General features: G+C 36.5%; 11 protein-coding genes and 1 non-coding gene across 19 annotated transcripts in view; 4 read left to right on the top strand and 8 right to left on the bottom strand.

Moving 5' to 3' along the window:
* Positions 1-3,356, bottom strand: part of LOC111805316 (Zn-dependent exopeptidases superfamily protein) — a 5,572-nt gene extending 2,216 nt beyond the window's left edge. Inside the window, exons 1-7 of one of the 2 annotated variants that reach the window (XM_023690326.2) lie at positions 2,933-3,356; positions 2,501-2,558; positions 2,313-2,423; positions 1,655-1,792; positions 1,042-1,111; positions 916-971; positions 19-144 (exon numbers count right to left, since the gene is read on the bottom strand). In XM_023690326.2, the coding sequence (XP_023546094.2) occupies positions 19-144; positions 916-971; positions 1,042-1,111; positions 1,655-1,792; positions 2,313-2,423; positions 2,501-2,558; positions 2,933-3,075 (702 nt within the window). In that variant the 5' untranslated portion in view covers positions 3,076-3,356. Of the gene's footprint in view, positions 1-18; positions 145-915; positions 972-1,041; positions 1,112-1,654; positions 1,793-2,312; positions 2,424-2,500; positions 2,559-2,928 lie in introns of both variants that reach the window. The other variant, XM_023690327.2, reaches the window with a different exon arrangement.
* Positions 3,357-5,642: 2,286 nt separating this feature from the next.
* LOC147790398 (BTB/POZ domain-containing protein At4g30940-like) lies at positions 5,643-7,157 on the bottom strand. Its single transcript, XM_087128554.1, has 2 exons — positions 6,950-7,157; positions 5,643-6,877 (listed from the first exon to the last, which is right to left on the bottom strand). The coding sequence occupies exons 1-2, from the start codon at positions 7,155-7,157 to the stop codon at positions 5,712-5,714; spliced, it is 1,374 nt and encodes a 457-aa protein (XP_086984680.1). The 3' UTR covers positions 5,643-5,711.
* Positions 5,643-10,418, bottom strand: LOC111805771 (protein DSS1 HOMOLOG ON CHROMOSOME V). Its single transcript, XM_023690994.2, has 3 exons — positions 10,260-10,418; positions 9,490-9,616; positions 5,643-8,193 (listed from the first exon to the last, which is right to left on the bottom strand). Exons 2-3 carry the CDS (start codon positions 9,578-9,580, stop codon positions 8,066-8,068), a joined length of 219 nt encoding a protein of 72 aa, XP_023546762.1. The 5' UTR covers positions 9,581-9,616; positions 10,260-10,418; the 3' UTR covers positions 5,643-8,065.
* Positions 10,419-12,021: 1,603 nt separating this feature from the next.
* Positions 12,022-13,143, top strand: LOC111805770 (uncharacterized). Its single transcript, XM_023690990.2, has 2 exons — positions 12,022-12,178; positions 12,292-13,143. Exons 1-2 carry the CDS (start codon positions 12,070-12,072, stop codon positions 12,813-12,815), a joined length of 633 nt encoding a protein of 210 aa, XP_023546758.2. The 5' UTR covers positions 12,022-12,069; the 3' UTR covers positions 12,816-13,143.
* Positions 13,144-14,686: 1,543 nt separating this feature from the next.
* LOC111805769 (1,4-alpha-glucan-branching enzyme 1, chloroplastic/amyloplastic) lies at positions 14,687-20,619 on the bottom strand. Its single transcript, XM_023690989.2, has 14 exons — positions 20,246-20,619; positions 20,029-20,145; positions 19,459-19,669; positions 19,155-19,224; positions 18,790-19,059; positions 17,756-18,662; positions 17,502-17,618; positions 17,179-17,241; positions 16,455-16,562; positions 15,996-16,097; positions 15,666-15,733; positions 15,484-15,565; positions 15,248-15,364; positions 14,687-15,147 (listed from the first exon to the last, which is right to left on the bottom strand). Exons 1-14 carry the CDS (start codon positions 20,321-20,323, stop codon positions 14,968-14,970), a joined length of 2,490 nt encoding a protein of 829 aa, XP_023546757.2. The 5' UTR covers positions 20,324-20,619; the 3' UTR covers positions 14,687-14,967.
* Positions 20,620-24,387: 3,768 nt separating this feature from the next.
* Positions 24,388-27,785, top strand: LOC111804962 (uncharacterized). The gene is made up of 4 exons (XM_023689808.2): positions 24,388-24,501; positions 25,900-26,560; positions 26,649-26,732; positions 27,285-27,785. The coding sequence occupies exons 2-4, from the start codon at positions 25,948-25,950 to the stop codon at positions 27,335-27,337; spliced, it is 750 nt and encodes a 249-aa protein (XP_023545576.2). The 5' UTR covers positions 24,388-24,501; positions 25,900-25,947; the 3' UTR covers positions 27,338-27,785.
* A 2,218-nt stretch (positions 27,786-30,003) lies between these two features.
* Positions 30,004-33,630, top strand: LOC111804809 (large ribosomal subunit protein bL21m). Of its 2 annotated transcripts, none has more exons than XM_023689607.2 (6): positions 30,004-30,229; positions 31,171-31,658; positions 31,750-31,830; positions 32,573-32,674; positions 33,020-33,094; positions 33,184-33,630. In XM_023689607.2, exons 2-6 carry the CDS (start codon positions 31,218-31,220, stop codon positions 33,295-33,297), a joined length of 813 nt encoding a protein of 270 aa, XP_023545375.2. In that variant the 5' UTR covers positions 30,004-30,229; positions 31,171-31,217; the 3' UTR covers positions 33,298-33,630. The 2 variants fall into 2 exon arrangements, with proteins under 2 accessions (XP_023545375.2, XP_023545373.2); XM_023689605.2 differs by having other exon boundaries at positions 30,005-30,282.
* Positions 33,631-36,696: 3,066 nt separating this feature from the next.
* On the top strand, positions 36,697-41,086 carry LOC111805312 (catalase isozyme 2). Its single transcript, XM_023690320.2, has 5 exons — positions 36,697-36,854; positions 38,126-39,274; positions 39,357-39,446; positions 40,530-40,600; positions 40,694-41,086. Exons 1-5 carry the CDS (start codon positions 36,840-36,842, stop codon positions 40,845-40,847), a joined length of 1,479 nt encoding a protein of 492 aa, XP_023546088.1. The 5' UTR covers positions 36,697-36,839; the 3' UTR covers positions 40,848-41,086.
* A 1,348-nt stretch (positions 41,087-42,434) lies between these two features.
* Positions 42,435-45,136, bottom strand: LOC111805209 (putative serine/threonine-protein kinase PIX13). Its single transcript, XM_023690150.2, has 5 exons — positions 44,783-45,136; positions 44,573-44,708; positions 44,351-44,487; positions 44,140-44,263; positions 42,435-43,198 (listed from the first exon to the last, which is right to left on the bottom strand). The coding sequence occupies exons 1-5, from the start codon at positions 45,095-45,097 to the stop codon at positions 42,840-42,842; spliced, it is 1,071 nt and encodes a 356-aa protein (XP_023545918.2). The 5' UTR covers positions 45,098-45,136; the 3' UTR covers positions 42,435-42,839.
* Positions 45,137-48,264: 3,128 nt separating this feature from the next.
* On the bottom strand, positions 48,265-52,242 carry LOC111805207 (putative serine/threonine-protein kinase PBL21). Of its 3 annotated transcripts, none has more exons than XM_023690149.2 (8): positions 52,086-52,242; positions 51,547-51,971; positions 51,186-51,361; positions 50,921-51,110; positions 49,561-49,952; positions 49,126-49,470; positions 48,925-49,041; positions 48,265-48,757 (listed from the first exon to the last, which is right to left on the bottom strand). In XM_023690149.2, the coding sequence occupies exons 2-6, from the start codon at positions 51,647-51,649 to the stop codon at positions 49,180-49,182; spliced, it is 1,152 nt and encodes a 383-aa protein (XP_023545917.1). In that variant the 5' UTR covers positions 51,650-51,971; positions 52,086-52,242; the 3' UTR covers positions 48,265-48,757; positions 48,925-49,041; positions 49,126-49,179. The 3 variants fall into 3 exon arrangements, with proteins under 3 accessions (XP_023545917.1, XP_023545915.1, XP_023545916.1); XM_023690147.2 differs by having other exon boundaries at positions 48,925-48,980; XM_023690148.2 differs by lacking the exon at positions 48,925-49,041.
* A 3,130-nt stretch (positions 52,243-55,372) lies between these two features.
* LOC111805206 (uncharacterized) lies at positions 55,373-64,095 on the bottom strand. 4 transcript variants are annotated; one of them, XM_087128553.1, is made up of 5 exons: positions 63,817-64,095; positions 60,875-63,714; positions 56,716-56,773; positions 56,569-56,644; positions 55,373-55,894 (listed from the first exon to the last, which is right to left on the bottom strand). In XM_087128553.1, exons 1-2 carry the CDS (start codon positions 63,920-63,922, stop codon positions 61,103-61,105), a joined length of 2,718 nt encoding a protein of 905 aa, XP_086984679.1. In that variant the 5' UTR covers positions 63,923-64,095; the 3' UTR covers positions 55,373-55,894; positions 56,569-56,644; positions 56,716-56,773; positions 60,875-61,102. The 4 variants fall into 4 exon arrangements, with proteins under 4 accessions (XP_086984679.1, XP_086984676.1, XP_086984677.1 ...); XM_087128550.1 differs by having other exon boundaries at positions 60,875-64,095; XM_087128551.1 differs by having other exon boundaries at positions 56,569-56,640; positions 60,875-64,095.
* A 1,944-nt stretch (positions 64,096-66,039) lies between these two features.
* On the bottom strand, positions 66,040-66,145 carry LOC111806241 (U6 spliceosomal RNA). Its single transcript, XR_002816791.2, has one exon. It is a non-coding gene; the product is annotated as a U6 spliceosomal RNA (small nuclear RNA).
* Positions 66,146-67,934: the final 1,789 nt, after the last annotated feature.

Raw genomic sequence — 67,934 nt, 5'->3', positions numbered from 1 at the left:
GTTAGTATTGTTTCTTACCTCCATGCCTGAATGCACATTGACCCATATATGTGGATCAAATGTTAAGGCAAGTTTTCGCATCATTTGAGTTTCTGGTTCGCTGAAAGGTGCAAATCCAGGATTTTCCTCGTAAGGATTATAATCCTGCAACAGGGAGGAGAGCTAAAATGTTGGAATTGAAGAGAGAAATATAAAACCTTACAAAACGGCTATAACAGCTCAAGTCCACCGCTAGTAGATATTATCCACTTTGTGTCGTTACGTTTTGCCGTCAGCCTCACGGTTTTAAAATGGGCCTACTAAGAAAAGGTTTCTACATCCAACAAATGTGGGATCTCACAATCCACCCCCCTTGAGGGCCAGCGTCCTCGCTGGCACACCGCCTGATGTCTGGCTCTCATACCATTTGTAACAAGCCCAAGCCCACTACTAGCCGATATTGTCCGCTTTGGCTCGTTACGTATCGTCGTCAGCCTCACGGTTTTAAAATGCATCTACTATGTAGAGGGTCTAGCTCTACTCCGACTAGTGTCTCGCACCATCCGGTGATTGGCTCTGATACCATTTATAACCGTCAAAGTCAACCGCTAGTATCTATTGTCCGCTTTGGCCCATTACGTATCGCCGTCAGCCTCACGGTTTTAAAACATGTTTACTATGGAGAGGGTCTAGCTCTATTCCGACTAGTGTCTCGCACCGTCCAATGACTAGCTTTGATACCATTTGTAACAGCCCAAGCCTACCGCTAATATATATTATCCGCTTTGACCCATTACGTATCGCCGTTAGCCTCATGGTTTTAAAACGCATCTACTAGGAAAAAGTTTCTACATCCTTATAAAGAATGTTACGGACTCTTCTTCTTCATTTTTTATGTACATTTTTCATAGTGCTACTTAGAAGATAGATACCAACCTTCTCCTTTTTACCCCAATCGACGCTCCAATTCCTGTTCAAATCAACACCTCTCCCTGCCATAGAACACAAACTCAGGCATGAGACCCTGTATGACCATATAATGGAGTAAACCAGCTGCATTACCATTTCTTCTTTCACATAGATCCCCGTCCTCGACCAGCCTGCGCCCGTTTAAGTTTTCCATTGGCACCACCTGACAACATACATAAGCAAGCACATCATTTATGCATACACAAAAATGTAGCACCAATATCAGTTAGAGCATAGATTTCTTCCATAAAGGTGACGACCCACATCGAAGAACTTGATAAATATAGAGGTGATCAATGTTCAAGCTCAAGCATAAACACAAGTACCGAGTATTAAGAGCAGAAAAATGTGGGTATTAACTACAATGCAGGCTTAACTGCATGGACTTCATTGCTACTTAAAAAGAAAGCCAGAGGTTAGCTGGAAGAGAAGGCATCCTGAGTGATTATCTGTAACTTTCCTAAAATTATAGAACCAAAAACTTTACACGCCGTTAATTTATTCCACTTATCAATGTAAAAAGTTGCAGCCTTCACACATAGCATGAGATCCCACATCGGTTGGGGAGGAGAACGAAACATTTTTTATAAGGGTATGGAAATCTCTCCCATGCAGATGAGTTTTAAAAATCTTGAAGGAAAATTCGAAAGAAAAAACCCAAAGAGGACAATATCTACCAATGGGGAGCTTGGACTGTCATACATACCTTAATGACAAGCTTGTCAAGTGTGTTGCTTAAGGAAGCTCGATCCATGTGGGGCAGCAACTGTTCTTCACTCAAGATTAAAAGAATTCTCAGTGCAAGTTCTGTTGTTATGAGCTCCCTTCCATGCTGTCCAAAACTCTGGAAGACAAGGAGGAATCATCTGTCAAGAACACCAGCAAATTTCCAATCTGAGATGATATGTTCCCTTAATCGTTAAGGAGGAAAAGAAAAGAAAAGAAAGAAAAAACTGATCTATGAAGTAACCCTATTTTAGTTTAGATCACTAAGTCCAGCAATGGTTTTAAAACGTATCTACTAGGGAGAGGTCTTCACACCCTTATAAGGAATGCTTCGTTCCCCTCTCCAACCGATATGGGATCTTACAATCCACCCCCTGGGGGCCAGCGTCCTCGTTGGCACACTGCCCATGTCTAGCTCTGATATCATTTGTAACAGCTCAAGCCTATCGCGAGCAAATATTCTCCGCTTTGGCCCATTACATATCACCGTCAGCCTCACGATTTTAAAACACGTCTGCTAGGGAGAGATTTTCACACCCTTACAAGAAATGTTTTGTTCCCCTCTACAACTGACTAAGATCTTACAGGAATAAAAGCCTAGAAGATCAAACGAATATGCAATTCAACACAAAACTTACAAGAAGTATCCGGAATTTTGACATGTCATTAACTTTATTCCTTCCATGGCAATATGTAACAACTGGAATTTCTGCAAAATAGCCCTTATTTCTAGCCTCCAATGTCTCTATCTGCTTAAACACTCAAAGTAAGTAACCAAACCAAATCATCATGCCTGAATTAAGGAGAACCAACAACAAGAACATACAGTCAGCTTATCAGGGTGTCGATGGACCAAAGCTTTTATCTCCTTCATCAAATCAACACTGCAAGATCCAATCATCCAACAAAATGGGAAAACATTCAGAAAGAATCCAAGTACACCATTGTTAAATGAATAGATCACCATTACAAAAAGACCTTGAAAGTATTCAAACCATATGAATGCTAAGTTAATTTTCAACAAAGATAAATGGCGTAATATGAAACCCTACAAAAACTTGGATCGGCAGAGAACAGTATCAGACTCGTTAAAATAGCCACTAAATCAAAATTCCAGAACGAAAATTACAACAGAGAATCAGCATACAGTTTGTATGATGGAATGCCCAAATTCCAGAGAGAAAAGCGACGATAACGATCATCGATGCAGTAAAATTACGAAAGAAGTGTATGAATCCGAATCAGAAGACTTACAAACCTAGAATGATAAAGATCGCGATTGATTGGAGTTAATCTATTGCCGTCAGGATCCTCAGCAGTAACGAGAAGACAATTGAAACATGTGAAGAAGCAGAAGAAGATCCAGAACAGGGGAAAGAGAGAACAGAGAGAGCGACCCATACGGCAGAAACAGGGGACAGTAGATCGTGGGTTTAGTTCGAGTTCAACAGAGGATCCATTGTTGCAAAGCTTTAATGGAAATGATGAAATGAAAGAAGGGAAAAGAAATGGAAATTTCAGCAGGTTGAACGCTGTGGATCATGCAGGCTTTACAATTATCATCCCCAATAGCTTTGTAAGAAACATTCTTAGAAAGAATTTGAACAGCTAACTGATAGGGCCATCTGCTGCTGCTGCTGCTCCTGCTGCTGCTGCTGCACGATTGTTCAATCCGACATTGTTCATCAATATGCGAGAAAAAGAGTTTTTGTGGATTTCTCGTGCAATGTGCGTTTTGTCTTGAGAAAAATGTTATAATTGCATTTTGGTCCCCCATCTTTCTCCTTATTTCGTTTGGTCCATCTTTTAAAAAAAAAAAAAAAAAAAAAAGTTACATGACGTTCAAATTATATTTTAACGCTAAATTAATAAAAATAATATTTTTCGTTACATTTTATCTAAAACAATACTTTTTTTAATTTTTTAAATTTAGTTTTGTATGGAAACGGTTAATATTTGTTTCAATAGTGTTTTAAAGATACCCTTACGTTTTCAAAAGTTTCATTAATACCTAATTATACCTATTTTTAAAAAAAAAAAATCAAAAATATTTTTATCAGTACGTTTCAAAAATACCCATAAACTTTATAAAGTAGCATTAAACCATTTGTAGATGATCTATAAGATGTCATTACACGATTTTCATCCATATATTGAAGTAATAATTTTTTTTAACTTTTTTATAAAGGTAAATGGTGTTAATGTTACTTTTAAAATTTTATGAATATTTTTTAAACATAGTACTAACCGTAAATATCTTGATTTGATGAATTGATTTGTATCTTGAGTTTAAAAACAAGTTTTCTTTACTTTTGATATTGATTTTGGAGACAAATCCGTTCTATGTTCTTTCTTGAGATGAAATCATCTTAATTTGAGAGTTTTAACATTTGTGATCGGGGAGTCCCAAGAGTTTAAATTCAATTGGCTAGGTTTACTTGACATATCAAAGATGAGTGAAGGAAATCATCAACCAATTAAGACAAGGGAGGCGACAGAGCAAAGACGACCATGAACGATGGTGAGCTTAGTGTCACGGTCCTACATTTTTTACCGTGCAGCGTCGTGATATTGACACGCTCACAACCAGCCTCAAGGGGAATTAAACCCCATATATATTTTTCGTCCTGGCTTTCTGGCTTCGTCGGACCTTAGGCGAGGTTTGTCTTTGCCACTCGAACATCGCTTGTGCGAAATCCAAGCTTGTCCGTCTACACACGCCGCCTGTGCGTGCATGTTCAGTCATCTGCGACACAACCGACTTGCCTCTACACTAGGCCAAGTCATTCGGCTCGATCTTGCCTCTACTCGGGCCAAGGTCTCTCAATGCAATGTCGTGTCTCATCTTGTCATCTCGATCTCCATCGACATGGTCCATATGTCTTGACGTCATCCCGAGTCTCGGGATGTAGTCGACCATCACAACTTGTTCGGTCATGCCATCGAGAATGGGCCCGCGTGTCGTTCATCTCATTGGGACTTCTCGAACATCCATCCATCCTGGTTCTATCGAGGCATTGGCCCTCCCGTGCCAATGCCGTGTCATTTACGGATACCGTGCCAGATAGCGGGTGTATGTAGCAACCTCCAACACACGGGCTGAGGCGCAATACCAGCACACCGGTGCTGTCCGGCACTGTCCTTGAAAAACCAATTTCAAAAAAAGTCGCCTGATACACTCGTCTCGGCACGCTCGCCCACGCTATGCCACAAGGTAGCTCACTTAGGCCACAGGGCCCAGGGGTGGTGGAGAGCTAACACCATGGAACCCCTATAGTACATCTTGAGCCATTTTCAATCTTCTAGGCATAGACATGATTTTGGTGAACAGTCATACGGTGTCGTGCATTGTCCGTCCGGTGTCCGATTGACACCAAACTTGACAAGCATTCATATTTCATATGGACGGACTTAACTCCCGGACCGCATGTCCTAATTCCTTCCGAAACCCCGACTTTTGAGGTTAAGGCCCGGGACCCTACCCGACTCTTCAACAAGCCTATCTTTGCCCTTCTTGTCTATTCGATGTCTCTGTCTTGTTTATGTCTCAACTAGTCTTCAATGTCTACTATGTGTGATGTGTTGATGATGCATCATCCTCCTTGATCGCATCATGCCACTCGTCTAGGCCCTCGCGTGGCCGGATGGCGCCACTTGAAGGTTACCGCTTCTCTTGTCGCAACGTGAGGGTCACAACCTACTCTCTTCATAGTTAGGTTGTGGCACTTAGCACAACGATCAAAGATGTGAGGCACCCGCAGTCAAAAGAGGAAAAGAAAGAAGATGAAAAAGAGGGTACAACCAAAACTTGCAAAATTTCTAGGACATACTTCTTTCCTTCAACATTTGACACGTCATGAGATGATATATTATTTTACTCAACGACTAAAGTATTATTTAAAAAAAAAAAAAAAAAAAATCAAACTACCCCGACTAAAGGGACTAAAATGTAATTTGAGAAACTTGGAGGACTAAATAAAAAATATAATATGCTTAAAAAGTTTCTCAAAACAACAATCAGTTCAATAACTTATTGGCTATATAAATAGCGGCGGCAAGGGCGACGGTGGTGTCTCCCATACATTGATATTATAGTGATTAAATTGCAAAGCTTGAAGTGAAAATAACCTGTCCCCTCCAATGGAGAAGTCCTGAATGAATCCTCCATTTTTGGGTTCAACTTGAGAAGCCAATTCCCATTCAAATCCAGACCCACAATACACTGAAATGGCACTATTTGTAGAGCAAAACAGCTTCCCTCCATGCCATCCCAGCTTCGGCTTTCCACCAGGTACAATGTGCACCATCTCCCCTGGCAAAGGGAACCGTTCCCTTGTCTCTTCTTCTTCAGAGCTCCACCAAGCTCTGTTCATTTGGGACTCATCTCCGAGCCCTCTCAAGTCGAAAAAACCGAAAAAACCGTTCTCGTCTATTACACAGACACAGTTCATTTCCTCAATCCCCATTGCATCTACTAATGCTCCTCGATGTTTCAGTTTGTATGGATTGTGCTCCCAATGACCTGAATGCATTTCTTTCATTCTTGGATCAAATATGCTTATTCTATTGCTTTGTGGGCTACGTATTGCTGCTAGTAAACACTTGTTACTTGGCAGCCATTGAAGCTTGAAGGTGTTGTGAAGCTCACTGTTATATCCACCTTCTAAGAAATCAATCTGCTGCCCTGTTGTTGTATCCCAAGCTCCAATGCCACCCACCTTTGTGTATGAATCATGTTTACAGCAACAAAATATTTTGTCGTTTGAGTTGTTGATCGCTAGATTTCCGGGTGTTGTTCTTGAAAATTGATTGTCTCCTCCATGAGATCTATAAGAAGAAGATGAAGTTTGAGTGAGCTTAAATTTATGTTGAAGTTTAGCAGTTTGTGGATTGAAGAGACCAATTCCACCGCCACCATCGCCACCAGTGTTTGGATTTGAGTGCTTTCGGCCACTGATTAAGATGCTTGTTGAATCATACCACTCCATGTCCACAATCTTCATATAATCAAGATTTGCAATTGAGAGTTCTTGGAGCATCCAATCGTAGACATGGAAAACTCTGCCATTGGCAATTGAGCAACTACCATTGGCACTTGCTCTTATTAATGAATGATCTTGCAACAAAGTTCGACCAGTTATGGAGGATGCAAGTTTGAGATTTTCACCGTCTAACTCGACGCTTCTGGCAGAGCGAACCTGGTCTAGAAGTCCATAGTAATGAGCTTCTCTAAAGAGAAGCGTGTCGGGAATGGTTGGAGCAACAAGAAGCTGACCAGTTCGAAGAAGATGAAGAAGGACATGGAAGCAAGCAGGGTCTCTATCAATGAAATATTCTCCAAATTCCTCGTATTGTGCTGTCCAGGCACCATCCAACATAGCTTTGAATAACGAATTTTCACCAGCATTCGAAAGGGTTGTCGCTGTTGTTTCGAATATCTTGCCTCCGACATTGAATCTCACCTTTCGTTTCTGAGTTACCATGGTAGTTCAATCCTAGCAGACAAAAAATATGGTGATGGCAAGGTTCTATCGTCAGTATTTAACATTCAGTTTTCTTAGTTTGAAAGAAAGCAAATGACAACAATATGAATCTGATAGAGTTTGGAGCATTTTTCTTTTGCTTTTTGAGTGTCCTCTTAGTTAATGTTAAGCTTCTCCAAGTATTTAGCACCTAATTTTCTTAGTATGAAAGAAAACAAATGAGAAGGATACATACCTTTTTCTTTTGCTTTTAGAGTGTCCCTCCCTTTATTTGAGGACAATACTTTCTTTACCCAGTGGAGATAATAAAGTGAACAATTAAATGAACTTTACCTTTACCTTTCTTCCCCCCATCATCACTGTATGAGCTTTGTTGCAAAGGATTTCCAATGCTCTGACCAGAAATAAGCGAAAAAAAAGGCTTTCCTTTCTTCTGCCTTAAGATGTTGGCACTCAGCAAGATGGGCTCATGGTGTGGTGGGATGAAGCCTGCCAGACAAAGACAATGGCTTGTCAGCTATGTTCCTGAATAAGATTAGTATAAAATGTTATGGTTATTAAATTGACATAATGAGTTGTGATTTTAGAATTTTTGCGTAGAACTTCACAATTTGAATCGGTTAAACACAACGAGCAGACTGGTACCTTGATTAGTATAATGGAACAATTACTCGACTCTATAAAATTTCATCGAATAAAATTTGAATCTTCTCCCTTCACCTCTAGTATTGCGTCAATAGGTGCTCAATATGCTGATCTTAAATGCTTACAATGTTTCCGATTCGGGCTAAGCATATTCATGACACTAATTGCAAAGATAGAAGGCATAATAAAACCATATTGAGGGTCAAACAGCACAAATAAAACATAGATGTTGGCAGATAAAAAAGCAAGTGTCAAGTGTCTCTTCATTTTTTCTCCGCATTGCTCTCCAGTTCTCTCTTAAGCTGCAACGAGAAGTCATCATTGACATCATCATCATCCCAGTCGTCTTCCCACTGCTGAGTAATTTCTTTACCTTCCTTGACTTCCCATTCTGTAATTGATTTTTGCCCATGAGAACAGAAGGAAAGGTTATAAAAGTATTAGACGGCTTAAAAATGTTATGTCAAGAACAAGAAGCAGATTAATAAGTTTTACACCAGAATCTGAAGAAGATTAAGTTGCAAAAGAACTTTGAAATGGAAGAAGGGATCTCTGAATTCTCTGCTTGGTAGCAATATCTTGCTAGGACTAGGACTACGATATATATGATATATATTACGAAGTTCCAACTTCTATATGAGCAAACAAGAACCACCATGAATTGCCTTATTAGTGCATGTGAAAAAGTAAAAAGACCAGGGTGAATGGGTTCAAAACCTCATGGTGGTTACCTGCTTAGAACAATATCTCATGAATTTTTTGGCAGACACATGTTATAACCTCAGAATCAAGTAGTCGTCCTATGAGAATAGTTAAGGTTCACTCCAATCTCATCAGATCCTTCATTTGACTTCCAAACTTACAGGCAATTTTTGCTATCACATTGTGACAGAATGAGATGTCTAGGACATGCAACATTCAGTTGACAATATTATGCAAGTGCAGCAAATACAAGACCACATCCTTCAGGATCGAAATTTACAGTCTACCAAGAGTTTATTATTGGCACACCAACGATCTATACTTCTCCATTTAAACAACTCCAAAACATTCTTATCACTTCAACAGTTTTCATTTTAAAGTATATACAAGACTTCAAAGGATATGCATGGCTTTCAAAACATAGTCTCAGTCGACAACATCGTTAAGCAACCATATGATTTGAATGTTAGACTTAAGATTCTTTATCCTCTTCCAAACAATCAAGTAAGTGTAACCACTTTTGAAAAATAAAGAAAAGCCTCACTTTTTTTTATAAGTGATTATATTGACTTAAAACAAACATCTAGAGAATTTGAATATCTTTATTCTTAAAAAGGCCCATCCAATATAGTACTTAAGGGGCATATCTTTTAAAAACCATGGATTATTCCAACTCTTCTTTATCCTAATCAACACTTGTTTTGATTGATTGTTACTATTGCAATTGAGTTTACAAATATTCTAGCTGATTTTTTTCAAACACTGGATTCCAAGAATTTACTAGGAAATAATGAGTGAACAGAACAACAACAATAGGGCATCCAAATGAAGAATGCTAGCAGTAAGGATTGAGCCAGTAACAGGCTTATCCAAACCGTTGCATAACATTCACATTATTTTGGCTTAAACAAAGGAGAAATTGCACAACAAGCACTGATAAATACAAAATGAGTGCAAATTGAAACCAAATAATTACAAGTCATACCTTCATCAATCTCAAACTCTTCAAACTCATCATCATCCTCAAAGAGGTCAACTTTCACTTCCTCAGTAGCTGCTTTCAGTTCAGTTGCCATCACAAAGCTCACACAGGTCTACAAATCCTTAGTTTTCTGATAGATCAGCAACAAATTTGAAATACATTAACAAGTGAAAAATACACAATTGAAGGCATGTTTTTCTGTTGAAGCTTTTTGTAGACGCAAATCACTGCACCCAATTTCTTGGGTTCATTGTTTAACCAACTTGAACTATCAACTAATCCAATCCCAGAGGGATTGAGTTGGATTGAGCAGATAACATCGTTTTACACTGTTCTTTCAATTTCGCCCTATATATTAGAGATTTTTTAGCACACATAGTCATGAATTCGAATTTCGGATATGAAGCTCACTGAAAATTTAATATAATCTATAGTTACACCAAAAGCCTCTATAATCTGCAGGTATACTCATAAAACCTAATGGAATATAAAAATGGAATAACATATTGAGTGCTGATCGCAAATACGAAACTAAAACAGAGAAGAAAGCAAACGCGGAAGAGAGAACTAGAGGCAAAAGGAATGATAAACAAAGACATAAGTTCGTTCTCTTTTGTATTCCCCTAATTTTGCAGAGAATCACAGAAGAAATCATAAAGCAACCCATCAAATACATCGCAATTCACAAAACAAATTGTAAGCCATAGTCGAGATTGAGAAATGTTGCATAAATTGTAGGCAGATCAAATTGGAGAGAAAAAAGAGCTTAGAACCTGGAGAGAGAGTTGTGAGAAAGATCAGAAGCTTCAAATGGCCGTCGAGCAGGGACGATCGAGGGAGTCGCTTGTTGCTTGATTTCTAGTGACGAAAAAAAATGAATCGAGATACCTTAAGGGACAAGTCGTCAAGCCTTTGTCCTTTTACTTTAGGTATTCATTTTCACTTTGTTCTTTATCTTTAATATTATCCAACCAAATTTCTTAATTTTTGTGAGCATCGAGGCCGAGAAGGAGTGAGACGTAATGATCTTTGAGAAGATTACAAGGTACAAGGTACTGATACGAGTGTCGATCCGGACACTAAAATGGAAGTGTGTTGAATCAAGAGTTAGATAGTAAGCGTCTCTCAACACAGTCTGAGAATAGAACAAGTAAGGCAGAGGTATCTTCCCGACAAGTCTTGCTTTCATTTGTTTCGTCTTTCGAGCATAATCAAATTATGGGGAACAAGGACGGCGGAAAAGAAGGGACTGAAGCATTTGATTAGGACATTGCACAATGATCCGAAAACTTTGTTGCATCTCTTCGGATCAACAGGATTGGATGGTTGGCTGGAAACTAATGGATCCGCTCAATGTCACGGTCGTACTTTTTCAACTATGCGGCGTCGTGATCTGTCGTGATCTTAACACGCTAACAACCAGCTTTGAGGGCTTTGTCGCATCTCTTCGGATCAACAGGATTGGCTGGAAGCTAACAAATTCGTTCAGTGTCACAATCGTACTTTTTCAATCGTGTGGTGTCGTGATATTGACATGCTAACGACCAGCCTTGAGAGGAATTCAAGTCCATATATATTTTTCGTCCAGCTTTGCTGCTTCGTCGGACCTTAGGCGAGGTTTATCTTCACCAACCGAACATCGTGAAGAATCCAAGCTTATTCGGTTACACACGGCGGCACTGCGCATGCATGTTTAATTGTTTGCGCGACATAACTAACTTGCCCCTACACTAGGACAAGTCATTCGACTTGATATTACCTCTACTTGAAGTCAATGTATCTCAATGCAACGTCGCATCTCATCGTTTCATCTTAGTTCTCAATTAACATGACATATATGTCTTAACATCATCCCAAGTCACGGAGTGTCGTTGGCCATCGCAACTCACTCAGTCATGCCATCAAGAATGAGCCCACGTGTCGTTTATAACGTCGGAACATCTCAAACATCCATTCATTTGAATTCTATCGAGGCATTGGCCCTCCCGTACTCATGACATGACATGCATGTAGTGACAACTTTATTTTAATTGAAAAAATAGGATCGTCGCAAGATATCAACTCAATAGGATTTATAAAATCAATATGAAATGCAAAAGTTTGTGGATATACGAACCAATCGAGTCAAACAGGTACCAATCAACTTTTAAGATATTCATTAGTGTAATTTCTGGTTGAGTCATGCTCAAATTGGTAATTGCAATATTGTCTTGGAAGTTTCCTAATTTATAAACATTTTTTAATGTATAATTATTTAATTATTATTTTTATATAAGGCCACATTAAACGTATAATTATCGTTTAATAATTAAATAATTATTAAATGATAATTATACGTTTAATTAGTAAAATAACTTTTAATTTGCATTATTATAAAATATAAACGGCAATTTATTGAAAAATAAATAGACACGCGGCTGACAGGTCAGCCTCCCATATAGGGTTCAAAAAATATGACCGTTGAGGACGCTCCTCTCATTTAAATCTCAATTCAAACCCATCGCCAAGAACCTACAACAAGACAAAATTCATTCACAGATTTCAACAAGAAAATAGCGTTTCTCCGTCGGTTTCCAACTATCAATGTCTAAGATGAGATCTGATCGCAGGCCGCCGCTCGCCAGATCACCCTTGCGGCTCAGATCTCGTCGGGTTCCTCAATCGAACTCAACCTCGATGCAAACGCCGCCCGGTAAATTGGAAGCAACCGAGTGAATATTCCGTTGATTACGATGAAAATCGTTCTTGTTTTTGTTTAATTTTGCGATTCTTGAACTGGTCTACTATGTTTTTGTCTGTGTACAGGTTCTTTGACAAAATCGCTGAAAATGATCCGTCCTTCGGATCTGCAGGAAACGGAGCTCCGACCTGAGTATCGGACAATTTCTTGCGAGTTACGAGCTCTGGCAAGCATGGTTAAGATGGAATTAGGATGTGAAGAATCTGAGAAAGGCGGAGTTGGCGATAAATTGAGCGTGAATTCGAGTTCTCTGTTCGAGCGGGGGAGATTTTACGACGAGTACTCTGCGAGGAGGAACGAGAGGCTTAAGAGAAAGAAAGCCGAATCCGCATCCGAAATCAAGACTCCATACACTCTCGGCGTGACGGTCGAATCTTCGAAGCGGCACAGTTCGAAGAAGCTTGCAAATAGCTTGAGGAAATCGGTTGGTGCGGCGTTTTCTGTGGAGCAGAGCGCGGCGGCTCCTAGGTATTTGCTGCGAAGCATGACGAAGGAGAACAAGAAGCCTCCATTGCCAGTGAATCTTGAGAAATCCGTGATTGCTGCAGGAGAAAGGAAAATCACGACTCGAAAACTCCGAAGAATCTGAAGAATTAGGGATCAGATCTTGACGTCAGGTGGAATTCTTGATTTCCTCCTCTCGTTATCTTTGATTTCTTTTCTTTACTTTGATTCAGATGGTTAAAGAACTGGATTAGTTTTTCATAATGTGTTCTGGATTTGGATTTGGATTTGGATTTGGATTTGGATTCGCATGTAGGATTGTGTAGTGTAGCTAGAATTTTCCAATTCGGAAATATCTGACTAAGCTTCTCTCTTCAGCATACCTGGCTGCCATGATAGGAAAAGAGGGGCATAGAGAGCACATTAGCTGTTAGGGCTCTTTGTGAGTTTATGCAAATAAAAGTTCTTGTTTATCTTGTCTTCTTCTTCTTTCTTCATTTTTTACATGTTAGAGAGCATTACAAAGCAATTATACACTTTCTAAACTAGGCAGATGTTGTTGGCTAATTCCCAATTATACACATTTCTAATCTAAACTATATTGTCCTCTATCATCCCTCTACCCGATAGTTATATGTTGTAAGTCGTTGTTGTTACCTTTTTGCTTGCATCACATATAACACCTCTTTCAAATCTTGCTTTCAAAACTTTCTTTCGAAATCTCTCTGCCCTCATTTCGTTTTCTAAAACTCTTTTAAATCGGAACCAGAGGCTCGAGCATACGTCGCTTGACCGTAGGTGACGCAAGAATGGATTGGCTTAGCTCACTTGTTGCTGGGAAGTGAGTGATGCACAATCGCACGTCTTCTACCATCAAAAGTGCGATTGTGACAAGTGCGTATGTCCTCCTTAGACGATTGTGACAAGTGCGTATGTCCTCCTTATGTCCTGCTTAGACTTTCGATTTCGAGCTTATCTTCTTTGAACTTCCTATTTTGAGCTTCAGACTTATCTTCTTTGGACTTTCTATTTCTATTTTTCAGGCTTATCCTCTTTGGGCTTTCTATTTTTATTTTGGGCAGGCTTATCCTTGTCGAACTTTCCATTTCTATTTAGGGCAGGCTTATCTTTGAACTTTCCATTTTGAGCTTCTTGAACTTTGAACGGGCTTTCTATTTCTATTTTAGGCAGGCTTATCCTCTTTATCCTCTTTGAACTTTCCATTTTGAGCTCTTATCCTCTTTATCCTCTTTGAACTTTCCATTTTGAGCTTTGAGCTTCTTGAACTTTAAGTTTCACTCAAGATTTTTAAAACGCATCTTTACTAAGTAGAGGTTTTCACACCCCTCATCGTTTTGGCACAATTTCCCTTCAAGATTTTTAAATCACATCTTTGCTAAGTAGAGGTTTTCACACCCCCTCATTGTCTTGGTACACTATTCGGTGTTCACCCATTTTGGGGTTCAACATTCTCTGACTAGTACACCGTTTAGTGTTTAGCTCTTATATCATTTGTAACAGCCTAAGTCCACATCTCACATCCCTGATAGCTCTTATATCATTTGTAACAGCCTAAGTCCACATCTCACATCCCTGAATTAATTCAAATTCTAATTTACATCAAAGAATTTAGGAAATGAGATATGGGATAAAAACAAAAAAAAAAAAAAAAAAAACATAGCTCGCAGCCACTCTCCAAAGATGGAGTTGAACTCATAAAAAAAATAATAATTAAAAGAAAAAGCTCAATCCTTGATAAGAGCATATAGCTCAAATCCTTGGTTTTTATGAGAGTTGGTAGGTTTGAATCATAAAAAACCTTCATGGTAAAGAGAAGCTCTTAAAGAACGGAAATTATTAGTATCTAACAGGAAATGTGTATACTCATTGATATTGATATCCTTTAAATAAGATACAAAGGAGCCATTGATACTTACCAATGAAAAAAATATAAAATAATTAAATACTGAAAATAAAATAAAATATACTCTAGATTAAATTATAAAAGAAAGAAAATAAAAGAAAGAATATTAAGATATAACATCAACTTATACAAATATTTACAATTTTATTTTCAAAGTAAACCTGTTGTGCCCATATCTGAAACTGCAATGATGTGACCAATGCTTTGGCACATCAAAAGAGAATCTAGCTACAAAATACACTTCAAGAGTGAAATTTTGGACATTATTCAAGTTTTGTTGCATACATTGAGTTTTTTTATATATTTACATTAGAAACTCAATGTATAATTCAAACAACTTTTCTACTCATCATCTGATGTCCTTGCTGCTCTACTAGTCCTCTCTCACTGGAAAATCTTCTATCTTGCTCGAGTGAACATCATCATCGCCTTCAATCTTTGAAATCTCACCTTCCTCGTCCCGAGCTAAGACGACATCAGTGGCATGTGCCTCGCTCGCACCAACTGAAACACCATTCTCTTTTTCTTTGCTTTCATAAACCCTGTAGTAAACCTTAAGAGGGAAACATGAAAATGTCATGTGAATGCCACTAGGGGAAATGGAAGGATATCATGAAACTAAAAAGCAATTCAAACAGCCATGTTTGTCATACCACACAAGTTCGAGCAGGTGAAAGAACTTTGAAGGAATTGGGTCGGTTGTTAAAATTTGTTTCGGGTACCCCGGGGATTCCTTCTGGGGATGTAAAATGGTCGATGTCGTGGCCTACCTGTTACCGATGCATGAAGCTAAAGATCATCAGAGAAGCAACATGTAGTTTTCTTATGCATCCCAAAGAAGGAAATGAATAAAAACTTAAGAAATGATGAACCACCAAGGATTTCTTACTCTTCCACGTCCGCCGAACTCCGAAGCATCGCTATCAAGTGCGACTCTGTACTTTCCAGGTATGTCACACCCGACTTTGTATCTGAATGCATTTGAAGGATTATATATCATAATTGTACGGGAATGGATTGGCTATACCATGATTATGAAATCCATGTGCTCTACGTCACAAAACCACATACCCGTCGTAAGTGTTTATGGGATGAAAGTTGAACACGAACACTAGGTCTCCACGTTCAAAGACGATCACCTACATCACGACGGTCAGTTAAGCTAGATGGTTTTAAAGTTTGCAAAGCAGTGTTTATGATCAACTCCAGACTTCATCAATGAAGATATTAATATCCAAATGGAATTTCCAGCTAATATAGCTTTCATTCCTTTCAAATACTAATATCGCATATTATTCATTTTATCATGAATTGAAACCATCATGGATCCTAACTAGATAATCCAAGAATACAAATTACTGTGAAAAAGATTCAGTTCTTCAGGTTTGAGGGAGTAAGCACCTTTTCTTCTTCACTTGTACAGCTCACAATCTGCTTGCTTGATGCAAGGAATGAAAACTTATCATCAAGCGAGTTCATTGCTCTGTCAAAAGCATTCAAAAACTGTACCAGGGATATGGGATGGAAATGTTAGAGCTTATCCACCTTAAGTTAACAAAATCAGAAATCATTTACAAAATCGAAAAAATCCATAGTTTGCTACAAAGTCGATGCCCTTGAATTCGAAAAAGGAAAAGCTGCAACTATTTTTCATTGAGATAGGTCTAAAGATCTTGAAAAAACTTTATGGTTCAGAACAATTAGTCATGCTGTTATCATTTATAAGAATGAAAGAAAGGAAGCATCATATACTCGAGAAAGATAGCACAAACGAACGGTCAACTGAAAATGTCGTCGATTGATAAAACTTTAACGTGAACCTAATAATTAACATAGCAATATACGAATGAAACGTCCGACCTTGTATCTCAGGTGATCTGTGTCAGGCAGATTCCATTGTCTCCTACACTTGTCATAACTCCACCCGTTGCCTTCTCGTGGGAAGTCGATCCACTCGGGATGCCCGAACTATAAGAATCAATAATAAAAATTCGCATAAAATGATGTCAGTTAAGAATGTGAAATTAAACCATTCGAAACCACAGGGCACATATCCAAAACTAGAATCATAACTAAAAAAACATAAAGGGTTAAATTCCTTATCTAGTTTCTAGAATTTAAAAGGTTTCAATTATTTCTTAAACTTTCTATATAGTTCTAAACAATCTGTCATTAACACTATTGGTTCAATAATGATGTGGCATGCTAACATTATGAATTTATGATAATCATGCACAACATGTGCCAAGTCAGCTCCACAAATAGATCATCCCCTAAACTCGAACCCCTGTTCGTTAAGTTGCCTACCTATATATAATCCACCATGTACACTCTTTGATGTTAAACTAATAGAGTTAACAACAATGACCTATTCAAAACAAAATTGAAGTACTCGAAATGTATTTAGAATTTTTAAAAGATCATAGACTACATATCGCAATTGATAACATACAGGATCCAAATTTAAAAAACGAACTTCCAACAAAAACTAAAATGTAAGCTAATATCAGTTTATTAGAGATAAAACTTCATATATTAACAACAGGCCAAGAGATTGAGCAGAAGATTTAGAAACTAAACTCACCTCGTTTCCCATGAAATTAAGATAACCTTCCCCTCCTAAAGCCATGGTTATAAAATGTATCATCTGCCACACAAAAAATGGCAGCTTAGTGTCTGAATAGGATGACCAATATGCTAATAATCATTGATGGGAAAATAACAAGGTCGAAGAAGGTAGGAAATCATCAATTATGCTCGAACATAGACTGCCAATAATCCTGGCATGTTGCTTATATTTGGACAGACTGATAGTCCGGAAATGAGACCTTCTATTTCATAACGGGCCGCCTCTTTTATGTTAAAGCTGCCTAGTACATGAATCTATGAACTAGGAAGAAACTAAACCTTGTGCAGCGCAATCCCTCTTTCAACAACAGGAGAAGCCTCTGTCAAACAAGACATGCCAGAATACATTTCTTTATCCATTAGCAGAAATGCAATGGTCTTGTCTCCAACAATCGACTGTCCAGTATATGCAAAGAAAAATTTGCCACAACTATATTAGTTTTGACAAAAATCACGAGAAATAACAGCACGAACATTAATTTTGTAATTACTCTTGCTGTTATCAAACTATAGAAATAGAATAAGAATCTCACCTGATCATGACTCTCAGCATAAGATATGCACTTCTCTGAATATCTTCTATTTGTCAAGTTCCAACTTATCTCGCCCATGGACCATTCCTCATCATTTTTGTTCTTCACGTAATCAATCCATTTGTCAGGAATCGCCATTTGAAGGCGGTAGTCAAAACCAATACCCCCTTCAGAAACAGGTATTCCAAGACCAGGCATGCCCGAAACATCTTCAGCAATTACAGTGGCATTTGGCAAAATGCTATGAATCAGATTATTTGCTAGCATCAAATACACAACAGCATCAACATCTGTTGCTTCACTAAAATACTCATTATAATTTCCAGTGAAAGCGGTGTTGATTCCATGGTGATGATACAGCATCGAAGTTACTCCATCAAATCGAAAGCCATCAAATTGGTACTCCTCCAACCACCATCTTATGTTTGATAAAAGGAAACGCAGAACTTCCCAATTGGCATAATTGAAGAGTCTACTATCCCACAGCTTATGGTAACCACGATCTCCAGTGTGGAAATAAGAATCTTGGGTACTTTGACCAACATCAAAGCCATTAAGGCCATCAGTGACATTGTTACTTGCATGGCTATGAACAATATCCATCAACACCCGTAAACCCAATCCGTGAGCCTTGTCAATAAGATATTTCAGATCCTCTGGAGTTCCAGATCTACTGCTTATAGCAAAAAAGTTCGTAACGTGATACCCAAATGATGCATAATATGAATGTTCCATAATAGCCATCAACTGAACGGTATTGTAGTTATTTTCTTTAATACGAGGTAAAACAAAATCTGCAAATTCTCTGTATGAATTAACTCGTGGTTCTGAGCTACTCATTCCAACATGAGCTTCATATATCCGTGGGGCCTCGGGCTTTGCTGGACGTGGATGCTTAAATTCATATCTGCATTAAGGTCAGAACAGTGACACATTAACTTACCAATTATCTTTGCATTCAAAGACTAGAAGATAGTATTCGGAATCTCATATAAGACGGTGAACCTCGGTAAGAAACATTGGACGGCCAATACCTTTCCAAAGGAGGGGGTTCCCAATAAACGCCATCATATGGTGCCCCGAATCTTGTAGGATCTGCAGTGGCGTATTTAATCCAAGCAGGTATGCGATCAATCCAAGCTCCATTTCCATGCTTAAAACGAAACTTAACTCTTGAATTGTGAGCAATGGCAGGTTTGCCATCAATATCAGGAATATTTATACTCCAAATGCCAAATTCGTTCTTTTCCATTCGGTGGTTGGAACCATCCCATCCGTTAAAGTCCCCAATAATTTGTGCTTCCCTGAAAATAATAGAACATGGCATTTCCATTTGGAACAACAAAAATAAAGACATTTGTATGATCAGAGAAATAAAATACTAAGAACAAAATCTTACTGAGCAACTGGAGCCCATTCACGATACACAATGCCATCTCCTTCTCTATTAAAGCCAAATTTTAGGTATCCTAAAGCATAATGGAAGAAGTAAGCTAATTGAAGAAAAACATGAGTAAATTATAATTCATTCAAGTCAAGAGAATGATTGACACTAAGACTGATGCTTCCTGAATGAACACAAGCATGTTCTACAGCAAAATATGGATTATAACACAAAAGACTTGCAAAGGAAGTAGTTTCCATGATAATCAATCAATGACTTAAAAGCAGCAAGCAATCTTCAATGTGATTTAAGAAAGCACCTCGTGCAAATTCATCAAGGCCTCCTTCATGCTTATCAAAAAGGTTTAGAACATCCGAATATCTCCCTATTCTGTATTTGAAATGATCTTTGAAGGGTTCCAAGCTTGGATCATGGCGCAAGATGCCAATATCCTTCATGTTCTCGTCAGCAGATGACACTGTTGATGTATCATCTGTCATGACAGAAGAGATAATAGCAGGACTGTGAACCTAGCAAAGGAAAGCCGCCAATGTCATAACATATTACCAAAATAAGCTTTAATTGTGCCTCATAATGCTTTCCATATATTCAGAATCAACAAAAAAAATCAAAACCTAAACACAAATCCATCCAAATAATGTCTCCAAATCAGATCATAGCAGATACCAAGAAAAATTCTTGGACAATCATAGCCACAAAGATTAGAAACCTCATACTTGGATTGGAAATCTTTGCATTCAGTTAAACAAACGAAAAGTAAATGCATTAATTGCCTTTTGGATTCGAAATTTGAACAAAAGAGAATGTCCTTCCCTTGTATGCACTGCAAGTAACACTAATCACCATACAATGATAGTAGAAAAATTACCCTTTTGTAAGTCGAGAATGGAGCCATAAATGGGTGCATCTGCCGGTGATGCGACATTCTAGACCTAAAATTCAGCTCAATTTGTTGTCTCAATGGAGGACATTGATTCCTCGAGTCCTATCAATATCAAAAGAAAACTCCTCAAACAAGTAGAAAACCAGGGCACAACAAAGAGGGGAAAAGGATTCTCGGAAACCTATAAAGCAATGAGAAGTACCGAAGTGAAATTCTTCTTTGCCGAAAGTGACAAAGAAGCAAGAGCAGTCGAAGGAAGAACACAAGGAGAAGCCAGCATGTTCTGCAACTTAGAATCGCTTCAACATTCCGATTCTGAGAAATCTTCGATACTCTGTATTTATTTCACTTCGATTGAAATGTCTCACTCGATCAAAACGTTCTCCATCGTTAATTCCTTACGCTGAAACAACTGTCTTCTTCGATCGTCACTTATTGTTTCCATTTGAGTGATTTGTCCGAAAAATATGAAGAACAAAACATCATCTTCCACGTGACAACGTAACAAACCGTGAAATTTTGATAAATCTGGTAGCGAATCGATAGCTCACAGTGATATAATTCTCGATCACGAACAGGAAATTGTTGGACGGTGGAGAAGGGATCTCGCAATATTGATTGATTTGATCGTGCATCGTTACTGAATACTCTGAATTTGTCTCGTTAAATTAAACAAAATGGTTAAATCTTTTTAAACTTTAATTTTATTTTAAATTAAATTAAATTAATAAAAGCGTCATTTGTTTTTATAATACCTTAAACCTTTGAAAATAATTAAAAATTAAAAAAAAATATATTCTTTATATAGAAATTATCGTTTCAACTTTCAACTATTTAAAATATGCCTTTAACTTTCTTTTTAAAGTAATTCAGAAATATTTATTTTTTTTAAAAAAAAAAAAATTTAAAGATATTCCTTAAAACTTTTAAAATATTATTTCTTTTTAATTAAAAAAAATTAAAAAATACATCTATCTGGCATTAGTATACAAACCACAGTTACTACCACATTTCAAAAATACTCATATATTTTCAAAAGTATCATTAATATTCTTAATTTTTTTTAAATCACATTTAATATTCGAACAAAAATTGTTTACGTACACAAATAGATCATCTTTCATTTTTTTTCGCTGGCACTTTTTCCTTCCTTCAATCGGAGGAACAACGAGAAAGCTGGTGGCACTCTTTCCTTCCTCCAATCGTGGGACCGCCCCCAAAGCCACCCCCCCCCCCCCTTCAGAGCCCAACGTCTTTACTGACACACCATCTCGTGTCTACTCCCTTCGGGGAAGAGCACTCTTTCCTTCCTCCAATCGATGTGGGACCGCCCCCAAATCCACCCCCTTCCGGAGCCCAGTGTCCTTACTGGCACACCGCCTCGTGTCTACCCCCTTCAGGGAAGAGAACTCTTTCCTTCCTCCAATCGATGTGGGACCGCCCCCAAATCCACCCCCCTTCGAGGCCCAGCGTCTTTACTGGCACACCGTCTCGTGTCTACCCCCTTCGGGGAAAAGCACTCTTTCCTTCCTCCAATTGATGTGGGACCGCCCCCAAATCCACCCCCTTTCGGAGCCCAGTGTCCTTACTGGCACACCGCCTCGTGTCTACCCCTTCAGGGAAGAGAACTCTTTCCTTCCTCCAATCGATGTGGGACCGCCCCCAAATCCACCCCCCTTCGTGGCCCAGCGTCCTTACTAGCACACCATCTCGTGTCTACCCCTTCGGGGAACAGCGAGAAAGCTGGCACATTGTCCGATGTCTAGCTCGGATACCATTTGCAACGACCCAGACCCACCACTAGCAGATATTGTCCTCTTTGGGCTTTCCCTTTCAAACTTTCCCTCGAGGTTTTAAAACGCGTCTGCTAGGGGAAGGTTTCCACGCTCTTATAAATGGTGCTTTGTTCTCCCCAGCCAATATGGGACATCACATAATGCTACTTTTAAAAGTTCAAATGTATGTCTGAGATGTGGTGCTAACGGGTTTCTGTCGCTAAAAGTATTTTTTTTTTAATTTAAAATTTTTTAAGGATATTAATGAATTTTTTAAACTTTTCAAAAATAGTTTAAGAATATTAACGACACTCTTGTAAGTTCAAGAATAAGGTAATAACGAAGTTCAAGTATTTTTTACACTTCTAAAATTTTGAAACAAAATACTATTATCGAAATTTAAATTCAAAAGTATTATCGAAAATATTTAAAGTTGAAAGGTATTTTTTAAACAAATTATATTAATTTGGCGTTAATTTTCCATTTAAACTTTAAACTCGTTTATTAAAATGAAACAACTAAGATGGAGATTTGTAATAAATTGGTACGTGTGGAAGAGATAACATGCTCGGTAACACAATATGACATAATAAACGGTTAAATTAATAAAAATATTCAAAAACTTTCAAAAGTTTCAATAATATTTTTAAATTTTTTATAAAAGTCTCAAAAATATATTTACCATTATTTTTTTTTACAGAAGCCTTCAACATTTTGTTTAAAAAATACTCTTCAACTTTCAAAATGGTTTAAAAAATATCGAGTTTTCAAAAGTTTCATAAATACTTAAAAAAAATTAAAAATATTAAAAATATATTTACGGTTAGCACCACGTTTCAAAAATACACATGAACCTTTTTTCAGTTCCTCGGTGGATTTTCTTCGACGTTTCTATACGTCTTGGCCTTGTTCGAGACATAACAAGGAGTCGTACACGAAGAAAATCTTGTAAAATGTGGAAAGATCTTGTGGTTTGGCCTTGTTCGGGTCATAGCAAGGAAGATGTTTAAGAATGTAGAAGAACTTCTACATTTTTTTAATACATCAAATAGACTTATAAGCTGTGGTTTATACAAAGATAGAGTTATTACGCTCATATGAATGCTTCTTTTAATTCTTAATAAAATCAAATCAATTCCCGATGGGCAAGAGAGTTCATCTGATGCTCCTTTTAACTTTAAGATATGTTTTAGTTATGTTTTTGAACTTTTGGGAATAGACAATTATACCCTTATATCGATTAATCAACTTTAGAGTATACGACAAACATTACTATCATTTCAACCATTTTTATCTTTTAACTTTTCAACTTTAGAGTATGTGATAATTATATCTTTATTATCCTTTAACTTTTAACCTTTGAAATTTAAGGTACGAGAAAATTTTACCCTTATTATTATCATCATTTCAACCGTTTTACATTTTAACCTTTGAATTTTAGGGTATTTGATTATTCCTTTGTTATCGTTTCAACTATTTTAACCTTTAACCTTTGTACGTTAAGGTATTTGACAATTATACCCTTATTATCGTTTCAACCATTTTAACCTTTAACCTTTGAACCTTTAAGGTATTTGACAATTATACCCTTGTTATCGTTTCATCCATTTTAACCTTTAACCTTTGAACCTTTAAGGTATTTGACAATTACACCCTTGTTATCGTTTCATCCATTTTAACCTTTAACCTTTGAACCTTTAAGGTATTGACAATTATACCCTTGTTATCGTTTCATCCATTTTAACCTTTAACCTTTGAACCTTTAAGGTATTTGACAATTATACCCTTGTTATCGTTTCAACCATTTTTACCTTTAACCTTTGAACCTTTAAGGTATTTGACAATTATACCCTTATTATCGTTTCATCCATTTTAACTTTTAACCTTTGAACTTTAAGGTATTTGACTCTTAGCCTTTCAACCATCTTAACCTTTAACCTTTGAACCTTAAGGTATTTGACAATTATACCCTTATTATCATTTCAACCATGTTAACCTTTAACCTTTAACCTTTGAACCTTAAGGTATTTGACAATTATACCCTTGTTATCGTTTCATCCATTTTAACCTTCAACCTTTTACCCTTAAGGTATTTGACAATTATACCCTTATTATCATTTCAACCATTTTAACCTTTAAACCTTAAAATATTTGACAATTATATCCTTATTATAGTTTCAACCATTTTAACATTTAACCTTTGGGTCTATGATAATTATATCATTACTATCGTTTCAACCATTTTAACCGTATATGACAATTATACCCCTAATATCATTTCAACCATTTTAACCTTAGAACTTTTAAATTTTAGAATATTTTACTATTATACCCTTAGCATCGTTTCAACCCTAACACATGGGGGATTTAGTACAGTTTTAAAGTGAACTAAAAAAAAAAAAGTAAAAATTAATAATAATTTCAATTTCAATTTCTGAAAACCCCGTCGATACGACGTCGTCTCGAAGAATCATAAGCCGCTTTCTAGTCTTTCCTCGTTCTAGGGTGGGCCCACGACCGCTACTTTTAAATTAATTTAAAAAAAAAATAATAATAAACAAATAATAATTGAAAATAGAAAACCCATCTTCTTTCGAGCCAAAGTTTTCCCTTTTGAACTCGCCTCTCCCTCTCCCTTTCCCTCTCTCGTCGGTTGCAGAAGCCGAACAAGCTTCCTTCTCAGGTACCATTTCTCTACTCGATTCCTTCTTTCCTTCCTTACAACGCATAATCTTCGATCCTTTGATGCTCCGACCTACCCCCTCCTCCGTTGCGTAGCAGAAGCTTTGCCGACTGATTTTCATTTCTGCTTGTAGATGCATCCATGTAACTAGAATGAGTACAGGATTCACTATTATAATCGTTGTAACTTTTTGGCTGTGGATGTGGATGAGTTTGATTTCGTTTGATGTTGCTGCGGAATATTGTATGGGATTGATTGACCTGTTGCATTTCTCTTGACTCATTTGGACCTGAACTGTTAACTTTCTTCATTATGTCTTACGTGTTACGGAAATGGTTCTGCCTAGATCTGAGTTCTTACATTTTCTTTGGTGTTCTGTGTTTTAGTAAGACATGGTCAATTTAGCCAGATGAAACGTTTGTGGTTTAAATCCTATTTTCGTCCGTAATCTTTCATGGTTATTTAGTTTTGGCACCTAATTTTTCAGACGTTCTCTCTTAGTTTGTCAGTGTTCAATTGTTCTTAAATTTTGCATCGAAAATTGTTTTTGTCCTTTACCATTTAACAAAATTCTGGATCCGTTTTGAAATCTGGTGCTTGACCTACTATGTGGTGCAACCAATTTTTTATGTAGGCATTTACTCATGTAGTTAATGATCAAATCTTTATTTCTTTTTATGTCTAGTTTTTATATTAAACATTTTATTGAAAGAAATTAGTAGCAAGCACCAGTAAGATTTTTTGCACAAGGCTGTAGAACTAAAGTAAAATGTTTGAATGTTTAAGAATCAAAATGGAATAAGCATGAAAATCTAAAGAAACAAAATTTAAACCAACATTCTTTTGTTTCATAATGTGCCATCGTGCAAGTTTGATATGAAGTGTTATGCTAATATAGGTAAACGGATACTTGATGAACATTGTGTTGCATATTATTATGGAGTTAAACTTTGTAATTTAGCGAAGTAGAGAGGTTGGTACTTTAAGGTAGTTGAAACTTGAAAGTAAGAGCTTGGAAAGGGGTTGTAAACATCATGGAAGATATATTATTCAGGCATTTGATGTATACAATTTGATCAATTTTTTTGCTGTATAAGATAGTTTTAACTTCAAGTTAGTATTTATCTGAAAAATAATTCTGTACTCGATACCAGTTTAAGGAAATTGCTGATTGTCATGGAAAATATATAAACGCACTTCACTTATCGACTTCTTGATTTATGTACTTTGATTGTCTTGTGGTATCTGTGGTCTGATTTTCAAGCTTTGCAGTATAAGCTAGCTAGCATTCAACGTTAATGTGTGATTATCCTTTTACTTGATTGTTGGTGTGGTTGTGTGAAATAACGATATGGCTCTCTTGGGTGGAGATTTTGATTGGCTCTCTTGGCTTTCTAGGAGATAATTTGAAATCGTTATTTGGTTGAAGCTCTTCAAGTGTTCTAAATGATTGATAGCAAGTTGAACAGCGGTGGGATGGGTAGCTGCGAAACTCATTTGTCTATGTATAAGAGCAAGCAGTCTCCAATTGCAATGAAAAAGGTTGCTTTAAGAGATGTGCAGAATGATAATAGGAGTGTCGTGTATAACTATCCTGAAACTTCCTGTTCTTTGGGCGGCAAACTTGTGAATGGGAGTAAGGTTTCAGGAAGTAAGAGATCCAACCCGACATGCTCACCGAGCTCTGCAATCCATCAATCCTTCAAGGGGATTGGGGTAAATGAGCATATCATTTATGCCAACGGAGAAGTTGATGTGAAGCCTGGCAAAAAAAGAGCATTGGGAGGTAGCACATCTTGTGCACCCGCATTTTCTTCTCTTGCAGCCTCTCCGATGGCGTTTTCACCTGTTAGGTCTTCACTTCCCATCTTCACAGAAAAGGCTGGTAATTTTCTAGCAGTTACTGGATCCAATCTTCTGGGAATCCCTCCTGGTTTGGAGATTCTTCACTCTGTTGATTCAAATGGGATTACTGATGAGCAGAGAACAGAGCGTTTATTCAATCTTCAGAATCTCCTAAAACATTGTGACGAGTCGGATCAAAAAGGCTTTATCGAGTGTAAGTTGTGTTGAATAATCACTGTAGCTCACTTTCAGTATTTAAGTTCGACACTGCTAAGAATGCTCTTCTTTGTCTCGCTTTATAGTGCTCCATGGTTTACCTCCCTCTGAGCTCAGCAGACTTGCCATTAATCTGGAAAAGAAATCCATGCATCTGTCAGTAGAAGAAGGTAAAATTGCTTCAAACTTCTTTCAAATATCATGTTATGATGATAAAGAACATTCTTATATCACCCCAACATTCCATCAAATCTATATTTTGTTCCTTTAACGTCACTTTTAATCTTCCAAAACCCAAGAGACCAGATTATTATGTTGGTTTTCTTCTTAGAATGTCTCTTAGAATTATTGGAAATAAGCAAGTTGGGTGTTATTGACTACACTCTCCAACTTGAGGGGGAGTATTAGAATATATTTTATAGCCATAATCAGTTAGGATTTTTATTGTTGAGAGGAAAAATATTGATGATTTGCGGTGAATCAGGGACAATCATCTTTTGTTCTGATCTCTGTCACTTTTTATCCCACTTCTGTTTCTTGGACTTTCAATCCCATTATGTCTCTCATTCTTAACATGCTATCAGAGCATCATTCTTAACATGGTATCAGAGCTTCTCATTCTTAACAAGAATAATGTTTGATTGTTCTCGCTTGTGCTTGCAACATGCAACCAATGTTGTGACTTGGATTGAACAGGTAGCTAACAGGTTTATGTTCTTCAGGGAAAGAGATCCAACGGATGAAGGCTTTGAATATTCTGGGCAACCTTCAGTGACATCCGAAAGAAGCTTTGTTAGAACTAAATGAGAGGGCCATTTTCCATTTCTGCCATGATTGCACGACAGGACAAACTTGTTGATTGCTTGGTACAACAGCCGGCTGTAACTTTGAGCAAACCAGCATTCCATGAGAGCTGGCAGGGTATCATTTCCATAGAGCTTTCCGTTCTGGAGTTTGATTTGGGCAACAAAGTGTTGCTACTGCCAACAACATGAAACTCCACCTGCAGGTTAGTTTGGATAAGAAGCAAAAACAATAAATTACGTAAGAATCCATTGTACTCTTTAAGTTTGAACAATTTGGAAAGGCTTTTGGAAGATTTCTTTTCATATAACAAAATGTTTTAGTGAGAGAAGTATGTGCTGAGTTTATTACACTTTGTAATCCAACATCCTAATCAGTCCAATTACCATAAAGTTGTTGTCTTGGTCATTAATTTTCTATTGGAAGTTCTTATCTGACGTTGTTAGCTTTATTAACTCAGCTTAATCTACGTGTGTGTGTATATATATATATAGATAGATAATTTGACTCTTGTGAGATCTTTTTGGTTACCATATGTGGGGTGGGGTTCAAATTTTTTACTCTTTGGTTAAGGTTGAAATGTCCGTGCATGCCTTAACCAAGCTATGCTAGAGTCAAGTTGGTCTATAAAGGCATTATAGTGAGTAGGAGTGTTCGTGGGTTGAGACAAGTTGGTCTATAGAGGCATTATAGTGAGTAGGAGTGTTCGTGGGTTGAGACATTAATCTCACTTAACCAAGCTATGCTTGAGTCAGGCATTATAATGAGTAGGAGTGTTCGTGGGTTGAGACATTTATCTCACTTAACCAAGCTATGCTTGAGTCAAGTTGGTCTATAGAGGCATTATAGTGAGTAGGAGTGTTCGTGGGTTGAGACATTTATCTCACTTAACCAAGCTATGCTCGAGTCAAGTTGGTCTATAGAGGCATCATAGTGAGTAGGAGTGTTCGTAGGTTGAGACATGTGGAAGCCTATCTCGTTTGTGTCTCCACCTCTTATTTCAATCTTCATTTCTACAAAATCTGCATTTATTTTTACAGAAATTTCTGAAGGTTTGAGTTAATTGCAATAAAAAAAAATTTAATTTTTTTTAGTCAATAATTTCCGCTTTTCAATATAATTTCTATTAAAAACGTAAAAATTGTCATAAATTCAATATTGTTTCATAATTAAAAAATATAATACAATACTAAACATAATTTCTAAAATTTCCAACCTCAAAAGTTATTTATTACTAAATAATTAAAAAGAAAATAAAGAAATAAATTTGTACGTATAAAATATAAATATAATAAGTTGTTTTGGGTCTTAGTTTTAATATATAAATATATATATCTATATTTATATATAAAAAGTGAGGTAGAGTCATATCACTTAACGTAGTCGTATCGCTACAGCAACGTAGTAGGGTCTTGCAAACCTCCTTGATATATTCCAACAATGCATAAGTTCTACATTTCACAATATATTATTTACTATAATTCACGATTTGAATATTAATATATTATCTAATAAATCTTATTCGACTAATTTGGATCTTCATTCAAATTTCAAATATATTTTTAATGTATACATTAATTATTTTAATATTTATATACAATATATATTTTTTTTTAACATATCTAATGTATTAAATATTAATTTAATTTTTTTTTTCATTTACATTTAACATGTCTACTACATTAAATATTAATTTAAACATTTTAAAGTAAATATATTTTTCCTATTTATTTAATATATCTCTTAATATATTAAACATTAATTTAAACCCATTCACTTTTTTTTTTCTTTCAATTAAACCATTTTAGTACTATTATGAATTAGCAAGAGGATTTTATAACCTACAAATTATACCAAATTAATTCTTTAAACTCTTTAATTAATCAATTTCTATTTATGCAATCTAAGACAAATTCTTTAAGTGATATAATCATTACAAACAAGTCAATCATTCCCAAGTTATTCATAATTACAGCTAGGTAATAAGTTCGTTTTACTCCTGTAATTACGTCTTTAATCTTAAATATCAACTAATTCTCTAATTAATTTTCATTCTTAAACTATAGTGACTCCACTCTAAATTTAAAGTTGAATTCTTATGCACAGTATGCGCACAGTATGCATGGTTAAACAAGTTGTGTCCATGGATATAATCAAGTCAGTCCTTTCCAAGTTGTTTGTAAATATAATTTACTCTTTAATTAATCTAACGAACAATTTGTTTATACTCCAATCATAAATTAAGTTTTGGGTCAGTGAGAGGGTAAGACTCCGTTGTTCAAATCCCAAAATCAACCGTTAGAACGACTTATCTACTTACTCTTATATGAAAATGAATGAATTCTTATCTCGTAAAATTGTGTTCTAAAATTTTTATTTTATTAAGTTTTTAAAATGAGTAACTTATTGAATTAGCTACAAAAGTCACTTTCACAGAGCAAGCACTCCCTTACCGATAAAATAATAATAATAATAATAATAATTTTAGAGGTTTTATGTATAATTTAATTTTAAAAATAAAAACAATAATTATTAGCCACATTAATTTTTTTTTTTTTTTTTTTTTCCTTAAACCATCGTGGATTTATTTTATTTTATTTTTATTTTTTTTCTAAAACCCTATTTCATTTCACGTTTAGGCAAACCTCCCTCCGTTCCCTCTCATTTCCAGTCACTGTACCCCGCTTCTGCACGCCGCTCCCTCACAACGCAGTCTCAACCTTCTGACGACGTCGCCGCCGCCGCCGCTTCCTCCCTGTCACACTCTATCGCCTCTCGAGCAATCAGAGTTACTTATTTCTGGTGTTTTTTCTCTTCTTCTCAGAAACAGAATCGGTGGTTCAGCCCCTTACCTGCGTCGTTGGTGAGATCGCATCCCCCTCACATCTAGCGCCGCTCATTTTTTAGATCCCCAAGGTTTTGATTCTTGTTTTGTTTCTCATTTTAGTTCGTTGATTTATGTTGTTTATTCTGTTCTCACACGAAGAAGTAAAGCAAAAGAAGAATAATCTTTCTTGTTGATTTCTTTTTCAACCAATGTTAAAAAAAACCAAACGAAAACGTAAAACTAAAAATGTATGCATCATGGATTAGGAAAATGCAGATTGAATTACAAAAATTTATTCTTATCCAAATCAATAAATGAAAGGGAACAAAAAAGTTCAAGAAGATTACAAATCAAAAAAGAAAACACACCTGCATGTAGTTTGCTTTGGCTAGTGAAAAAGACTAGTTGGAATCGAAAATCTGTATTGAAAATATTGTTTCAGTTAAAACAGAACACAAAATACCGAAAATAATGCTGGGTAGTTGGAGGCAAAATATTGTAGCATATACCAAAAAGAAAATCATAAGTAGGAAAGAACATCAGATAATGCAAGCGATTCTCTGAAAGTGTTTTTGGAGAGCATGTAGAGATTTTCAGGATCGGACTTGAAAGCCCTGATCCTTAACCACAACAGACAAAGGAAAATTTTCTTAGACGTTTCCTCCCTACACCGTTCACTTTCTTGTTTCTACAAGATTTTAAAAGGATCCACCGGACACAAGGAATGACTAGACCTTGAGTTAGCTTGAATGGGGTTGATTTTGCTTGAATATTGAAAACATTATTGATGCATATGAACTGCCGTGAGAAGGGATAAATTAATCAAAAGGGATCTCCTATAGGGTTTAATTGGAAACATGTTTTTTTTTTTTTTTTTGGCCTCATACAAACATGCTAATTATATTCAGGGGTTCCAGACAGGGGTTTATGTTTTTATTTTAATTCTGCGGACTGAGAAGGTTAGAATATTGCTGCAGCATGTGTAGGTGCTGTCTATAGATCAGAGGCCATTAGGATCACCACCATGGCGAACAGACGGTGTTTACAAGTACTAACTCGTCATGCCTCGGCCATCTTTTCCACCAAGCCATATATCCACTCCCTGAAGATCGCACCTTCCTTCTTATCCCAGAATTTTCGTACACATGCTTCTGTACCAAACTGTCTATTTGCTAAAATCGATCCTTCTTTGTGTACCAACTGGTCACATTCCCGATATCTCTCATCTGATAGTCAGAATGGCAATGAAGATGATGATACTGAAGAAGATGATGATGAAGATGACGAGGATTATGATAGTGGTGAGGATGATGATATTTCAGTGCCGAGTAGGGGTATGCAAAAGGAGTATACGAAGGAGGAGAAGGAGGCAGAAGCAGCTGCTATTGGATATAAAGTAGTTGGGCCAATTGATCGATCTAGTGAGGTTTTCAAGCCTTATGAACCTGTTTTTGCTGTCGTTCAGGTTCAAACTGTTGCATATATTAATGAGTTTTATGAATTAGTAGTTGGTCTCTTATCATTTATCCACTCTTTTCTTTTGGTGGCTCTTGTAGATTGGCTCACACCAATTCAAGGTTAGCAACGGAGATAGTATTTTTACTGAGAGATTAAAATTCTGCGATGTGAATGACAAGGTTTGCAATTCCTATACCATTGTATGTTGTGGAATTTTTAGATGTAGATCATCCTTTTTTGATTCATATCCTAGCTTTTGGCCATGTTTCCACATGGTGTCCTACTCCCAATCTTTTGATATTTGCGGTCTAACCGAACTAATAATGCTGCATCTCTAAATGGTCTTATAGTGTGTTTGGAATAATGAATGCTTTTTAAACAAATTATTTTTCTTCAAGTACCTTCGGAAAAATTAATAATTTCAAGTTTATGGTATTACTATGTTGTTTTGATTGGTACAAAGATTCGATGTAGGCATTAATTTGGTGGAGCAGTTTTCGGATTTAATAAGTACAGGAGAGCTCCTTTGTTTGTATTAGAAGAGCGCCTAAACACCAACTGTTTTACATACATAAGAAGTTGCACTTTTCTGCTCTTCATAGATGTGGCCAAAATATGTATTTTATTTAATACGAAGGATCGGTTCAGGCTAACTAAACAAGGAAAACGTAAATATTTTTCGTTTGGTAGCTTTTATTCACGTTCATATTGTTGCTCACTTGTGAGATACTTCATTAGAGGACCCCTTTTTCCTTGACAAACTTGAATACTGTTCTGTAATGTTTGCTTTATACCTTGCCTACTTAAGGATTTTGATCATCTGTGTAGAACTTCCGTACTGTCATTGGCTTGTTATTCTTTTCTACATTTCATCTTGAGTAAACTTTAATGATTATTCTTTTATGAATTTATCTTTTGCAGTTGATATTGAATAGGGTTCTTTTGCTTGGCTCAAGTAGACAAACGATTGTCGGTAGGCCTACAGTACCAAGTGCAGTTGTTCAAGCAGTTGTTGAGGAACATGTAAGATTGACAGCTAAACTACTTACTCACATTTTCTTGCTAGTGCAATATATTATAAGAAGAAAACTTTGTTGTGTTTTTACTGATGCTAGCCTGTGGTCTCTTACATTTCATTTTCGAAGGACTAATTTTGTTGTTCTTCGTGCACTTTAGAAAAGATATATTTAATGGATTCAAAGCATAGCTCAACTAGTTAAGATATATGCGTTCATCCTTATCCGCACATATTAAACTAACTAAAAATAGGATGTCTTCTACTTCCGATGCTTTCATTTCCTCGCTTTCTTGTTTTCAAATTTGTGTTCCAATTTGTTAGAACTGAATGATCGTTCCTCCTTTTCAAAGGCATTGGATGCAAAAGTAATCATCTTCAAGAAAAAAAGAAGGAAGAATTACCGTCGAACCAAAGGACATCGCCAGGTATATATATCCAGACTATCCAATTCGAATAAAAGAGTTTCGTTTTCAAGTTATCTGATGACCTGTTTCTGCAATATTTTGTATCACAGGAATTAACGAAGTTGAGGATCATCAATATCGAAGGCATCGACAAACCAGAAATCATCGAAAAGTCTTCGAAAGTAGCTGGTAAGAATCCAAAACAAGTTTCAGTAGCTGCTTAGTAGAGAAGGCTGCATGATTCTAACTAGCTAGCTTGAATTACTTGATACCTTAAAGAGTGAGTCATATGCTCCCCAACTAGACATGTTTTGTAGGATGGCCGGCCACCATGCTTAGATACCCATTCCATTTCTTTCTTCCTTTTCCTGCTAGTTTTCCCCTAAAATGTGATGTCTTATATTTAAATAAATTTGAATTTGCTCATGAGAATTGCTGTCATTCATTTGAGAAGAGTTTGAAATTGCAATGACTATGTATTGTATGGTTGATCTTGATTTTCCTGTACTGAGATTTGGTATATTCATGCTTGTTGGGAGATTGCTTGCTGGATCATACATTCAATGGCCATATGGTTCCTTTTTTCTTTTATTAAAATTTGCACAAGGATCTCTGAGATGAACCAAGTTGCCTATCAACTTATCTCTTCATCAGCATCTTCTCCCCTTCTCATGTTTTTTTTTAGTTCATCTCGCCCGTGATCGGTTGGCCAGCGTCATTAACCTCGGTTAATCGATGGATGGAAATCGACATGTCGGGATCAACAATAGTTTGTTTCTAAAACTGATGTCGCTGGTCGCCTAGCGTCGTATTCTAGTTTTCAAATACGAAAGATTTGATAAATGTGCGCTTATGTTTGTATCTATTCTTTCTATCGTGTTGCATAACCCAAAGACGCTCTCCCAACCTACGGAAAAACCTTTTCTTGATGGTTGGCGTAAAAACTCTTGCATCTTTTGAGACACTTTTGTGCGGATGATATCAATCTTGATAGATGAAACAAAAAATGAAAATTAACCGAAATTAAATATTATTTTAAATAGTTAGGTAAGTAATTAATAATTTGTAGGTCACATTATTCTCAGTTTCTTTTGACATTCAACTAAATTCCTAAAATATCTAGATAGATAGAGTTAAGGATTTAGATACTGAACATTTAATTTTTAATTTAGCTGAAAAACAACCTAAATAAATAATAATAATAATAATAATAAAAAAGTAAAATCCCAATTTCAAATTTGATGAAACAAATATTATTTTAGGAAATTTAGAAAACTTAACTAAAAATTACTAAAATAAATAATATTAAATATTAAATTAAATAAATTAACCCTATTTAAAAATTTCAATAATACTCTTAAAACTTCAAAAAAAAAAAAAAAAAAAAAAAAGTTTTAACCTTTAAAAAAATATAATATATATATATTTTACAAGTTAATATTTTATTTCAAAAATACCTTTAAACTTTTAAGAATGTTTCAAAAATAGCATTTAACTTTTAAAAATATTTTAAAAAATATCATTGAATAGGTAAAAATCTCGTTAATATCATGTTTAAAAAAATACTCATGAACTTTAAAAAAGTAACATTACAAAGTTTAAAGATAATTTATCTTCATAGTTTTGTTCATATATTTTGTTCATATATTGACGATAAAATTGCAACTTTTAAAATTTCATAGATATTTTTTTGAGATAATATTAGTGGCAAGGGTATTTTTTAAAATTTTTAAAAAGTTAAAAAATTATTTTCTTTAAAAATGTGATTTTAAACAGTTAATTATTGCTTAATTAGGGCAGATAAACCAAAACTACATCAAAATTTGGCACTTAATTCAATAAAGTGACCACGTGGATATAAAAGTAATTCTACAAATAATCTGAAATTAAAATAAAATACACATAATTTAAATATTTTTAACTCAAATATTAATTTTGTAACATTAAAAGAATAATTAAATTTACATGTCTTATCCCCCCCCCCCCCCCCCCTTTTTGTTACTCCTTTATTATGGGAGAATTATAGAATAAATAAATTAAAATAAATAAATATAAAACAAATTAGACTCAAATTTAATTTAGTCCTCCAAATTTTAAATAAAAAAAATCTCATTATCAATATTTAATATATAAAAATGATAGTTTTAAATAAATTTTATCTCTTAATTGAAATTAAATTAACAAATTTTTAATTATAAACGCTAAATTATTATGTACTTAGTATTAATAAAAATAAAAATAATAGCTCTATATTTTTTTATTAATTTTTTATTTTAATATAAAATGAAAAAGATAAGCATAAAATTACAATTATAGCGTTAATAATTGGACCGAACATTATTAATTATTTATTTATTATTTTCTTATTTTTTGTGAATATATAGATAAGTACAGAACCAGCATGGGTAAATGGTGTGGGTCCACTACCCAATGGACACCTCACCAACTTTATGGATTTACGTGTTATAATTATTTTCTTTGTCGGATATTAAAAATATTATTTTTTAGATCTAACTTTTTATTTTATTTTTTATTTTTAATCTTTAAAAAAGTTATTTATTTATTTTAATTATGAATATATAAATAAATTAGACTTTAGTCTAAAAATTAACCTATGTATTTTTATCTTTATTTTAAATTTCTTAATACAAAAATTATGATTTGGATAACATTTTTTTTTTAATCTTCGCGATCTATGGACCGATGGACCGAGTATTTGAATTATTTGCATAGTCTATTTTCAACTTAGAAAAATCATGCTGATATCATTTTGGCTAAAATCGACCGTTTAAATTTATTTTTCAATTAAATGTTCATTTTATTGTCGTTTACTATCATTTTCCAAGTATTGACTCTGACATTTTTAACTCACTATAAACTTTTTTCTTTCGTGAATTCAGCACCGAGTGAGATGGATAAGTTGAACCGTAGTTCTTTTTAATATAATTAAATTAACTACATAATTTTTTTTATTAATTATTAAGTTAGGAGAGAAAATAACACGTTGCCTTTGAAAACAAATATAAAAATTGACAAGTGGGTGAAAATTCAAATACACCTTTCAAGACACATCGTAATCTCACGACAAGGGTAAAATTGGAATTTCAACATACCCTCAAAATTACGCTGATATACCGCTCTTTTATTATTATTATTTTTGTATATTTCTTAGTTGGGTATCTGTTTTTTTTACTGTATACTACAATTTTCAACAACCAATCAACGGTGTATTAAACGTTCGATAAATGATTTTAACAGTACGATCAAATTAACCTCGTAATTTCCTATTACTAACAAATTTTATTAGACTTTTTAGAAATAAAAATGGAAAAAAAAAAATAGAATTGAATAATTTTTAAGGTAAGAGTGATTTGGACGCTGGGCCACGTATGATAGCGAAATGACAAAAGAGCCCTTGTGTAGTGGCAATTAGAGAGATTGTTGCTTCACTTTCTATCTCAGTCAGGGACATAATGGGAAAACGACACCAAAAATATCATCCCCATTTTTCCACGCCCGTCTTCCTTCCCCAACCTCCCTATTGGCTTGGTGTGGATTACGATCAGGAAAGGGGCCCACTGTTTGGAGTCCGACTTGTCGTTTTTTCTTTTATCTCAAAACGACACTAAATGAACCGTCGGTGAAAAAAGTAAGAGAAAACTGTAGAAAATCCACCATAAAATCCCCTCATTCTCCCTCACTTCCTTCTCCACTATCTTCCCATTACTTCTCTCTCTTACTTCTTTCTCTCTCCTCGCCGTCCGCCATGGATCCCTACAAGGTATTCTCCTTAACTATTCTCCTTTTTTCTGCAAATAACCGCCAGATCTGGGATTTCCGGCGCCGGAGTTCTGATTTTTTTTCAGCCCTACGGCGGCGTATTCCCCGTTTTCTAACGTCATGGCGACGGGTCGGGTCGGGTCGGACCCGATCGGATGCTTGTCGTCTTCTTTAGACGTGTAAACGTGGTCAAGTCCGGTCAATTTATCGGGTCTGGAATATGACTTGACCCGGATCAGTAACTTAGCTAAAGGAAAATATATATATATTTTTTAAATTACTGGAAAATCTGTATATAAAATTAATTCGATTTGGTTAAGGTTATTCGTGTTATTAAATTGTTTGGACCACTGCAACATAAATTTCCATCTTTATTTTAAGTATTTTTAATTTTTTTTTATAAAAAGATTTCGGGAAAATAATAGTTATATGAAACTTTGACTACAGTATTGATAATCTGTTTAGATCTGTTTAGTTGTGTGTTCGATGACTTGGATCGAATTGATTACTATGCTGACTGTCTAATAGTACAGGATCTAGTGAGTTTTTTCTTAAATGATTTGGGTTAGAAATTGCTATCATCTGTAGTCGTATGATATTATCCACTTTGAACATGAGTTTTCATGTCTTTACTTTTGTTTTCCCGAAAAAGTCTCGTACTAATAAAGATGGCTCAACCTCTTCCAACATTCCTCAACAATACTCCCCTCGAACAAAGTACACTATAGAGCCTCCCTTGAAGTTAATGGAGCCCTAAATGAATTACACCTATTATTCGAAACTTGAGTCACTTTTAACTATACTTATGAGGCTCACGACTTAACAATTGAAGATTTTATTGACATGACTAAATTAAGGGCATGACTCTGATACCAACTGTCACAGTCGTACATCTTTAACCGTGTGTCGTCGTGATGTTGACACAGTCACGATAGCCTTAGGAGGACTAAGCCCCCATCATATTTTTTTTTGCCAAACTTTATGGTTTCGTCCTATTGTTGGTCAGTTTTGCCTTTGTGAAAATTTAAAATAAAATATACAATTTAATTTTTTTTTTAATATTTAATTTTATGATTGAAAATCCCACCTACTTTCCCACGTGATTGCTTTTCTATTTATTTATTTTTTCAAAAAATTTAAACGTAAATATATTTCAAGTAGAATTTATTTATTTAGTACATTAGGAAAGTTAATATATATATATTTTTATTTCAATAAATAATAATAATAATAATCATTTTTTTTTTTTTTTGTGATGATATAATTGGACAGTACCGGCCATCCAGCGCGTACAACACACCGTTCTGCACGACAAACTCCGGCGCACCAATATGGAACAACACAGCCGTGATGTCCGTCGGCGAAAGAGGCCCCATCCTTCTAGAAGACTACCAACTCATCGAAAAAATCGCCACATTCACTCGCGAAAGAATCCCGGAGCGTGTAGTTCACGCGCGAGGAGCCAGTGCCAAGGGCTTCTTCGAAGTAACCCACGACGTCTCCGACTTATCCTGCGCCGACTTCCTCCGTGCACCGGGCGTCCAAACCCCCGTCATCGTCCGTTTCTCCACCGTCATCCACGAACGTGGCAGCCCCGAAACCCTCCGCGATCCACGTGGCTTCGCCGTCAAATTCTACACGCGCGAAGGCAACTTCGATCTAGTTGGCAATAACTTCCCTGTCTTTTTCGTACGCGACGCGATGCAATTCCCTGACGTCATCCGCGCGTTTAAACCAAATCCCAAATCCCATCTCCAAGAATCTTGGAGATTCCTAGATTTTTGCTCTTACCACCCTGAAAGCTTGCTCTCCTTCGCTTGGTTCTATGATGACGTGGGCATCCCTATTAACTACCGCCACATGGAGGGCTTCGGCGTGCAAGCCTATTCTTTAATCAACAAAGCCGGTAAAGCTCGGCTCGTTAAATTCCATTGGAAACCCACTTGTGGGGTTAAGAGCATGCTTGAGGAGGAAGCCATTAGAGTCGGCGGCTCCAATCATAGCCACGCCACTCAAGATCTCTATGAGTCCATTGCCGCCGGGAACTTCCCGGAGTGGCGGCTTTACATTCAAACCATTGATTATGAAGACCAAAACAATTATGATTTTGAGCCGCTCGACACGACCATTGCTTGGCCGGAGGATGTCGTGCCGTTGCGACCGGTGGGACGGTTGGTTTTGAATAAGAATATTGATAATTTCTTTGCTGAGAATGAGATGTTGGCGTTCTCTATGTCGTTGGTGCCGGGGATTCATTACTCCGATGATAAGATGTTGCAAGCTAGGAGCTTTGCTTATGCTGATACTCAAAGGCATCGGCTTGGGCCTAATTATCTTCAGCTGCCGGTTAATGCTCCTAAGTGTCCTCACCATAATAATCATCATGAAGGGTTTATGAACTTTATGCATAGAGATGAGGAGGTTGGTTTGTGATTTCATTTTGTTTCTTGAATTGGGTTTCTTTCGAAATTGTTATTTGATGGGTTTTTTTTTGGTTTGTTAGGTGAATTACTTCCCTTCGAGATACGATGCTTGTCGCCATGCTGAGAAGTACCCGATGCCGCCCAATGTGTTGAGCGGAAAAAGAGAAAGGGTTAGTGTTCGTTTCTTATTAGAGATGTTTATTTAGCTAGTAAGGACCCTGTCTCTCAAATGGAACTAAGATTTTCCATTTAGAGAATAGAGAGAGATTTCTCGTCATTATCTAAACGGGGTCGAGAACTGTTATTTATTTCCCATCTCAGATGGAGCTAAGAATCTCCGTTTGGAGAATAGAGAGATTTCTCCTCATTATCTAAACGAGGTTGGGAATTGTGATTATATTTCCTATCTCTAGTGGAGCTAAGAATCTCCATTTAGAGAATAGAGAGAGATTTCTCGTCATTATCTAAACAGGGTCGTAAACTGTGATTATATTTTCCATCTCGAATGGAGCTAAGAATCTCTATTTAGAGAATAGAGAGAGATTTCTCCTCATTACCTAAAGAGGGTCGGGAACTGTGATTATATTTCCCATCTCGAATGGAGCTAAGAATCTCCGTTTAGAGAATAGAGAGAGACTTCTCCTCATTATCTAAACATGGTTGGGAACTGTGATTATATTTCTCATCTCAAATGGAGCCAAGAATCTCCATTTAGAGAACAGAGATAGATTTCTCCTCATTATCTAAATAGGGTCGGAAACTATGATTATATTTCCCATCTCTAATGGAGTTAAGAATCTCCCTTTAGAGAATAGAGAGAGATTTCTCCGCATTATCTAAACGGGGTCGAGAACTATGATTATATTTCCCATCTTACCCACCTGAAAGAGATGATGATAGAGAAGTCCCACCTCGCCCCGTACCCATCACTATTGAGAATATTTACTAAACCCACCACGGTGGTAAAAATTATCTATGTATAATTATTTACCGAATCAAATAAATTATAAAAGAAATGGAAAGGAGAGCAAAAGGATGAATGATATTTGATTATAATAAAAAAGGTCAAATACGATACTTATATGAAACCATAATAGAAGACTAAATATCCTCAATCATACCAAATACATTATCGTGTGTTGTGTTATCTTCAACAACTATGTTTTGGTGTGTTGTGTTAATAATGGAGTGAGTGGAAGAGACAAGAATTAGTGGTGGGGCTTTAACTTTTTGACTTTTTCACAACTTTTCAGTGTGTGATTCCAAAGGAGAATCATAACTTCAAGCAAGCTGGAGACAGATACCGATCATGGGCACCAGACAGGTACCCACCACCCCATACAGCTATATAATTTTCTATAACTATTTAGAACCAAAACAGATCAATTTTCATAAAGCTTATTATATGTTAATCCAGGCAAGAACGGTTCGTAAATCGGTTCGTAGAAGCGTTATCGGACCCAAAAGTGACTCATGAGGTTCGCAACATATGGATCTCGTATTGGACTCAGGCAGACAGGTCTCTGGGACAAAAGATAGCGTCTCGTATGAATGCGAGACCAAACATGTAACAAACCCGACATTATTACGCCGCGAAGCTTCGGAATGTTTAAGGTTAATATGCAAGAAGATCGTGTTCAACTATGCATATGTAAGACTAAAGCTGTTGTAATTTGGGTCCCTGTCGTTCAACTTTGTTGCTGTTTCTTTGTATGGCGGCTGACAAATGGGTGTGTTTTTATGCTTTGAATCCCTCCCATTGGTCGCCTTTGTTGCTTCCTATGAATAAAAATGGCTTCTTTTTCTTCTCTCTCTATTGCTCAAACCTCCATGCAATGATCTTTGTATTGTATTCGACGATTTAGATTCTATCGTTTGTGTTTGCCTTCGATCTCTCTTTAATTATGATTTTGAAGTTTTCCCGTTATAGATGTTGTTTAATTCGAGAAGCAAGGTCCCGCCTTGAACGGGATGAAAAATTTTCACTTAAATGAAGAGACAGTAGGGATAATTTTTTTTTTTCTGTGAGCTAAATGGGGTCGGGGATGGAAATTGTATCTCGGTTCTTGTGTTCCTCCCCAACCTGGTCAAGATTAACTTATTGTATATTTATATTATATAAATGTATTTATTTATTTACATAGTAAAGAAAAGTATAAACGTTGGAGATAAGATTCGATTCCTTAAAGTCATGGTCCATCTAGTTGTCGTGGTGCGGTGTGGGTCAACCATATACGTAACCCTTGGTGAAGAAAAGTATAAACATTGGGGATAAGATTCGGATCCTTAAGTTCATGGTCCACCTAATTGTCGTGGTGCGGTGTGGGTCAACCATCTACGTAACCCTTGATGAAGAGGCGGTTAAAAGAAGAAACAACCTACGAGTTTAGTACTAGCCAAGTTGTGGTATGTTGTCTTCTTCCCTTTGATTCTTACTACCATGACAAGGACTTCCGCTAGAGACATTAGAACGTGTTGGACATAGCACTATATCGATGTGAGTATTTTCCTCGCTTCCACATGGAGAGGTTGTGAATATGGACTAGATTTTGCGCAAACATCAAGACCTATTTAAAGATTCGGGAAGAATTTGAAGTTTTCTCAGAAACCAAACCGACTTAAAAAGTACTCATGATAGGTAGTAACAGCACTTTCAGAGGTCAGATTAAGACAAACTTGTAATATCTATAGAAGCGTGTTATTAAAGTTTAGAACTGAGATGAGTTGATTAGAACGATTAAAAGAATGTTAAGTTTAGAACTGAAACCGTTAAGATGCTTGATTTTTTAAGAAAACGACGCATAATATGTTAATATTGTTATACGAGGACGATTAGGAGTTCACCAACAATCTCCTAATTGTGAATTAAGCTCGTTTGTTGAGAGCCGGGATAATATTTTAGAATTGGCTATGTTTGATTTGTGCTCTGTGGAGACTATTAGAGGTTGACCGATTAGTTTCTTTTAGTTTATCTACCCGGGCATGGGTCTATAGTAGTATCATTATAAGTTGATAGAGTTAGGGTTGAGCTTTAAAAATACAGTGAACCTTATGAAAACTTTATAAAAGCCTTGTGGGTGCGGTTAGGGGGGTCGGTCTTCAATCACTCAGTCTAGCCAACTCTCGTTTACCAATGCGGTCCGTATTCGAACAAATCATGGTTAGGGGTCTTCAATCACTCAGATCTAACTAATCATTACTAGAGAATTTGAGAACAATGTCCATAACAGTATGATGAGAACTATGAGTTGTAGTCGACGTCAAGGTCGCGCCTTGAGGACCTACTAGCTATAGTTCTGATGACAACGTGATAACGATGAGGTTCATGATGACAACGTCGAAAGGGACTCGTAAAACATCTAACCAAGATACTTTTTATACGGAACACATCTACAAACTTTTTTTTTAAAAAAAGAATATATATATATATATATATATATAAAAAAATAATATAAAACCACTTAAAATCAGCCAATAGTTGAAGCCCACGTAAGAGGGATTGAAAATCTAAATGGGCCTCATACATTGGGCTTAGTGTGGCTGAGGAGTGAGGCCCAAAGTCATTAAGGTCTGGGCTTCCTAGCTCTTGATTTGGGCTTCTTCTTGGGCCTGTCTGTGAAGGTACTGATTTCTTCAAGGGTCACCAAAACCTCTTCCATGGAGGGCCGATCTCTGGGGTCCATTTTCAAACATTTTAAAATGAGTTCAGCTGTGCCCCAGGCTCCTCCGGGCGAGTAGTCGTCCCCAAGTCTTGGGTCCATTAGTTTCGTCATCTTCTTCTTGTTGCTCAGTGATGGCTTGGCCCACTTCACCAAGTTGTGAGACTTACTTGGTCGGTTTGGGTCCACTGCCCGCATTCCGGTCAGGAGCTCGAGGAGCACCACTCCGAACCCGTACACGTCGCTTTTAATGTACAAATGTCCTGTTCAATTGTTGTCGAGGTTGTGAAAAGATTCGAAAAATTCAAGTTGGTTCGTGAGTTGATATTGTTTTGGTGGGTCAACCTGACCAACTCGAAAATAGGGTTACAACACAACCAAACTCTACTATTAAGATTATTATGAAAATTAATAATATTTTACCGTATGCATTTTTAAAATAATTAAAAAACAACTCATCTGTTGAATGATAAAAGTCTTACATCGGTTAATTTAGGGAATAATCATGAGTTTATAATTAAGGAATAGTCTCTCCATTGGTATGAGGCCTTTTGGGAGAGCTTATACTCAAAGTGGACAATATCATACCATTGTGGAGGGTCGTGTTCATCTAACATAGTACAGAGCTATGCCCTAAACTTAGTCGTACCAATAGATTGGTAAATCCTCAAATATCGAACAAAGGACTCCAAAAGAAAAGGAGTCGAGCATCCTCCAAAAGAAAAGGAGTCAAGCATCCTCGAAGGCAGTAAAAAGTGACTAAGATTCCAAAGGAATTGAGCCTCGATTAAGAGGAGGTGTACTTTGTTCGAGGGGAGGTGTTGGATGATGAAAGTTCCACATCGGCTGAGTTTATATAATCAATGAATACTCTCTCTATTGTAATGAGGCCCAAAAACAATATCATACCATTGTGAAGGGTCGTGTTCATCTAACCTCAACAACTCAACCCAAAAATAGAAGGTTTAGGTTAGATTGTGAACTCTGTTTGGGTTGCTTAGATCACCAACTCACCAACCAACTCGAAATTTTGGATTGATTCAAATAAATTTCTCAACTCAACCCGTATATACCCGTACATGTGTCCTAATTTTGACCTACACGTTAGGGAAATTTCTTGAAGGGTCTATTTGGAATTTACTAAAAAGTTCAGGGGTATTAAAGTCATTTTGAAAAAAAAGAGGAGAAGGAAGGTAAATAATACCACTAGCAATGTACTCAGGGGCAGCGTAGCCGCAGGTGCCCACTGGATCCGTGCTGACGTGGGAGTAACCATTCGATGGGCCCAGTTTCGCCAGCCCAAAATCCGACAATTTTGGGTTAAAATCCTGAAATAACAACATTTTTATTTTATATTAAACATAAAAAAATCAAAATAATTATTAAAAAAACAAAAACTAATAATTAATAATTACCCAGTCCAGGAGAATATTAGCCGCTTTGAAGTCGCGGTAAATCACGCTCTTCTCCGACGTATGGAGGAACGTCAATCCACGCGCCGCCCCCACCGCTATTTTAATCCGCGTTTCCCATGACGGTGGCTCTACACCCTCTAAAAAAATTAAAAAAAAAAATTATATAAAAAAAAAAAAGGACTTTTATTTAGTCAAATTAGAAGGGCAAAACCGGAAACTCACTTCGAAATAAGTGATTCTCCAAACTACCCCTCTCCATGTACTCATAAACAAGGAGAAAGTGCTTGTCCTCCCAGCAATAGCCGATTAATTTCACAACATTTGGATGGGTAAATTTCCCCAAGAATTCCACCTCAGCCTATGAAAATTACCCACAAAATTTAAAAATTTAAAAATTTAAAATAAAAAACATTGAGCTGGAAATTAATAAACCTTCCATTCCCGGAGGCCTTGAGAGCTGTCGGGATTTGACTTTTTGACCGCGACGGGGATGCCAACGCCGACCTTAGACGGCGCGTAGGTTTCCCTATCGACCCAGCCTTTGAAGACCCGCCCAAATCCGCCCTCTCCGAGCAGCGTGTCGGGGCGGAAATTCTTGGTGGCCGTCTTCAGCTCCGAGAGAGTGTAAACTTTAAGATCGAGCGGCGTGGAGGAGGCGCGTGGTGTAGATGTGAGGTGGCCGGGGGAGGAAGGCTTGGTCGGAGGGAGGGAGTGGGCGTCGACAGGAGTGCCGCAGAGGTTGCCCATGGAGGGAGGCTCGGAGCTTGCTTCGAGGCTTAGCGATGGGATGGGCTTGATATAAGAAGATGTCGACACAGTTCTGCGAAGGACACTGGAAATTACGCCCCTAACCCTTGTCTTCCAGTTTGACTTGTTCTACCACGTAAAGTGAATTCGGTTCGGTTCGGTCCGGTTTGGTCCGGTTCGGTCCTTTAGTGTCCCACTCCCACGTGTCTTAAAATTATTTTCCATTACTTTTTAAATATATATTATATATATATATATATTCTTGCAACTAAGTCAATGCTCACATCCATGCTTCCCCACCAAGTTTTTTTTTTCTTTTTATTTTTTAATTTTAATTTTAATAGAAAATCGGCCCATTCAATGATTAACATAGTATAAAATATTTTATTTGAATTTTGGTTTAGTAGCATACACAGTTGGATTGGATTGGAAATTTTTTTTTTGGACTAATCTAAAATTTCGAGTTTCTTAGATTGGTCACTCGAGTAATTTGAACAGAGTTCACAACCGATCCAACTCGGTCTGAAATCTTTGAGTTAGGTTGGATTGGGTTGTCGGGTTTTTTTTTTTTGAGTTATTTAAAAAAATCTTAATTATCAATGAAGCTCAAATATTAAATACTCACACGTCATAATGTATTACTAATATTAGTTACAAATGTCAAATATTTTTCATTTTCATCCGAGTTAAAAGTAGGGTAAAGTAAAGTTGGATTGTGACTCTATTTTCGATTTAGTGGAGCTGACCCAACAAAAAAAAATGTAAACCCACAAATCGAACTAAAAAATTCGACCCAACTCAAACATAAAAAAATCTAACCAAATTCCACAAAAGAAAAATTTTAACGTTTAAAGTTTATGTTTTGATGTGCACCCTAACATGTTGACAGTTAAATATGAGTTTACTTTTACCAATTTTCTATGTTTGAATGAGAGCAGCTACCTATACTAATAAGGTGTACTAGCAAACGTGATTCGTTTAGGCCAATTCTTTGTCAAACGATCTCTTAATTTTTTTTTAAAAAACACGTGAGTGAAAGACAAAACAAATCGAAAGAATTAGTACCAATGTGTGAAAATAATCTAACTTTGAGTTGTACGAAGCTTTAGAAACATGTCTAATACGATACCAATAGTTTATTAAAGACATTAACTATATCAATATTTTATTAAAAGGTTAAGGATATTAACCTTATTTTTAAATTTTTTTTTTTATATTTTTAAATAATTATAGATATTAATGATTGAAAATTCAACCATAATTTTTAACTTTTTTTTATTTTTTAATTTTTTATTTACAAATATAAAAAAGGACACTTTTATCCTTTGAAGTGAGAGATGGAAGGGTTCCATTAGATTTGGAAGATCTAAGACTAGGAATCTTTCAAAAATAAATAAATAATAAAAAAAGAAAATATAAATAATGTCAAGTGGGCCCCAAAACCAACCATTATCATTATCTCATAAAAAAATAAAAGAGTAAAAATAATATAAACTAATTCAATAATTAAATAATAAAAAGACTTTGCATTAGTGACTCAGCACCAAAGCAATTTATTTCTACAATTATTTTTTGGGGTCAAATTATATATAATAAGTCTTCAATTTTAAAAGGGAACTAAAAATTAATTAATTAAAAGATTATAGCTATTAAAATATATTTTATGGGACCATAATTCAACCTCCAAATTTACTATTAAATCATTGAATTAGACTAGTAGGACAAAAAGAATTATGCATTTTTCTTTTATTATTATTATTATTATTATTATTATTGATACGGAGTTCCCTTTTTGCATTTTAAAGATTTCATAATCGAAGGATATTAATACAGCTTTTGAAAATATCAATGAAAAAAGTACATTCGAGTGGTATTTTTTAAACAAAAATAAAATTCAAGAGAATTTTAAATAATTTAGTTAAAAAAAGAAAGAAAGAAAGAAAAATAGTGCATTAGAAACTCATTTTCTTAATGTGAGAAAATTTCAACACTTACCTCTCAATCAATCAATTTTTCAGATTCGTTCTGTCCTTAGACTCGTTACGGAGATTACTCAACTTAATGACCTAACGACCCCTTGAAGGGGGTTGCTCGGTCAAGTCAACCCAACCCCTTCCCCGCCCGTCGTTATTTAGTAATCAATTCACTGCTTCCTCATTCACATTGTTCTAACAAACCAGCACCACACGTCTTTCTTTCTTTCCTTCTTCTTTTCTGTAACTTAGGTGGTGCCTTAACTTTCACATCTCAGTGGACTCTCAACTTTTGCTGTTTTCTTTTAGTACACATGTTTCTAAACTTGAAACAGGACTACTTGTGAAATCTACGCATCATATGAGTACAAAGATCGCCCATATTAAGTTTTCTGGTATGATAGATTGTTGGATGGAATTTCTTAAATCTATAGGGCCGGTGTATGTGAGATCCCGCATCAGTTGGAGGAGACAAAACATTTTTCTTTATAAGAGTGTGAAAACATCTCCCTCCCTAATAGGCGTGTTTTAAAAACCTTGAGGAGAAGCCTATAAGAGAAAGCCTAAAGAAGACACTGGACCCCGAAGGGAGATGGATTGTGAGATCCCACATCTCTTCCTAGCAACACGTTTTAAAAACCTTGAAAGAAAGCTTAGAAGGGAAAGCCCAAAGAGGACCATATCTACAAGCGATGGGCTTGGACGGTTACAAATGGTACAAGAGCCAGACATCGAACAGTGGGTCAAGTGAGGACGCTGGCCCTGATGAGGGTGGATTGTGAGATTCCACATCAATTGGATAGATCAACGAATACCAGCAAGGACGCTAGGCCACAAAGGTTGATGGATTGTGAAATCCCACATTGATCGGAGAGAGGAAAGAGTGCCAGCAAGGACGTTGGCCTCGAAGGAAGTGGATTGTGAGATTCCACATCGGTTAGAGAAGGAAACAAAACATTTTTTATAAGGGTGTAGAAACCTCTCCCTTGCAGACACATTCTAAAAAGCTTGAGGAGAAGCTCGAAAGAAAAAACCCAAAAAGACAATATTTGCTAGCGATGGACTGACAAATCCGTCCTCTAGCTATAAACAAAGAAACTTCAGACACAAGCATCATCAATCTATCCCGCTAGCTCTCTCAAAGGCAAGTCGTCTTATCCTAATTCATACACGAAACTCGAATAATAATAATAATAATAATAATGTTGCAAGAGGCAAGATGCTTGTATTATTCATATCATAACTCACATTTTCCAATATAGAAAAGAGAGGTGGTAATGTATTGCAAAGAAAAAAGAGATTCAGGGATCCTCTTACAAAACTACACATATGGTTTCCAATTACGAGTATTATTCATCTACAAATACATCCGAGCAAAGACAATGATATGTACCTTGGAATGTCCCAAGTAGCTTTCGCGGTCATCGAGCTGAACTGAGCTTATACGAACTTAAAAACACAGCAGAAAATCGATACGTACCTTTAACTGAGATTCTTTCTGCCGACGTAGGCGTAAAACATGTTCATTCACGACGTTCCTTCTCCTTCAAATCGAATCGAATCAAATACTTGTACGTAGCTTTGTACAGGTTATATACCTATCCTTTGAATCGGAATATATTACAATAAATATAACATATGCTTCACATTGCTTTTATCTTACACGTTTCACGACATGTCTAGGCACCTGAAAGAAAGCACGTATACGAAAAGGAAAGACTCATATCAGTCACAGAAGACGGTTGGGATAATAACACCGAAAAAAGTGAACTTTGTCCTAACCCCTAAAAGATTACAGGGCATATCGAGGAGCTGATTATAAGAGTGTATTAACAATCTCGAAAAGATCTTCACCTCTCGAAGTTTGAATTCAAGCGGTTAACTCGTTTCTGGTTTCCCGTTCTTAAAATCTACACGAATTTTAACAATCAAGACACAGTTGAGTAGTGACCCGCCCCCTAAAAATTCTCTCTACGAACAAAAAATAGAAGATCGTATGCATATGAAAATAGGATTGAATGCTTTAAAAGAAACTCGATATGTCGGATTCCTTACGTGGCTTTTTCGGCAGCTTCTGTACAGCAATTTCCAAACAGAAGTTTAGGGATTTCAGGGAATCCCTGATTCTTGGGCATTGATGTCTTCATTATGTTGTGAAGGTGATAATTGTGATGAACCGAGAATCTTAACATGGCGTAGTTCTTGTAAATAACTCTGAGAAACCAAATACTCGAGAGCTACGACAATATCACTAATAAGAGGGCGAAACGACGGCTGTTCCTGAAGACACATTGCAGTAATCGCAACGGCGTGTTGCAAACAACGAAGTGGGAAGTGTCCTTCCAACAGGGGATCGACTAATTGCACGAACTTTCTGCGATCCTTAAGTAAAGGACGGGACTGCAAATTGAACGAAAACGATGTAAAAGGTGGACAGATGTGAAGAGTAATATAGAATCATTGAGCAAAAAAGTTCAGTAAATTACTAACCCAAACAACTAGGTTCTGTTCCCCTGGTTTCCTTTTAGAATCAATAACCCTGCGCCCCGTAATAAGCTCGAGCATAACCACACCAAAGCTGTAAATATCGGATTTAAGGGTTAATTTGCCGCTCATGGCATACTCTGGAGCACAATATCCATACGTTCCCATTACTCTCGTCGAAACGTGAGTATTGTCACCAACAGGTCCCAATTTAGCTAGCCCGAAATCTGAAAGCTTAGGATTGAAATCATTGTCCAATAAGATATTAGCCGACTTCAAGTCACGGTATATGACTGGGGGATTTGCTTTACAGTGGAGATACTCGAGGCCTCGGGCAGCAGCGACTGCAATCTTGATCCTTGTATTCCAACTCAGTGGCTTTTTGTCAGAATTCAAATCTGAAATAAAGAAAATTCACCATGAAGGTACCAGATTACATAATTAGTTTGATTCTTTACTTCTTTCTATAGATCTATATCAATTCAACATAATAATTTCCCCTTCGAAAAATAACAAGTTAACAATGAACAAATCAAACATTTTCTTATCGAACATGAGATTTTGGAGTTATAAGAAACCGTAATCGCTAGGCTGATTCACCCAATTCATCGGCCAACTTGGTCCTGGACCAAGTCGGGCCAGGTCCCTCTCATATTCCATGTATATGATTATAGTCTGGATATTCACATGATCATTCACTATAAATTGGACAAAAAAGATGATAGTGCTTGCAAAAAGGAAGATGCAACTTGGATAGGAACTAATAGCATCCAGTTTCTTTTATTTTTTTAGAAACAAAATAGCTCTTGGCAACCGCCCAAGCCCACCATGTCCTCTTTGGACTCTTTTTCGGGCTTTCCTCAAGGTTTTTAAAATGTGTCTGCTAGGGGAAGGTTTCCACACTCTTGTAAAAAATGTTTCGTTCCCCTCTCCAATCGACGTGGAATCTCACAATTTACCCACCTTCGGGGCCCAGCGTCCTCGCTGGCACTCATTCCACTCTCCAATCGATGTGGGATCTCACAATTCACCCCCCATCGGGGCCTAGCATCCTCGTTGGCCCACCGCCCGGTGTCCACCCCCTTTGGGACTCAAGGTCCTCGCTGGCACACCGTCCGGTGTCTAATACTATTTGTAACAGCCCAAGCTCACCGCTAGTAAATATTGTTCTCTTTAGACTTCCTCTCAAAGTTTTTAAAACGCGTCTGCTAGAAGATATTTCCACAACCTTATAAAAAATGCTTCATTCTCCTCCCTAACCTATATGAGATCTCACCCTTAATCGTTAAAACGAGTTCATATTATTAAAATCTAATTGAACACATTTAAAAGGAGCAAGGCAGAGTAAAAAAAGAAAATCATTTACCAAAAAGATGACCTTCCAGGCTTCCCATAGGCATGTACTCATAGACCAAAAGCCTTTGATCTCCATCAGTACAGTAACCAATCAAGGTGACAAGATTGGCATGGTGCAACAGGCTCAACATGAGAACCTCCACAATGAACTCCTGAAAGCCTTGAAGGCCATCACGATTAAGCTGTTTAACTGCAACAATCTGCCCACAACAACAAATGGTATACATAACTCAATGAACCAAATAACAAGCTGACAAAATGCAAGGAATCCTCACCTGTCCCGACTCCAAACGTCCTTTATAGACGCGTCCAAAACCACCCTCTCCAAGCAAATTCACTTCCTTGAAACCTCTCGTAGCTGTGGCGAGTTCACGAAACGTGAAACTACGAGCAGCTACGCCCCCCTTCGAACAGCTTTCAGTGATGACCTGATCTTCTTTCCCCTTCGAACCTAGATTTTAATGGTTAATAGCCTTAACAGTAAGATCATTACCCAAATGCACATTGTAGAAGTACAAATAAGAACAAGATTATCAACACCAACAATGTCGTCAAATCATTACAACGCTATATCCTTCCCAATACAGAAAATGTTCATCATCCGATATATAAATCACAGGGGAAATGAAGACAAACCTGAGGAATTAACAGAATTCCGGGATTCAAATCGCACAGAACTATCAATTTCCACCCTGCTTCCATCTTTAGTACGAGGATTAATACAAGAAAAGCAACCCATATCGCCGAACACAAATCAAAAGATTAAGGAGCCACAATCGCCCTCGTCATTTCTTAAAACAACAAAACAACCCTAATCATACCCATGCCGCGAAGCTGAAAGAAAAATCACAGAAACAAAAAGAGATTCATCGTCTTCTCCTCCTCCTCCCCTCCAAATCGGAGAGATTAAGAGAAGAAAACCCTCACAAAATGAAAACTACCGGCGCAAAACTCCCTGCCCCACCGAAAGAAAAAAAAAGGAAACCAGAAATCTAACGAGAAAAAGACGAACAAAAGGGTGGGGCAGAGATTATTGCACCAAAAAACGCGGCCTCGAAAATCTGCAACGGCAGAATCAGAGAAGTCAGAAAGAAAAACCGCAGAGAATTTTCGCGAACAATCGCGTTAGAAATACAAAGAAACAGAGGAATAATTGCAATGAAAAAACAACCAACCTAAAAAAAGAAAGATCAATGAGCGATTTAGCGCCACAGTTAGCGGAGAGTGCCTCGTGAATCATACACATCTTTTTGAGAGAATTAAAGAAATGGAAGAAAATAGAAAGAAAAAAAAAAAGGATTGCGTTCGGTGGCGGTGGGCCTGTTCTGCCACGCCGCCGCGTTCTGATTGCAATTTCTGTCCGCCGATCATTGTCAATTTACGTAACTACCCTTATAAAATAGTGTTATTTACCAGATATGCCCCTCGGGAATTTCCATTTCTGGAGGCCTAGGAAATCGTAATATAAAAGTCAGCGTCGTCCTTGATTCAGTGACACGCTGTTTGACTTTTTTTACTTATTTATTTATTTATTTTAATTCTCAGAATTCAATTAATTTTTAATAATATTATTTTATTTTAAATCCAAATATAAAATTCCATCTAATATGTTTATTATTTGTTTAATTTTTTTTTTTTAAAACTTTAATGCTAAAATTAAATTAAAAAAACTATAAATAGATTGGTTTGCATTCACATTAACCTACTCCCACCCATTGTTCTTTCCAAGGTATCATTTCTCTTGTAATCATACCATTCTAGATCTTCTCGATTTTAAATAATGTTACCGACATAAAAGGGAAAATCTTAATTTTATGAAAAGTGTCAATGAAAATGTCGATAAAGAATAGCTTAAGAGATATTGCACAGATATCTTCTTTTAAAATGGAACGCTTGAGTAAACGAGGGGTAGATGAACGAAATGAGACCGCCTTGAATGAAAGTGATTGATTATGAGGATGTGAAATTATGGTTAAAGAAGAGTTTAAGTATGGTTGACTTGGAATAGTTTTGTGTTGAGTGACCTTCGTTCGCGACGAGGGGTGGGGACGGAAAAGTGTTCCATGTTCCTATCCCTGTCACTTATTTCATTTCTCGTCCCTACAAAATTTTTCATGAAAATTATATATTTTGGAACTTTAAAGTTGAATTTAGAAAGTCCTTTTTTAAGAATATATTTATATCAAAGCACGTAGACATGAAATAGGTCACGGACGAGATGGGAATAAAGAATATAATCCTCATCTCCGGCCCCGTTTATTTAATTGGGAAAATTTTCTCCCCATTCCGTCCTCATTCTTAGTTTAAATGAGGATTTCCTGTCTTATTCGAAGCGGGTTTTTGCGAGGCCTGGGCTCTACTAGTTTAAAGGAGAATTTCTGTAGGTTAAATAATCAAACGAATGTTTGACTATTTAAATTTAATTATATACTTGTAAAATTCAAAGGTTAAAATTCAACAAATGTTTTGACTATTTAAAGGAGGTTTCACCGCTAGAGAGTTGGTGAAGGTTGTTCCTAGAATTCCCAAGCAACGTACCAATCCAAGGTTCAGCTCACATCAGCATCTTTAGTATGAGTGCATTGGATTAAAAGATATCCATATTGTAAGATTCCATATCGGTTTGGGAGGAGATCGAAGTTCACTAAGCCTCAAAAGAGGTGGATTGTGAGATCTCACATCAGTTGAGGAGGAGAATGCAGCATTCTTTATAAGAGTGTGGAAACCTCTCCCTATAAGATGCATTTTAAAACCGTGAGGGGAAGCCTGGAAGGAAAAGTCTAAGAGGACAATATCTTCTAGCGGTAGACTTGGGCTGTTACAAATAGTATCGGAGTCAGGCACCGGGCGATGTGCCAGTAAGGAGGTTGAGCCTCGAAGGGGGTGGACATGAGGCGGTGTGCTAGGACGCTGGACCTCGAAAGGGGGTGGATTGGGTGGTCCCACATAGATTGGAGAAAGGAACGAGTGCCAGCGAGGATGCTGGGCCCTAAAGGAGAGTGGATTGGGAGGTGCCACATAGATTGGAGAAGGGAACTAGTGCCAGCGAGGAAGCTGGGCTCTGAAGGAGAGTGGATTGTGAGATCCCACATTGGTTGGAGACGAGAATGAAGCTCATTGGGCCCCAAAGAGGGGTGGTTTGTGAGATCCCACATCGGTTGGGGCGGAGAAGAAGCATTCTTTATAAGGGTATAAAAATCTCTCCTTAGCATACGCATTTTAAATCTTGAAGGGAAGCCCGAAAGGAAAACCCCAGAAATGACAATATCTGCTAGCGATGGGCTTTGACCGTTACACATCTCCTCCGGTATTTCCTTTGAAAAGTACTTTAGAGACGAACATATCAAGAAATTCCTAGCTCCTTTTGAATTCCATTGATCCACAAACACACAGTTTTACCTCAAGATGTTTTCGTCAACTTCTAGAATCTCGTGGTCTCTTAGAAGAAAATTCTCCTGAAACTAAGGTAAAGTGTCGTAAAAGAATTCACTCGGCTATCAAATCCGCAAGGTTCCAACAGAAAGGAATTATCCAGCTGCCTGCAGCTCCATCCCGACAACATTTCAGGTGCTAGCTGCTCATGGAAAGAATCGAAGTTCTTCCTGTAACATTGTTCTACTTTTTTTGGCTATCAAAAGTTCTGTAAAGAGTAGCTGTTTCAGCCTAATGGATCCCAAAGTTTGAACACCATTATCCTAGCAGAATGAAATTACATATACTCCCAAATTACCGACCTTCTCTACACAAGTAACGGTTCAAGTCCACCGCTAGTGGATATTGTCCTCTTTAGACTTTCACTTTCGAATTTCTTCTCAAGGTTTTAAAACGTGTCTACTAGGAAGAGGTTTCTACACTCTTATAAAGAATACTTCGTTCTCCTCTTCAACCGATGTGGGATCTCACAATCCACACCCTTTCCGAGCCCTACTAGCGCTCGTTCCCTTTTCCGATCAATGTGGGACTCTCATCCCACTCCCCTTCGGAGCCCAACGTCTTTGCTGGCACACCACTTCGTGTCCACCCCCCTTTGAGGTTCAACCTCCTCGCTGACACATTGCTCGGTATCTAGCTCTAATACTATTTGTAACGGCCCAAACTCAATATGGTCCTCTTTGGGGTTTCCTCTTCCGACTTTCCCTCAAGATTTTAAAACGCGTCTACTAAGAAGAGGTTACCACACCTTATAAAGAATGATTCACTCTATTCCTTAACCGACGTGGGATCTCAGATTCAGGACCTGAAGTTGCATTTCTCAGTCTTCCTTTTCAGTATGCCCTTTCTCTCTCATTAACTCGCCTATCAGCCTGCACCAAGTCTGTCCACATGAATAATATTAAGCCAGCTTCAAGATAATATTGAAGTTTCCTGATCATTTTTCAGGGGGGAAAACATGCAATCAGAATAGAAGACTATATTCATTCTCATTTAAAATGTAAACAAACAATTTTGATGTTCATGCAAATGTTCGAAATAATGAACGGCAGGTGCCATTTTATTGATAGAATTAGTCTCAGGACACTCCTGTTGAATATTTACAGTAATTTAATGAAAACTAAACGAATCTCATACATATTTTTGATGTCAAGCACTTGAATGTTAAAATATCTCTTTTCATCTATGCCTTCATTTACTAACTACAATTTTTCTAGCTTCTACTTCAATTACAGCTGCGCCAAGTGTTCCTCTAGTAATGCTCTAGAAATAATGTGAGACACTGACTGAACCACACCACTGCAACCAGGATGAGTTGAGTACTTGTTGGGTGTTCATTGTAGCAGGCAGGTATACGCACTCACGTATGAAAAATCAGAAGACAGCAGATATCCTGTGGCCATGTGATAACCACGTTGGATATGGACACACAATGTATTTGCTACTTGAAAACCAATCAGTTGTCCAGTTAGAAGTTTGATGTTTGCAAAAATCACCAAGTTTAACACAATCCTTGTATCACAACCGACCAAAGAACTCAGAGGTTCAATCTCTGCACAAACAAAACCACAATAGTTGCTGTTGGCCTTTTTTGAGAGGAGCGAAGCCGAGGTGATTGAAAATATAAAATGGTCCACACGGGCCAGACAGCACAAACGAAAGAAAAAAAAACTCCTAAAAAACAATAATTACTTTTGGTTTGAATGAAAGCTTCAATACTATTCACCGTCTCCCTTCAATTTCAAATAATATTGTCCAAGAGTGCACAAACCTTTACTTAAGGAAATAAGCTTACCCTGCTCTTTACTTCCATAGCATAAAAGGGGCTAAGTTGGGTACGAAGGGTTCAAACAGGTTGAACTTACGGTTCAGGTTCAGACTATCCAATTTGTTTGTTAATAAACAGGTTCATCATGGCATTCTTCTTGTTAACAAATTGTTCAGTAGCACTTTTTTTAATTTAAGTCTTCTCAAGGGAGTTGCGTTCAGTTTGCAAATGGTTAAGGACAGTTTTGGCAAATGTTTTGCAACTCATATCAAATATAATAAACTTTGATCCAAGAAACCTTAAGTTTTAGAATTTCTTTCACCCTTTTGTACTTTAGATGATATAGTTTCTTAGAACTATCATTTCTGTAAGTTTTTAAAATGAAAAGAAATCAACTGCAAAAGAATGGGTAGAAGCTCATAACTCAAGGATCAAAGTTCTAAAGAGGAGAGATGAACCTTCTAAATGGGATACAGGAGAGCTTGAATATCAACAAATAGTATGCCAGCTTTGATCAATTTCTTCTTGCTCTGTCTTGAATTGGTGCTAAATATCATTATGGCATTCAAATTTGACACTGAATAAGAGAAAGAAACGATGAATACCTGGTTGAAGAGTTATGGCAGCTTTATATTTGTGTATTTGATGCATAATTGCTCAAAACTGCACAGAGCGAAGAATAAGCTTAGTTAACATAGTTTTATTAATTCTCAGCTAAACTCCAAAAATGTAACTTCTCTATTGTTACCCACTTTTAAATTCTAATCAATTACAAAATAATTAAACTTCAATATTTTTAAGCTCGCTTATAGACATCCAATTAACAAAGCAAAGTGTATATATATATATAAAAGGCACAAAGATCTCCTCAAAAAATAAAAAAATAAAAATAAAAATCTAAGATCTACAATTTCACATTTATATTCTGCATGGGAATGCGAGTCAATTTCCAATTCAAATTAATGACAAACATCCTAGTTTCAATACTTTTAAAACCATAAATTTCAAATGAAGGTTGAAGTAGTAAGACCTTTCCCAATACAAACGTCAGTTTTATCCACCATCCTGGGTAAGTAAAAACTATCAACTAAACCTCATAAAGATGGATTGGAGGCTGCCAGATATCACACACGTAACATAGGTAAGCTAATGTTTATAAAGCATTTTTGGTCAATTAATACCTTGTATCAAATTGGTACAGATAAATCTTGCGAATGGATTCAAAGGTATACATTATTGGAAACGTATGAAATAGGGAAAAAAAATGGGAGAAGAAAAGACATTGTTCAATATAAAGCCATTGGCAGAGCTTAGTTAAGGTCTTCTCTTCTGTCAAGATTGAGGCAAGAAAATGTTAAATTTTGCAGCCAACTATCCGATGCCAGGTTTATTAGATAGGAGGGTGGCAGCTAAGGGTGAATCCCAACACATTTTGCGCTTCCAAACAGTATGGGTAGAGGTCGATACAACTATGACCAAGTTGGACAGAAAGAGAGGAAGAAAAGATGAAGAATTATCATCACCAGCGAGACAGATTAGATGACAGAGATGCAAGGAAGTTCAGGAGCAGGTTAGATGGAAACAAAATTACAAGCATACAGGTATCAGATGGAGGGAGAAAATACAGAAGGAATGAGATGAGCGACTAACACAAGTAGAAGAATGACCAATGGAGGAAGTTTTCAATTGTGGTTGTCAGTGGAACTATAGGCAGCAACCGTGGCACAAAAAAAGGTACAGTAAAAGGAAGGATAATGCATCTATGCATGCCTGAGAAAATGGGAGAAAGGAGGGAAGATAACTGGGTTGAAGAACCTATGGAAAAACAGAAAATTCAAGACAAATAATCTCTTGTTGTTAACGCTAATTAGAAGTTGAAAGAAGACCATCGAATGGGTTTGGGCTAACCAAAATACACAGGATCCATTTCATAAAACTAATACACACCTTATTTTTGCACCAATGAATGAGCAAGATAAGTTTTGTGGGTGGGCCAACATATTATTGGAGCTATTGAAGTGAGGCATCCCATCCCCCTTGTGCAAGCCAGTCAAGAACGTTGGATATGGTTCGGGTGGAATGAAACTTCTAATATCAGGTGAAGTTGAAGTTACTTACGAACCAAAAAGGAATCTTTGAAGTGATTCGGATTTATTTAGATATGTTTGGAGGCGGCAGATTGGTCATACTGGAGGAAAATAACCCTAATTGCTTGGATGGTTTTCCAAAAATAAAACAATATGAAGCATAAGAAAGGGGGTTGCCTAAATTTTGGTACAGAATGGGCAATGCAAGATGAATCTAAGGTTAGGACGTCGATGAAGGTCGGCATGCTTGCAACAGTAACAAACTTACACTAATCAACCAATGAATCATTGAAGATGGTCTTACAAGCCAGTGTGTGGATGGAGGTTTTGTACATTTTTTTAATGGGAAGCTTAACACCAAGGGAGAGTTTTGTACCTTTTATGAAATTTATTCATCTATAATTTCTGAATTTGCAGTAGAGAATAACTTGGCGTGAGTTTCTACTCCATCAATAAATCCACACAATGTGGCCAGGGAGTGTTTTATAGGCAAAGTAAAATGAAGTGGGGAGATAATAGGAATATTATTAAGATATTAGGAGGACTTATTAGTTTTTTGCTATAAAACTTGTTACGTGAAGGGTAATGAATAGTGAGTACCAGTATTGGAAAGATGGGAAGAATTTGGGATTAATTTTGGAGATTGTCCAGACAACTCGAGGTCTAAGAAACTTGTGATTTTCCTTTCTTATAACAGCACTTTTCGGTTAATTTCTACTCCAATTTCTAGTTCTGATCATAAGTTCGGAGAAACATCGCTCAAGTTTTATTTTTGGTTGCTTTGGATGGAAAGAAATAGAAAAATCGTTGGATATGACTTTAGATCCTTTTGTAATCTTCGGGAAATTGTATAGTTCACTGTCTCTTCTTCAAGTGATCTTCAGTAATTTTTCCTTTTTATATGAATTTGAAATGAGAGTACTTCACAATAATTCGTGCTGCTCTGGGACTGTCAAGAGACTCCTTATCTCCCCTTTCTTGCTATTTTATCGACAAACTTCTATGCTTGCAGTAAAATCAAATAGAACAATCTATATTTAAAAATAAATTGAACAAAAAAGTGTAAGCAGGAAAAGCCATAGGTCCTACACCCACCAATCGTTTATAGCAAAGAGACTAAAGGATATTTCACCAGAACACTCAACTCTAGCTTTTAGCAGAAAGGGTCAATCAGTTCAACCATTAGCCGAAAGAGTTTTAGTAATATTAAGGTTATATTTGGAATATTATTAGTAGCACAATTGTAATTACTTGGTAGTTTATTAGGAAAGGGTGGTTATAACTAGAGGGGATTAGGAACTTGTAAGGGCGTGCATAGTTTTGAAAAGTAAGTCCATAGTAGTATGGGAGAGAGATAACCCTCTTGAAAGGTTATTTGATATTGTAATTTCTCTTTTGATACAGCAACATAGTTATATTGTTCCTTGAAATTGGGATCCTAACAAAAATTTAGAAACAGTATGGTGCCACTAGAAAGACACTAAATTTATGAAACAGAGGCTCACATCATGCTTCCTGAAAAAGGGCAATGAATAAACAAGTAGTCCAAGCTCTTGTTGGGACTAAAGCACAATAAACATCAATTAAGGTGGGGGAGCAAACATTATAAGGTCAAGCTTGCCATTAGTCCACCGCAATAGATATCAAAAAACAAAAACTGTATCGGGAGGACTCAATTTCCTCTGCAATCCTAAGGTTCCAAATGGTCCTAATATTGTCGGGTTACCTCTCTGTCATCATCAAGACACTAGAAAAGAAGTTGCTGGTGAACTCACGGATCCAGGTTCTAAACTCTTCTCTGAGACAGTCCAAGAATTATAATATGCATTGAGATAATCCCTATCCTCAATCAAGACATCAGAGAGTTTCGTACCATTGTTCTAATTGCTTCTAGTCTGAACTCCCAGATAGAAACCATAATACTTAGTCCTGTCACCATTGCTAACGGGAGAACCTTTATGTAACCTCCTCCTTAGCCTAGATTGAGGTGACACCTTATCCCATTTTCCACTTTTGTAATAATTACGCCTTGTACAAAGCTTTTTTACGATCCAATGAAAAGAAAATGAATTATATTCACTCAGTAATATGCTAAAAGAATGAGCAAGTGTTTCTACTGAAGCCTCAACTTTCCTCAACATATCTTCTTTAGCTATGTCCACGAGCCTACAATTAAAAAAAAAAAAAAAAATGAAACTGACTATCTAGTATAAGAGTTCTTGACAAGTGCCAAAATGTCAAGATGTTCGATATGTGAAGGAACACATTAACTAATTTATATTATCCATACTTCATAGACAAATAATATAAACATCAAGAGAGAAGAATAACAAGGGTTATTATCTTAATGTTATGTCAAAACTCGTATCTTCCTGAAATGCTCATCTTCATGGCAGACTGCCTAATGAAAAAATGACACTTGGGCTCTATCTCAAGCTCAACAAATAAATGTGAAGTTTAACTCAGTAACATAAATCCCCTTGCAAATCATTTTATTGATTGAAATGTACAAAAGGAAGGTAAAAACCACCTCCAAACCAAAAAGTTAAAAAAGGCTCTCCAATTAATAAACAATGTCAGGTTAGTTGCCGGGAGAAGATCGCTCAAAGGAAAAACAAACATATGAACTTTAAATGTATATAAGAATATACAAAATCAAAAGAGTAAAAGAGCTTGCCTTCGCATGGTTGCTGAAGTTTTACTTGTTAAGACGTGGTTGCCCGTAATAAGGTACCCACCCAAAAAATCCAAACGCGCACCCTCCACTGAACAACATCACCTTCAATTACCAGAGAAGTTCGTTGCAAAGGTGATAAAGAGTGGGAAAGTGGGTAACAAATTTGCAGTTCATTAGTTAACAAACTGAAAGACAAAATATTGTTGTCCTCCTTGACCCTGTAAATGATTAATCGATATCCTGAATACCATCAAATCCCTCAATCAACATACTATATGTCTTAGGATGAATTTGGCAACCTTGTTTCTCCATGATGCCAAATAATTCAGAGCATTTATCAACAAGGCCCTTCTTAAGTAAGCCATCAATAAGTACTTTCCAAGTCATTTCATCATAATTATACCCACACTGAAGTAAACTATAAAACACTGTTTTTGCTTTCTCGTTATTTCCTTCACCATACAATCCACAAAGCAGCAGCTTGCAAGAATCTAAATGTGGTAAATGTCCTTGCTCTATCATGATATCTAACCATCTCACTGCATTCCCATACAATCCCAATCGGCAAGAACAACCGAGAAGAGAGTTATAAATGTCTTCATTAGGCAATAGTCCTTTTTCTTTCATATGATCAAACAACCTCTGGGCTATTTCCAAGCATTCAACCTTGCAAAGACCTGTAATAAACTTGCTATAAGTATTAGCATTAGGTGCACAGCCATGCTTGACCATCTTCCCAAACAACTCCAAAGCGAATTCATAATCTACTCTCCTCCAAAAGTTGGAAAAATCATTGGAGGCAACCCCTGATGACAAATCACTCAACTCCGAATTACTATTTACTTCTTTCAGTTTTTCATTCGAGAGATGTTTAATTAAATAAGAATATGTGTAGAAAGATGGCTCACAACCAACATCATGCATATGCTTCAGAATGTCAAAAGCATCATCAATTGATCCAAACCGTCCATATGCATCAATCAATAATGTATGAAGAAGAGTGTCTGGCAATATTCCTTTTTCATTCATTTTATAAATTAAAACCTCTGCATCTTTTAGTCTACCCTGGCTACAATATGCATGAATAAATGCAGTATATATAAATACATCAGGATGAGAACCCGTGGAAAGCATTTGATCAAACATATTATGAGCACGGTCAAACTCACCATCTTTTAATAAATTTTCTATAAAAATGGTGTAAGTATCAACAGCAGGCTTAATGCCCCTCTTGATCATTATTTCCATAAGTAAAAGAGCTTCTTGATAATTTTTCTCTTTGCAATATCCATCAATCAAGGAATTATAAGTAAATGAATTTGGAACCCATCCATCACTAAGCATTTTATCAAGCAATGAATGGCCATCACTGACTTTTCCCACCTTGCAATAGCCATCAATCAAAGCACTGTATATTACTTCATTTGCCTTTATGCCCTTCACCTTTAGAGAGTCAAAGAGAAGACGAGCTTCTTCAACCTGCTCTCTTTTACAGAGTGTACCTACAAAGACACTGTAAGTCCACTCATCAGGAACCAAACCACTTTCATTCATCAAACTAAGCAACTTATAAGCACTATCCAGATGCCCTTCTTTGCACTGTCCATGGATTAATAGGTTGTAGGTAACTACATCTGGTTGAAGCTTCCGCTCGAGCATTTCATTAAGTAGTGACATGGCCTTGTGGACATTCTTAGCCCTGCAAAACCCCAATATCAATTCATTATAAGTGCGAGCATTTGGACTACAATTATTCGATTCCATCAAGCTCAAAATTTCCAAGGCACTCGTACTCATTCCTTTCTTACAATAACCATCAATTAAGGCATTGTACGTGACCAAGCTTGGAACCAATCCTTTCTCTAGCATTCCATTTAGCATTTTCTTGGCATCATCAAAATTGTTGTCTTCACATAAACTATGAATAAGGACCGTCCAGGTATATACATTTGGCTCAGAACCCTTCTCAGTCATCTCCTTGAACATACTAAATGCTTCTGTTTTCCTGCCCAATTGACACATTGCATGTATGAGAATCGTATAGGTACGAACAGTTGGCGAACAATTATCCTCATGCATTTGTGAAAACAATTGAAGAGCCTCATCAATCCTCCTGGCTTCACAAAATCCATTAATCATATTAGTATAAGAAACCTCATTCCTGCGGCAACCTTTGCTCGGCATCGATAGAAAAATTCTATACGCACCATCTACATTCTTATTCCTACAATATCCTAATATCAAAGACGTATAAGTAAATGTATCCAAACTCAAACCGGCTTGCACTATCTTACTGACATACAACTCTGCTTCAACTACATAACCCAATTTACAATATCCATTTACCATTGTGTTGAAGGTATATATATTTGGTGTAACCATGTCATCCAACATCTCTAAATACACACTTTTCATTTCATCAATCATGAGAAACCTCGACAACAACATCAAGAGCATGTTATAGCACCTAAGAGTGAGCTTAAATTTGAAATCATCCCCCCGGCGGTTCATGCTCCGCAGCATTTCCAACACGAACAGAGCATTCTCTAAGGAATCCGTCGATTTAATCATCAAAATCCGCATCTTTTCAGCAATGTGGAGGTACCCATTGGGAACAAGGATATTTATAATAGAAACATAGGATTGAACGTTGTGTTTGAATCCATGCTTCTGCCCGATCCAATTGAAAAACGCAAGAGCAGTTTGGGGATCGAGATTAAGGGCAAAAAGAGCAGAGATATGAGACGGAGAAATAGAAGGGATTAAAACTTTCAGAGAAGGATGCTTCTGCCAATTGGGGCGAGAGAGAATGGTAAAGAGCTGCGCGGATATATCATGTTCTACAGGAAGATTTTGAGGAAGAGAAGCAGTTGATGTGAAGAACTTAAATGTGAGTGAAAATGTGAATCTAAGCCTGAATCCATGAACGATGAGGAGCTGACCTGAGTTGATAATGACGGCGGAATTTCTAATCATCGTGGGGCATCGAACGGCAGTGAAGACTCCATGCATAAATGAGGAGTTTGGCGATGATGGAAGAAGATTCATCAAGCAATCAGTGACCCTAGCAGCCCTGATTCGACGATATCGGAAATCGGCGGACTGAGGTTTCTCAATGGTCTTTCGTCGGCGATGGAGTTTCTACGCGGTGCGGATTTCGCTCTTCTCGCCGGTCCAGGAAGAGAAGGAAGGGAGAAAAAGAAAATGGCGGAAAATAATAATAATAATAATAATATAATAAAATAATAAAAGAAAAGAAAACAAACGCAATTTATTATATATCTTTATTTTAAATAAATAAATTTGTTTTTTTTATTTATGTGTTGAATATTATGAAATTTGAGTTTTTAATAACTATATATATATATATATATATATATATAACATTATATCATATTTTTACTTATAAATTTATTATTATAGTTTATTTTCTTTAATATAAGTTATTATTAAAATATGAAAATTATCTATTTTTTTAATTATGTATATTTATATATAAAGTTGAGAAAAAATTCTAGAGAATATATACTCAATTTCTATAAAAAAAAAAATGAAAATTTTCGATGGAACAAGAATTGAAATAGGAGACAGGTTCTCGGTTCTATCTTGATTGGACATTTCTAGTTATCAACTCGTTAAATTGAGTTACGTTTAAATTAAAAAAAAATCAAATCATTTTAAATTTATTATTAATAAAAAAATTGTTATAAGATGTTTGAAAATAAATAACGGAATGTTTTATCTATTAATAATTTACTTATTAAAAAAATAAACTTTAAATAAATGATTACGGGCCGACATAAAATATTTATGTATTTTATTATTTAATGAGAATGGCTTGAATTAAAAAAATTCAACACGTTGAACAATTAAGTTGGGTCTAAAAAATGTTACAGTCCAATTCATGCATACGGAGGGGAAAAGAATCGGGAGTTTGACGAGAGGAAAAACCAAAGAAAGAAAGAAGACACTAACATGGAGGTGTTGCACCAAAAGCCGAGGTTCCACCCATTTCAATTGATGAGTTTTCAGTTAGTAATATCGTACTCTCGATCGACTCGAACCACTTTGTTATCTATGTTTTGGCTCATTCTATTCATGTCACTAGCAACGGCTCGTGCAAGATTAGAGGCCAATAAATTACACGATCTAGAAAAAAAGCAAGAAGGAGATAACATCGATACCCTGAACAACAGTACGATAGCATCGACGATAATCACCATCGATTTCTACTCAACATGGATTAGTAAGCTATGATATTTTTAATCTCCGTGAAGTCAACTGCCTCCAAATTTTCTTACAATGATGTCAATCATGTCTAAGAAAAATCACGTATCTTTGATAATTGCATTATCCTACAATAATGGCCAAAAACGTTTTGGGCTGATGTCACACTTGCCATCACGACCCATTTTCCAAGGAAGATATGAAATAATTTTCAACATATACAAACAACATAACGACATGTACTAAAAAAATCAAAAGGTATTGATGGTCGACGATAGAAGATGTAAAGCTGGTTAAGTGCTTGTGGCCCTACTAAAAGAGGGGCGGAGATCAAACAACGAGACATTTAAGCTCGGGTACCTATATTAGCTAGAACGGTTGGTGGGAGAGAAGTTACCAGGTTGTAACTTGAAAGGGGCATCAACTGTAGACTGTAAAGTCAGAGTCTCAGGAAGCAGTACACGATAATTGCCAAGATGCTTGAACCTATATATCAGATTTGGGTGGAAGAGGATATAGTACTTCGTGCAAAATCCACAATCAAGGAAATCTTGGCAACGTCAACCAAAAAATATACCGAAACCAAAATATTGTCACAATTAGGAAAGAGGAAAAGATTTTTATTAACTCATAAATGATTGACGTTGTACGGAAAACAATGGATATGCAAACAACTTAGGTGCAAAGTCTTGCATCATGACAGAAGGACAAAAATTTTCTACTTAATTTAAGCTCGCTACTGTATACGTATCATAAACATTGAATTCATTCAAATTCCATAAAACATAACATTTATCTTAAAACACAGCCATGGACTTACGTATTTTGAAAACATCTTTAAAACGACACAACAAAAGACCCGAAATAAAATAAATACGCGTTTAAGTTTAAAACACCATATTCTAGCTTAAGTCTAAGAAAGTAAATACCACTATCCTATGCATGTGTCATTGTCTCGAATTGTGCGTGTCATCCTTGCGCAGGGGCCATACTAATCTTCTCTGTATCGTTCCAATTTTTTCGGATGTCCCATATGAAAATGAGGTGGCAAGACGAAGGAAGTAGTAGTCCTGCTTGAATAAACTGTGGACTTGGATGAAGGTGACAGAGTGCGCACCTCATAGATATTTTGTCCACTAAGATCCACAAAATAGATAGTTTCTTATCTGTCTTGATGCAGTTGAAGAAGAGATATTGTATCTGCTGAGTAGGAACGAGCGGTCGACCAAATTTCCTCGGCTTTGACATTGATATAGGTTGGCATATGAATTAAGTACAGATATATTCAAATTTATCTCCAATTGAACGCTAAAAAAAATTAGAAAAAACATGACATTGAACTCCGACTTCAGAACTCAACATCTCAGACATTGACTTCCTAAACTCCGACTTCAGAACTCACCGCCCTAAACACCATCTTGAACGTAGATCTTCACATTCTTATCTGCACAAAGCCTAAATTCTTCCAATTCATTTAGCTAAAGTTGTCTTGTATTTCAACAAAGTTGTTAGATCGACTTGCATGCTATACACGAGGGTTGCGCTCGTTGCGAGACTTAACCCAACACCTTACGGCACGAGCTAACGACAGCCCGGCACAAACAATTTTGAGAATTTTTAATATTTATTACTTTATAAAAATTATAATGGGTTTTATTTTTTCAATATAATATTTCAAAAAGGGTAAAACAAAAATAATGAACTAATTCTTGATTTATACTGTTTTTAGGATGTAAATTACCATTTTAGGCTTCTGTCTTTATTTTTTAATATTAGAGTAAGAAAATAATAAATAATAAAATATTTATTAAATTTAAATTAAATTGCAAAAAGATGAAAATAAAAAATGGTAAAAGACAAATTATTTTTTTAATTTCTTTTTCTTTTATAATTTTGATTATATATTTGAAAAAAAAAAAATAAAAATAAAAAATGAAAGAGAATATTTGTTTTTACTTGAAAAATGATTAATAATAAGATGAATATTTAAATATGGTTAGTGAGTGACCCCACAACTGAGGTCGTAAATTGCAGCACAAACAAATATGATTTCATGTTTAATGGCATATAGACTCGTGTCTCGAAAAGTTATGAAAATGCAAAGAAAATAAATTGAATCGAAAAACTCTTTGAATGTTGGAAAATGTGAACGTGCAGGCTGTGAGGACGAATGACACGTATCAAGCGATGGATGGGGTTGCACGATTAGCTGAGATGACAAAACGTGTCAGTTGAGGAGAGGAACGTGTGCCAAGGTAGAAAGAAGGCATCATGGCCATGCGGTTAATTGGAGGGATTAAACTTGAACCCTAGAATTGACCTACGTTTAATCCACTACACTCGACTTGTGAATCGAGGCGCAATGCAATTTAACACCCATAACATGAGCTGCCCACCTAACTTGACCTATTCTAGAAGTGCCAATGAGTGTGCACCACGTGGCATGTCGAGAGCGTGCGTATCCCTCTCCTAAGCATGTCTGTACTCGAACGTGTACCTGCGCGTGGGTGACGTCCCACCTGTTTTCAGTCTTCTTTTTTGCTCCGTTCGACTTTTATTTTTCTGTTAGGAAATTTGGAGCTCATAAAACGTAAAAAAAAAAGTTTGCTCGGGAAGACACATGTCATCTATGTAAGTAGTCATAGGACTTATTCAAAATGCATGTTTAGGGCCTCAGAATGACGGTTTTTTGATAAGTATGTATGTTAGAAAAATTACTGAAATACCCCTAGAATGAGATTATGAGATGCATGCTGATTTTTATGCTTTTCGTCGAGCTAGAAAGGGTATATGTATGATAGTACTCGTGTATGGAGGATTGGTTATTATAAAT

Source organism: Cucurbita pepo, chromosome 11 (assembly GCF_057944985.1).
Source record: "Cucurbita pepo subsp. pepo isolate OVF chromosome 11, ASM5794498v1, whole genome shotgun sequence".
Lineage (NCBI taxonomy): Eukaryota > Viridiplantae > Streptophyta > Magnoliopsida > Cucurbitales > Cucurbitaceae > Cucurbita > Cucurbita pepo.
Note: the sequence above shows the minus strand (reverse complement) of the source record. Positions and strands in the feature narration are given on the sequence as shown.

Coding starts and splice junctions, on each gene's coding strand:
- LOC111805312 (XM_023690320.2), top strand. Junction 39,275..39,356: donor TTATGCATAGAGATGAGGAG/GTTGGTTTGTGA, acceptor TTGGTTTGTTAG/GTGAATTACTTCCCTTCGAG. Junction 39,447..40,529: donor TGAGCGGAAAAAGAGAAAGG/GTTAGTGTTCGT, acceptor ACAACTTTTCAG/TGTGTGATTCCAAAGGAGAA.
- LOC111805209 (XM_023690150.2), bottom strand. CDS start 45,097: ATGGGCAACCTCTGCGGCACTCCTGTCGACGCCCACTCCCTCCCTCCG. Junction 44,488..44,572: donor GGAGAATCACTTATTTCGAA/GTGAGTTTCCGG, acceptor TAATTTTTTTAG/AGGGTGTAGAGCCACCGTCA. Junction 44,264..44,350: donor CTAATATTCTCCTGGACTGG/GTAATTATTAAT, acceptor TTGTTATTTCAG/GATTTTAACCCAAAATTGTC.
- LOC147790398 (XM_087128554.1), bottom strand. CDS start 7,157: ATGGTAACTCAGAAACGAAAGGTGAGATTCAATGTCGGAGGCAAGATA. Junction 6,878..6,949: donor TCTTCATCTTCTTCGAACTG/GTCAGCTTCTTG, acceptor ATGGACTTCTAG/ACCAGGTTCGCTCTGCCAGA.
- LOC111805207 (XM_023690149.2), bottom strand. CDS start 51,649: ATGGGTTGCTTTTCTTGTATTAATCCTCGTACTAAAGATGGAAGCAGG. Junction 51,362..51,546: donor GAATTCTGTTAATTCCTCAG/GTTTGTCTTCAT, acceptor ATTAAAATCTAG/GTTCGAAGGGGAAAGAAGAT. Junction 49,953..50,920: donor CCTGGAAGGTCATCTTTTTG/GTAAATGATTTT, acceptor TCTTTATTTCAG/ATTTGAATTCTGACAAAAAG.
- LOC111805770 (XM_023690990.2), top strand. CDS start 12,070: ATGTCTAAGATGAGATCTGATCGCAGGCCGCCGCTCGCCAGATCACCC. Junction 12,179..12,291: donor CTCGATGCAAACGCCGCCCG/GTAAATTGGAAG, acceptor GTCTGTGTACAG/GTTCTTTGACAAAATCGCTG.
- LOC111805771 (XM_023690994.2), bottom strand. CDS start 9,580: ATGGCAACTGAACTGAAAGCAGCTACTGAGGAAGTGAAAGTTGACCTC. Junction 8,194..9,489: donor AGAGTTTGAGATTGATGAAG/GTATGACTTGTA, acceptor AATCAATTACAG/AATGGGAAGTCAAGGAAGGT.
- LOC111805206 (XM_087128550.1), bottom strand. CDS start 63,922: ATGAATCTTCTTCCATCATCGCCAAACTCCTCATTTATGCATGGAGTC.
- LOC111805769 (XM_023690989.2), bottom strand. CDS start 20,323: ATGCTGGCTTCTCCTTGTGTTCTTCCTTCGACTGCTCTTGCTTCTTTG. Junction 16,563..17,178: donor TTAATTTCATGGGAAACGAG/GTGAGTTTAGTT, acceptor TGATTCTTATAG/TTCGGGCATCCCGAGTGGAT. Junction 15,566..15,665: donor CCCATAAACACTTACGACGG/GTATGTGGTTTT, acceptor AAATGCATTCAG/ATACAAAGTCGGGTGTGACA.
- LOC111804962 (XM_023689808.2), top strand. CDS start 25,948: ATGATTGATAGCAAGTTGAACAGCGGTGGGATGGGTAGCTGCGAAACT. Junction 26,561..26,648: donor TCAAAAAGGCTTTATCGAGT/GTAAGTTGTGTT, acceptor CTCGCTTTATAG/TGCTCCATGGTTTACCTCCC. Junction 26,733..27,284: donor GCATCTGTCAGTAGAAGAAG/GTAAAATTGCTT, acceptor TATGTTCTTCAG/GGAAAGAGATCCAACGGATG.
- LOC111804809 (XM_023689607.2), top strand. CDS start 31,218: ATGGCGAACAGACGGTGTTTACAAGTACTAACTCGTCATGCCTCGGCC. Junction 31,659..31,749: donor CTGTTTTTGCTGTCGTTCAG/GTTCAAACTGTT, acceptor TGGCTCTTGTAG/ATTGGCTCACACCAATTCAA. Junction 31,831..32,572: donor TCTGCGATGTGAATGACAAG/GTTTGCAATTCC, acceptor TATCTTTTGCAG/TTGATATTGAATAGGGTTCT.